Raw genomic sequence first — 66,372 nt, 5'->3', positions numbered from 1 at the left:
ACTTGTACCGTAGAAACGACCCTCGGAGTCTCTGATGTGCTCGTTTTTATTCGCAAGCACCCAATGTAAACTGTCATCGTCGCAACTCCATGATGTCCTGGTGGCAGGCCACCATGGCGTGTCGCGCAAGTATTACCACACTGATTTATTTAGGTTGGCATATACTATGTTGTGCATCATACTTCGCCACATTCATTTTTCAAACTATGCTAGAGCTCGAAAAGGTTGTCCAACTCACTGGGCCCCTTTCCTCTGTTTATTCCTGCAAAGTGTGTGTCTATCGCTGTGGTTACCAAATATGCCTAACGGTATGCTATCACTCAAGCCTTTCTGGCGACCTGAGCAGCTGAAGTCACAGGCTTTCTTAAACACAGCGTTGACGTTCAATATGGCTATCCTCAAGTACTTTTCGCGGATTTCGCTTACCGCTTTCTCTCCAGTGTCGTCTCTTACACTACTCGCTCGTGCTAGACACAACACAAACACGCAACGACCTTAGTGAAGTATCAATTACACGCTAGCTGACATGCTGTCCATGTACATTTCCGCTGATCACCGGAGTAGGAGCGTGGTCCTGTCTTTGGTGACATTATCGGTCTACAGCCTCGCTCAACAACACCGCTCGTTCTTCATCCCTGTTTTTTTTTTTTTTGTCGACAGGAACATAATGCATTTCCTCTGAATATACTTTCGGCTTTAGGTGTGACCCTGCACACCAGCTTATTGTGTTACGCTGACCGCGACTGTTGTCGTCAGGCTGCAGCCTCATTCTGAGCTTCGCCGTCACCAGAGAGCACAGAAAGCTGTCTTCCCAAACGAACCACAGGGATTCGAGCCCATGTATTAGCAGCATTCTGCATTTGGGAGCTTTCGGTTTATCTGTCTTCGCACTTCTCGTTTTCGTCGCGGGCGCAGGCAGAACGGACGCAGAAACGGAAAAAAAAGTAAAGATTGCTTGAGCTGCTAGGCCTGACACATGACCTTAACCTTGGCAGGCTACTCTCATTGGAGCGCATGTGGGCTTGCGGCTATGTGCAGGTCGTCGGTCACCTTAGCTATATTGTAAATTTGCTTTCACTGACTCTTTTTGGTTAAAACTGAAATGTCGGACAAGAATGAGACCTACCGTTGTATGTTCTTTCTTGTTTTCTAGGTTTAAACCAAAAACGCTCATTCCTAACTTTAAAGCAGCAACAGCTTCATCATCAGCGACTTGAACGCTCATTTACACAAATAGTGATTTTTTTTTAGAAATGGTATAAGGATACTATATTTCGAGGTCATGTTGCTGCCAATACGGGCCGGCAACACGTATCGACGAAAGGGCCGGTGTACGCGGCAGGTTACTGAGTGATAAAAACAGGAAACACGACGGTTTTGAATTCTCGCAAGATATTATACACGGAACACAAGGTATCCGCCACCAAAACACATTTTTTTCGACAACATCGACACACAACGACGGGCTGATATAATTCTTAAAAGGGTTTAATTTTATTTTTCATCGCGGAACCGCAAGCGCAGGGAGCGCCGCGTGTATACCGCGGTCACCTACTGTAGTCGCGCTCTTTTTCCTACAACAATATGGCCGCCGCCGGCTTCACGCACTCCCGTAGGGGGCGGCTGGGAATGGCACTCCGGAAGTTTAAGTATATAACTTCCTTGCGTAGAAACGGCAGCATGGTTGCTAATATATTGTTGGCTCGGATACGTTTGGTACGAGGCCCAAGACGGCACCCTGTCTTCTAACGCGCTCTTGTGTTTGCGTTCGCGTTTCTGTCTTGAAAGGTCACACATCACATCACACATCTACACTAGAATTCAACCGGTTTCATTAACTGTCACTTTTATTCTCTCGGCCCTAAACTGCGACTTAGCGTGCCACCCGTACTCCAGCTTTTCCTCTTTTTGTCCCCCGCTACTTTCTCAATGTGCTGAGACGTGCGTCCGCCGATGCTTGCTCCTCCACTTTCTCGATAAATGAAGCCATTCATTAATTCGTTCCTAAATTGCTGCAGAAGATAGCTTGTCTCCATCTCCATGACCACCTTGTCTCTCACTTGGACTCTCCCATTGCAAAACATTGTCGCTGCGTTGCAAATGGCTAGGCGTAGCATAATTTTTTAGGAATGGCCAGCAGCGCGGCGTGCAATTTTCGACGATGGGTGACGAGACAGTATAGAGCACCTTCTCTGCCACTTCCGCGCTCAGCGCTCCGCTCCGCGAGCTGCTATTAGCCGCTAGGACGAAGTCTGAAATCAAAAGAATTTATGGGCTGGCCGCGGGCACCTCTTTTCAGATTCCGTGATGCGTCGATTTAAAATATATATTTCTTATGTAAGCTTAAATGACAGCGATATAGGCGAGGTGCGTTACGGTAGCTCGTGAATTCGGACTGATGACACTCTTCCCGCAGAACTTTCGTCTTATGCGTGTTTACGTACGGGAGGGAAAGGCAGGAGGGATAACACGACTTCCTGAAATGAAGGAACATTCGCAATAACCATTTGTTTGACAGTTATACATATGTCAAGGGCCCATGGTACGAACTAAGTTCAAGTAGGTGTCAAATTCCAAAGGGCGAACTCAGATGAAACGTTGTCAAGCGGATGGGCTTTTAATTATCATAAGGGTACCTTTATTGAAGTTATTTACCATGGGGTGAAAGTCAACTAATAAGCATTTAAAGTTTCTGTATCATTAAGATCTCCTGTTGATATGAGATTGTTGTCTTTTACAGCGGCCTGAATTAAAAAGTAGGTTATGAAAAATAAATTGTTACGGTAAATGTGTAAACGCACCCGCAACAAAACTCCTAGTCTATTTTCCAGTATTCACTGAATGAAGATGTAGCCCGTCTATACTGTGAAGTTGTAGCGATGTGAAGAACAAGGCAGTTCCAAAAGAGTTAATCACGAATATAACTACTTATAAGGTGAGTTTGCGCTGGAAAAGAAAATAACACTCAAATCACAACGATAGCTGGACGCAAATTAGTGCTTCCTCTGAATCTGATATGGATCAAGGCATCGGTTCATCAGATGGGAATGCTCGCGCATTGCAGCGCAATCTCGGGTCCTCAAATGTGACGGAGAATGTACGCCAGTATTGGCTTCACGCGAGCAATGTGACAATCTGTGAGCAATCTGTGACAACATACTAGATATTAGAAATGCATGTAGGCGCGTCTTGAGCTAACCGATAACTTTGTAACAGTGGTAAGACGCTAAAAAAAGCCCCCCCCTCCCCCCCCCCCCCCAAAAAAAAGGAGGTATAGTGTACAGTTGCTTTGAATATTCGCTGAAACATAGTGCTCATGGTAAAAAGGGCCTCCAAGACTGCAAAGCGGCGCCGACATTCCAAAAATTCAAGAGCTAAACACTTTACAATTACTGGTATTTACCAAACCAGCATTTCGTGGTTCAATGTAGCCCTGTAGTTCAGGGGCCAGCTCCACCACTAATACTGTGTCGGAGCTCATACTTCATGTTAGCATGGGTTATATCCATTCCAAGATGGCATCGCGCTCCATGTCCTAGCCAGTTGACTGTCTGCTGTGCTGAGGTTGAAACCGATCAGAAGAATGGTTCATCAGCCGCCTTACACTGCTATGAGCTATATTTAGCAAAAGCAAACTCCGCTCTGCATTTTTCAACGCTATGACACTGTTTCATCTGATCTTACAAAATTGAAAAAAAAATTCTTATTAATATCACAAAAGGAGTGGCCTTGACCATTATAAGGTGATAAAATCCGATTTATTTTCATTTCATTATTTCAAAAGAAAAAGGGGGGAAAAGGCCGACGAGTTTGGTTCCAATATTTAGCGCATAAAAAGATTGTGTATCACAGTGCGTGAGCCGCGCGTCTTGACAGTCTGTGTTTTGAACTGGTTGTGTTGCGGCCACATCGCCGGTGTCGAATGCGCTGCTCTGCGAGACTGAATGGGCAAAATCCGTGCGGCAGTTGAGTCCACAGTGTGAGCACGACTTAAACTGAAAATTAAACTGTAAAGGTTAACGGGCCCCCAACAACACACGGGCTCTGAGGGACGCCGCAATGAAGTGCTCCGGAATAATTTCGACCTTTCTTTCTTTCTTTCTTCCTTCCTTTCTTTCTTTCTTTCCTTTGTTTTAACGCACACTTTGACCTAAATATGCGAGCCATTTTGCACATCGCCCCCGTCGAAGTGCGGTTGCCATGCTCGGTGAATACGAATGCTCGCCGAAAGATAATGTGCAGGGTCGGCCACTGTTATAGAGTAAACGCCTCGATAGTATTCACACCGGTATAACTTCAACATTTATTCAACTTCACGAAATAAATGTGCCTTGTACGGCGCATATAGATGGCACCAATAAAAGGCACTTTTTAATGAATTTTATTGTAAGCATCAGCTGCTATGAGCTTTTCAATGGTAATTAAGTGTTTCCGTTAAAAATTACTGACCCTGTAACTACACGCACGTAGACAACAGCTGCTCGCCTATATGGCATCGACGACGCCGTTCTTTCTTTGGATGTTTTATTTTCAATTGCATCCTGTCGAGTATTTCTGAGTGCTGAGGAGATATTGGTGGGGTGGTTGACTGACAATTGGGCTGACAGTGCACCTGTGGACACATGTACAAACACTGAAACCGAGAGCTCCTCTGCTTGTCTCTTTTCTCAGTGTTTGTATACTACATGTTTCAAGAGGAGAATCGAACGTTAGCTTGGATGGGGTTTAAAATAAATAAATAAATAAATAAATAAATAAATAAATAAATATTGCTTGAGGCCAGAGTTGAGGTATTCATTTCGTGCGTCCTGTTCTTAAAATACTTGGAATCTCTAGAGCCAAGGAAACGTCCTATTACACACACACACACACACACACACACACACATATATATATATATATATATATATATATATATATATATATATATATATATATATATATATATATATATATATATATATATATATATATATATATATATGTATATATATATATATATATATATATATATATGTATATATATATATATATATATATATATATATATATATATATATAGTCCAGCCGTTCCTCATGAAGGCCAGATACCGACCGAAACTTAGCAATAAAACATGTGTGTATGTGCGTGTGCGTACGTGCGTGCGTATGTGCAGGCATGTGTGTTTGAGCATAGCTCTACTATATCAGCACAGCATACCCCAATAAAACGAGAGAGAGAGAGAGAGAGAGAGAGAGAGAGAGAGAACAAGCATGTATAAAACACCTGTCTCCGGTGAAAATTCGGCACGAGGGCGTTGCTGTTCAACGCACCATTCCCCCAGAAAGCCCGGCTTAAGCAGCGTATGACAACACCTCGTGGAACAAGCGTGCATTGTGGCAGACCTTGGAGGTAAATATTTCAAAGCTCTTGCAACATATCAGTAGGTCTTACTAAAGCAACACCCATTGATCATTGAGCGGCTTCAGTTGAACAGATCGTAATACGTGCGCAACAGGCCGTAATTAAGAAACTAATGGTGCGTTTTAGCGATCATTTGGGCGATCGTTTCGCCAATTGAGCGATTAGCCTGCTGGCACTTTTCCCGAAGGCCTCATACGTTATTTCGTCTGTTACCCGATCACCGTAGCGAATGGCGGACTTATAATATAATACGGCACGCCAGGAATGAACTTCTAGGAAATGGTGACAAGTGGAACTGGGCAGCTGGAGGTGCACGATGTCGCATCCGGGACAGGATCCACTTTTAAAGAAGAAACGCCGCAACCGAAGCTCGCATCTGAGCGATCCCCGAAGCCGGCTGCCACATCACACAAATGCTCCCTTGTCCTCTCGTTTATTACCAATTACGCAAAGAATTTACTTTTCACTTAACTTTTACTTTGCTGCCTTGAAGGTTTTTCGGAACGCTTGTGTGTGCGCGCGCGCGCGTGCGTGCGTGCGTGTGTGTGTGTGTGTGTGTGCGGTCGTGTGTGTGTGTGTGTGTGTGTGTGTGTGTGTGTGTGTGTGTGTGTGTGTGTGTGTGTGTGTGTGTGTGTGTGTGTGTGTGTGTGTGTGTGTGTGTGTGTGTGTGTGTGTGTGTGTGTGTGTGTGTGTGTGTGTGTGTGTGTGTGTGTGTGTGTGTGTGTGTGTGTGTGTGTGTGTGTGTGTGTGTGTGCGAGAGAGAGAGAGAGAGAGTCTTTATTAGAAAAACAGATAATTTTGCCGGCGCGTATACAACCGCTGGCATGCTACTCTGTATAGGGATGGGGCATGGGATTAAAAGATTCCAGAGGAGAGTGGGAGAAAAAGAGAAGAAAAATAAATATGAAATGTGCAAGTGAACCTGACGCTAATATTTACAGGTGACATGGCGGCTAAATTTAGGGTTTTCTATATGAATGGCTCAATCTTTAGAGCTTTCCTATTAGACCAATTTCTGACATGTATTCGAACAATAAATCCAAAACCCGCCGCTTTTTGGAAGGGCCGGGAATTGGACCTAAGATGCTGGGTAATGTTAATGGAACGTGGCAAACCATGTCCATTTGTTGCTCAAAAAATTGTCGCTCGTCGTAATACGCGGGGCATTCCAGTAAGATGTGCTCCGTTGCCTCTAAACAGTTATCACAGTAGGGGTTAGTAGTAAGCCCTATGCGGTACAGATAATTGTTCGTGTATGCCACGTTCAGTCGAAGATGATGGTACAACGTCTCTTATTTTCAAGGAAGTGGTCGTGGAATTTTCGGTCTCATTTCTGGGTCAATATAACGCAAGAAGTTATCTTGGTGAAGCGGCTGATTCCAGATGCGGTCGTTTTCTTCAAAGGCATATTTTTTTGCAGTGTTTGAAGCGTCGGCTTTTGTAAAAAATGTTATTTTGGAATTGCGGTATTGGAGTCCATTTCGGGCAGGTTCGTCCGCTTTTTCATTTCCCGAAATACCGGCATGGGCCAGGTATCCACTGGAACTTGATGCAATGCCCTGCAATCTTAGCCTTGTGGTGAAGATAAGCAATGTCTAATGCTGCAGGTTGGTTATTACAACGCTTGTGCCTGTTCCACATACTTTGTAGGGCTGCTTTTGAATCCGTGAAAATCACCCATGTCTTTGGCGGCTGCTGTCGAAGTACATACACAAGGGCATCTTTAATGCCATATAGCTCTGCTGAAGTTGATGATGTCACTCGCTCAAGACGAAACGAGAATCGTTGTCCTGTAGAGGGAACAAAAAGTCCGCATGATGAGCGATGTGGAGTTGTAGAGCCATCTGTGAAAATGAGCGTTGTGGCTGCGTATTCTTTGTGCATACATTCCAAAGCTATCTGATAAGTCGCTGCTTGAGGCATTCTCTTTTTCGCACTGATTCCAGGGATATATTGCACGATTTCCAGTGGGGACAGTGTCCATGGCGAAATGTTTCGTGGCATAATTTGTGACGCCCGAGCAGGAATAGCAATAGATATGCTTCCGACGGCCTGTCCAAACCTAGCCCGGGTTCTAGAAATATCCTTGAAAAAGTGGGTCTTCGTATGAATGACGTGTCTGAGGTGAATCCGAAGCGTCTCTTGCGAAGATAGCACTGCAAGAGGCAGGCATCCAGCTTCTGCTACAGTTCCTGAGCGGGACGACCCTTTCGGAAGGCCAAGGCATACGCGAAGGCAGTTGTTCCGTGTTGCCTCAAGTTTTCTTTTGCTTGTGGGAGACATTTTGTGCATATTCGGGAAGTAATACAGTAGTGTGCCGTCTACGTAGGCCATATGAAGGAGCACCACTGATCTACAGTTGCTGCCCACTGTGATCCGGCTAAAACTTGGAATACGTGCGACACCGATGAAATCTTCTCACTCAGTTTTTTTCACGTAAGGCGACCATGTGAGGTTCCTATCGATCGTCACTTCAAGAAAGCTTTGTGTCCTGACGTATGGAAGGGTGCGACCACCCAACACTAGCGGGTATTTTTCCATGCGCCTCCGCGTGAAAGCCATAGCAACGCTTTTGTCGGGGGACAATTTCAGACCCCTTGGATTTAGGCCGATATATTTGCCAGCGCTCTCTGGAGACGTTGTTGGCTGGTATGCGGGAACGCGCCGCGCTCCAAATTCAGATGTCGTGAAACATATAGTGTGATTTTGACGCTCGTCTTGTGTCCGTGATGCATACAAACGCTGAGAAAAAAAGAAAGCCGGCAGATTCCACGCCCTGTGGGAATCGATGTTATGCGAAGCAGTGTGCGGGGAGCCTACCAAGTTAACGAAATGACCATGAGATCACCAAGACGTTTCATGACCTATATCAGACACATCTCATGATATCCATGTGATCACCTATCATCTATGTTCGTCATGCAATTGTGTCTTACTATGCCAATTTTGTTACCTGCCAAGTTAACGAAACGACCATGAGAGCACCAAGGCGTAGGCGGCTGTTTCATGACCTACGTGACACGCATGTCGTGATATTCATGTCATGACTGATAACTTATGTTCATCATACCCTCTTGTCATGCTATGCCAATTTTGGTACGTACCAAATTAACAAAAGGACCATGTTACGTTTCGCCTACGACGCGCGGTTTAGCCGGCGCGGATGCAACGGACGCCGGGGCTTCGTTCAAAGCGGCAGACATTTTGGCCCGTTCGGCGCCGCCGCTACGCCTCCCCGCCAAGCGCGTCCAGGCATGTTCCGATGCCACGTGTCTTCATGTGCGTGTGTGAGTGTATGTGCATATTGGTGCCCACGCTTGTCGAAGCGCGGCAGCCGGGGAGAGGAGCTCCCAACAACTGTGAAGCGAGGGGGTCTGACAGGCGCCGACACGACGGCTGCTCCACCTTCTCCTCCCCATTGTGCCCGACAGGCGCCGACACGACGTGTGAGCCACCTTCTCCTCCCCATTGTGCCCGAACGGCGCCGGCACGACGGCTGCGCCACCTTATCCCATTGTGCCCGAGCGGCACCGTCACGTGCTCGTCTATAGAGGGGTTCCTTCTTGCCCTCAACTGCGAGAGTATAAAAGCAGCTGCCCCCGGACGCCAAAGGAGGGCTCCGATTTCTTCTGTTGAGTAACGTGCACTCCCGTCTCTCTACTTCGGTCAACCTGACCGCCAACTCTTTGCGATGTTAGAATAAACAAGTTGTTTTGTTGTTACCAGTCGACTCATGCTTTGCCGGGACCTTCGAATGCTTCCAGTTGTACCCCAGGCCGCCAGGCCAACGCTACCCTTGGGGCTTGCGACCCAGGTGCAACAACGGGCGTCAGCGCCGAGTTCCCAACAACTCGCGCCAGCGGTGCGATTACAACAACCGGTGCCATCGGTGGGACTCCGACAACTGTCTGCCAGCGGTGAGATCGCGACAACGGAGGCCAGCAGCGAAGATATGCAGTTGACTGTATGCTGAGCAGCTCAACGACCATCCGGGAGCAGTGCAACGAGCCCTGTGTGATGACTGGTTGCCTGCAGCGGAACGACTGCGCTGAATTCTTGGCTGCGAGGTTTGGTGAGTGCGGGACTTTCTTCTTCTGAGCTTTGCCAGGCTTTTGTTAGTGTCAGAAACAGAGCTGGTAATTGTGGTTGTCGTTGCTGCCGGGTTAGTTTGCGGCAAGACAATAATAGGCAGTAGAGAAAGCAGCATTCAGAGCAGCCATGGATTTGAAGTCGTTGCGCAAACCGAAATTGCTGGAGCTTGCAAGAGAGTTGGGTCTGGATGTCTCAGACAAACTCAGAAAACCAGAACTGCTAAGGGCTATTCTTGAGTTAGAGGCTGAGGATGACAAGCTGTCGGAATGCCTTGAGACTATTGAGGAGAGGTCAGAGAGACAGGAGCGCGAACTTAAAGAGCAGAAAGAAAAAGAAGAGCGCGAACACGCTTTGGAAATGAAGCGTCTCGAGGTAGAGATGGAACGCGCTCGTAATGGAAGTCAGGCACACGGTGCAGGAGAACGCGTATTGTTCAAAATGACTGACCTGATGCGGCCGTTTAAGCTTGGAGAGGACATTGGTTTGTTCCTGGTTAACTTTGAGCGAACGTGCGAGAAGCAGGGGTTCTCTCGGGAAACGTGGCCACAGCGCTTGCTCACTTTGTTACCCGGCGAGGCGGCCGACGTAGTCGCTCGCTTGGATAGAGAGGAGGCAAAGGATTTCGACAAAGTGAAATCGAGTCTGCTAAAAAAGTACAGGCTGTCAGCGGAGGCGTTCCGTCGGAAGTTTCGGGAAAGTCAGAAAGGCAAGAATGAGTCATATACAAAGTTTGCCTACAAGCTTATGTCAAACATGCAAGAGTGGCTCAAAGAAGAGAAAGCGTTCGGTGACCACGATAAAGTTCTGCAGTGTTTTGGGCTAGAACAGTTTTATAGTCGGTTACCTGAGAACGTGCGGTACTGGGTCTTGGATAGGCCAGACGTTTGTACGGTGGCTAAAGCCGCTGAGCTAGCCGAGGAGTTTGTGACGCGTCGGGCTCGCGGAGCTAAGGACGGTCAAAAGGGTGAATTTGGCTCGAAGTTTGAGAGGCCGAAGTTCACACCCATGAGAGCAAAGGGGAACACACGTAGTGCGGATGCGAGTGAAAGCAGTGGGACCGAACCTAAGGAGACGGCGGCAGCCGAAGCCGAACGCAGAAAGCGGTTCGAGACGAGGCAAGCGCGCGTTTGTTATACGTGCCAGAAGCCGGGTCACTTTTCGGCGCAGTGTCCGGAAACAACACCAAAAGTTGTGTTTTTGTCATTATGCAGCACTGACGAGAACATGAAGCTTCTCGAGCCTTACATGCGAGACCTCCTCGTGAACGGGAAAGAGTGCCGAGTGCTTCGCGATTCCGCAGCTACTATGGATGTAGTTCACCCCTCCTACGTAGAACCCGATATGTTCACAGGCGAGTGCGCATGGATCTAGCAAGCCGTGGAAGCTCATAGCGTGTGTCTGCCCGTAGCAAAAGTGCTTATTGAAGGACCATTCGGAGCGCTTGAGACGGAGGCCGCAGTGTCATCTATGCTGCCCCCCCAGTACCCGTACCTATTTTCGAACAGGTCCGATCACCTCCTGCGCGAGAAGGGGCTTTTGTTTGGTGAGGCTAGCGTTCAGGCCTTAACCAGATCGAAGGTTCGGGAGCTCGCTGCAAAGGTGGTAGTTGCGGGGCCGACGTTATCAAACAATGAAAAAGGGTCAGAGGCGCAGCAAGCCGATATTCAGAGCACGCCCGAACGGAATAAAATTGAGGCTGTAGCGTTAAAGGCACCAGATACTGGAGAGGAAATTCCCGATGCGGGAAAGTTAGAAGAGCTATCTGCAGATTTGCTCATCGCGCCTACGTCAGATGGACTTAATAGGTTGCTAAAAGTCAGCCGGTCGGCTTTGATAGCCGAGCAAAAAAAGGATGGCAGCCTAGAAAACGTGCGCTGCAATGTCAAGGAAGGTATCGCCAGGAAAAATGCGCGTTTTGTGGAAAGAGGTGGGGTCCTGTACCGGAAGTATCTAGACCGCAGGGGAGTGGAGTTCGATCAGCTGATCGTGCCTCAGTGCTACCGTCAGGATCTGTTGCGCTTGTCGCACGGGGGTTCGTGGTCCGGACACCTAGGAGTTAAGAAAACTAAGGACCGTCTCTTGCAAGAGTACTATTGGCCAGGGTGTTTTCGGGACGCAGACCATTTCGTGAAGACATGTGACACCTGTCAGCGGGTGGGCAAACCAGGGGACAAATCGAGGGCGCCGTTGAGATTGGTACCTATCATTACGGAGCCTTTTAGACGGCTCGTTATTGATACAGTGGGACCTCTGCCGGTAACAGCCACGGGGTACAGACACATTTTGACTGTGATCTGCCCAGCGACAAAGTTCCCTGAAGCAGTGCCGCTTAAAGAACTCAGCTCAGTTTAGATAGTCAATGCACTACTGTCCATATTTGCGCGAGTTGGTTTTCCTGCGGAAATCCAAGCAGATCAGGGCACAGTGTTTACTAGCGCTTTGACGACAACTTTTCTCGAAAGGTGTGGGGTAAAGCTGTTACACAGCTCAGTGTACCACCCACAGTCGAATTCCGTTGAGAAGCTCCACTCCGTCATGAAGCGCGTGTTGAGAGCATTGTGTTTTGAACATCAAACTGACTGGGAGCTGTGTCTGCCTGGGGTGATGTTTGCATTACGGACCGCACCGCATGCAGCTACGGGGTTTTCGCCAGCTGAGCTGGTGTACGGTCGCTCGCTTCGGTCTCCGCTTCGCATGCTTCGAGAATCGTGGGAAGGTAGGGGCGACGACCCAGTCGTGGTGGAGTACGTGCTTAAGCTCCTCGAACGCTTAAGAAGGGCACAGGAGTTGTCAGGTGAAGCAATGGCAAAGGCCCAGCAGAGGGCCAAGGTTTATTATGATCGGACAGCCAGGGCCCGTCGTTTTGAGGTGGGCGATGAGGTCATGATATTGCGCACATCGCTAAACAACAAACTAGACGTGCAGTGGGAGGGCCCAGCACGAATTGTTCAGAAACTGTCGGACGTTAACTACGTGGTGAGTCTGCCAGGAAAGCGGAAAGCACAGCAAGTTTACCACTGTAATCTGCTCAAACCTTATAGACAAAGGGAAGCAGTGGTGTGCATGATGGTAAACGTTCCTGAAGAGCTTCCGGTCGAGCTTCCGGGACTAGGCTCAGTGACGAACAGGGAAGACACCGATCAAGTCATTAGTGACCTTATCAGTAAAGCATCGCTGTCGCCTGAGCAGAAAACCGAACTACACCAGCTCTTACAAGAGTTTCAAGGTCTGTTCTCTGAGAGGCCTGGTAGGACTTCTGTACTTACTCATGATATAGAACTTACCTCCCCAGAGCCAGTACGATCCAAGGCGTATCGGGTGTCACCCCGCCAGAACGATATTTTGGAGGCTGAGGTAAAGAAAATGCTACAGCTCGGTGTTATTGAGGCAGGTGAGAGTGATTATACCTCCCCTTTGATTTTAGTTGAGGTACCGGGCAAGGAACCTCGTCCTTGCGTCGACTACCGCAGGCTTAATTCCATCACTAAGGATCAAATTTATCCGATCCCTAACATCGAGGAGCGCCTTGAGAAAGTTAGTAGCGCTCAGTTTATTTCCACCCTAGATCTTGTCAGGGGTTATTGGCAGGTTCCACTTACAGAAGAGGCTAGTAGGTATGCGGCGTTCATTTCACCAATGGGAACATTCCGTCCTAAAGTGTTGAGTTTTGGTTTGAAGAACGCGCCATACTGCTTTTCAAGCCTCATGGATAAAGTGTTGCGGGGACAGCAAGAATTCGCTTTACCGTATTTAGACGACGTAGCGATATTCTCCGCATCCTGGTCTGAGCATATGGCACACTTGCGGGCAGTATTAACCCGCCTGCGCGAAGCGGGCTTGACAGTCAAGGCTCCCAAGTGCCAGTTAGCACAGGCCGAGGTTGTCTACCTCGGTCACGTGATTGGTCAGGGTCGTCGCCGCCCCTCTGAAATAAAAGTGGCCGCTGTGCGAGACTTCCCGCAACCGCGCACGAAGACCGATATTCGGTCGTTCTTAGGTGTCGCCGGCTACTATCAGAGGTACATTCCCAGGTACTCTGATATCGCGGCTCCCCTGACGGATGCTCTAAGAAAAACAGAGCCCCAAACAGTCGTCTGGGACGAGACAAAGGAAAGAGCTTTTAGCGCCCTAAAGAGTGCCCTAACAAGCCAGCCTGTGCTACGATCGCCAGACTATACAAAAGGGTTCGTTGTTCAGTGCGATGCTAGTGAGCGAGGCATGGGCGTTGTACTGTGCCAACGGGAAAATGGAGAAGTAGAACACCCCGTCCTGTATGCTAGTCGTAAGCTGACCAGTCGTGAGCAGGCGTATAGCGCCACCGAGAAAGAGTGTGCATGTCTCGTGTGGGCCGTTCAGAAATTGTCATGCTATCTAGCCGGCTCGAGGTTTATCATTGAGACGGATCACTGCCCTCTCCAATGGCTGCAGACCATCTCTCCCAAAAATGGCCGCCTCCTGCGCTGGAGCCTCGCTTTGCAACAATATTCCTTTGAGGTGCGTTACAAAAAGGGGAGTCTCAACGGTAACGCCGATGGCTTAAGTCGAAGCCCCTAACGTAGGAATCAGCCTCAAAATTGTTTGTTACTGATGTTTTTCTTCCTGAGGCAGGATTTTTAACATATTGCTTTTGTTTAGTGTTTCAAAGTGATGACATGCTTTCTAGTGCAATTTTCCAATTTGTGGACGCGTTCTGAGTGCTGCTAGACTACTGTAAGGAACTAGGCAGTGGTATAGAAGGGGAAAGAGCCTGGCAGGGCTTAGTGAGGGTTGTGCCGTGCTTGCTGACTAAGCGGTTGAGTTTCAGCGTAGTTCTAACGCTTGCCGGGAACGAGAACAAAAATGTGAACTCTCCCGAAGTCACTTTGCAGTGTCCCGTGCGAACCTGAACGAGAGAACGAGGCCTTCTCTGTGCGCTGCGCTCAAGAAACGTCGAGGGACGCCCGACTTCGGTTATGAGCATCATCGAGCGACATCCCTCCGGACAGCGGATGCAGTCCCCTGTCCATCGGGATCTCCTTCCCCCGGCGGGGCGGTCTGTTACGTTTCGCCTACGACGCGCGGTTTAGCCGGCGCGGATGCAACGGACGCCGGGGCTTCGTTCAAAGCGGCAGACATTTTGGCCCGTTCGGCGCCGCCGCTACGCCTCCCCGCCAAGCGCGTCCAGGCATGTTCCGATGCCACGTGTCTTCATGTGCGTGTGTGAGTGTATGTGCATATTGGTGCCCACGCTTGTCGAAGCGCGGCAGCCGGGGAGAGGAGCTCCCAACAACTGTGAAGCGAGGGGTCTGACAGGCGCCGACACGACGGCTGCTCCACCTTCTCCTCCCCATTGTGCCCGACAGGCGCCGACACGACGTGTGAGCCACCTTCTCCTCCCCATTGTGCCCGAACGGCGCCGGCACGACGGCTGCGCCACCTTATCCCATTGTGCCCGAGCGGCACCGTCACGTGCTCGTCTATAGAGGGGTTCCTTCTCGCCCTCAACTGCGAGAGTATAAAAGCAGCTGCCCCCGGACGCCAAAGGAGGGCTCCGATTTCTTCTGTTGAGTTACGTGCTCTCCCGTCTCTCTACTTCGGTCAACCTGACCGCCAACTCTTTGCGATGTTAGAATAAACAAGTTGTTTTGTTGTTACCAGTCGACTCATGCTTTGCCGGGACCTTCGAATGCTTCCAGTTGTACCCCAGGCCGCCAGGCCAACGCTACCCTTGGGGCTTGCGACCCAGGTGCAACAACGGGCGTCAGCGCCGAGTTCCCAACAACTCGCGCCAGCGGTGCGATTACAACAACCATGAGAGTACCAAGACGTAGGCAGCGGCTAGATCGATATTTGAAGTAGTAACTTACCGCGATAAAAACTACAGATACAAGAAAGACAAGCGATTTGTAGCGCTTGTCTTTGTCCACCTTTCTTTTCACTGTGGTTTTTGATTGCGCTAAGTTACTACTTCAATTATGGAAAACCAACTAGCCCAACAATCAACTCTCCTAGATAGAAAGTTGGCGACAAGACCGCCGTCGAAGTGCTCGCGCCTGGACGAGGCAGGCAGGAAACACCGCTGCGCCATTTGTCGCGTTGGTAATCAACTTGCAGAGACCGCGGAGCCCGCGGCAGCTCGCGGCGCCAGGAGTATAACACGAGAGCTGACGATTCAGCCTGCGCAAGAGGAACGGGGAGGGAGTGAACGCGCGGGGAGGGGTGGGCAGGACCGCGCGCGCCCATCCGCCATCTCCTGCTGGTGCGCGTGTCCGTGCGCGTGCCACGCGCCGTATCTCGGTAGTGATCTCTCCGCGGAAAATGCAAAGGGCGACCCGAAATGGTTGGTGCCTTCACGCGCATCGTGTTGTTCCCGCGCGTCTAGTGTTGGCGGTCGCACAATCTCAAGTTCCCGAGACACGGTGCGAAGGGCTTGCTCGCGTTGTGACTGCAAGTCCGGGGTCAGCGAGTGAGATCTGTTAATGTTTGCCTGAGCGCGGATGACACTGATATAAAGCTACGATCCTCACTTCGTGTAGTTGTCTCTTTGGTAACGCCGTCAACGCCCCGCCTTTCTGGCGAAACTGTGACCTTTCATTTTAGATGCGAAAGCATTATATGTCAAATTACGCGAAAATCCGGCGTTGTCGTCGTCGGGGTGACCGAAAAATGGTAGCAAGAATGGCCGACGGCGCCTAGAGTAAAAACGCGTCAGAAAATGCTCGAATTGACGCCAAATTTCTCAGGCGGGTTTCTGTAAACGAAGTAAATGAATGCCTACGAAAAAGAAATCAGGTAAATTTCGTTCTGGGCGGGAATCGAACCGGGCCCCCGGGATGCGAGACGAGCACGCTTCCCCGACACACACACACACACACACACAAACACACACACACACACACACACACACACACACACACACACACACACACACACACACACACACACACACACACACACACACACACACACACACACACACACACACACACACACACACACACACACACACACACACACACACACACACACACACACACACACACACACACACACACACACACACACACACACACATGCACACACACACACATGCACACACACACACATGCACACACACACACACACACACACACACACACACACACACATGCACACACACACACGTGACACAGGCACACACGCACACGTGACACAGGCACACACGCACACACATACACACACAGTGAATCGCACACCTATATAAGTACTCGTCTCTGCTGCAGGCAATTCTGCCGCACATGCCATCTCTTGCTAAACTCATCTTCGCCGCCCAGTAGCGAACTTCTTTATGCAAAAGCATCACAAAAGTGGGTCCACGCAGGTTTAGCGTTTTCTCCATGACTATGGTTGACTACACTTGCGCCGAGTGCGTGCGTCATTTCACACGTCACGTGACTGCCTCCGTCACTGCCTCAACCCCCCCCCCCCCCACGCGTCACTTACACTTCGGCTATCAACGGTGCTGTGTCTCCTGCGATGCATTCCGAAGCAACTACCTCAGCGGCAGCTGGGAAACGTGGTCGGCCACGGAAGCATGCCTCAGAAAACGAAGCAAGGGAACATAAAAGAAGACATAGTCACGACAGGCTTACCATTAGGTATAAAATAAAAGTAATCGTCCTGTAGCGAAATGGTCCGAATGTTTGTTATAACTCAACTGTTATGACTGCTACCGGGCGGGAACGGCATCCGGCCGGACGTCCAGGAGCATAATAACGCCCACACAAGAACGGGAACACTGCGCCCGTTTATTCAGTGACAGCCCTTTGTTCAGACGTTTTCAAGTCGCTCCGGCACGGGCGATGACGTCGGTCTCGCGCCACGGCGAACGCGTTTTTTTTCCGTCTTCGTTGTAGTTTTCACTTTGCAGCACTCTTCCCTCAAGGTGAGTACCGCTGTACAGATTTTCGTATACGGGTCGATCGACGAAGCACAGCTGGTTGAGCCTCTTCTGGTAGCGTCGGTACACCAGCTGGTTGATCTTGCGAAGGTTGTGCCAGCACAGGACTGTATCGAGGACGGACTTGATCCATGTGACGCTGAAGCTCACCTTCTGCCGTTTCGACGGCGATCATTCGAGATCCTCTTGTTTCTTTCACTGTGGCTGGCAGCCACCTTTCTCCCTCTCCGAAGTTGCGAGCCAAAACAGGAGTGCCCGGGCTCAGCTTGTTTTCTTGATCTGCCTGTGGACAGATAGGGAAGGTTACGGGTGGTGGAAGGCATTTGTCCAACCGAGAACGGATCTGATATCCCAAAAGTCGTTGACACGGTGATCATCCATCATCCAGGGGCGTTCTACGGTAGCGAAATAGCAGTTTAGCCAATCGCTCAGGCAAGTCACCTGACCTAACCTTCTTGAGGCCATCTTTCAGCGTTCAGCAAGCCCGTTCGATTGGGGGTGATATGGTACCGTACGAAAGTGTTTTATTAATTTCCTGTCAGAAACTTCGTGAAAGTCTCTGACGTGAACTGAGTTCCGTTGTCTGTCACAATGGTTCTTGGTATGCCCAGCCTGCTGAAGATTTCACGCAAGGATGTAACTGTCGATTGTGCTGTGGCATGACGCACTAAAATTGCTTCCATCCATTTTGAATGTGAATCTATGGCCACTAGGATCATGGTGTTATTCACTGGACCAGCATAATCCAAATGGACACGTGACCAATTCTCGTGCGTTAGTGGCCAGCTTACAGGTATTTTCGCCGGAGGCATTGCGCTTGCTTGTATGCATGTAGTACAATTCCTACTGATTTGTTCGATAGCTCCGTCGATGCCAGGCCACCACACGACAGTACGGGTCAATGCCTTCATTGCAGACATTCCCTGGTGCGTCTCGTGCAGGAATTGCAGCATGTCACCACGAGCAGCCTCGGGAATCACGACTCTGTGTCCCTAGTAAATGAGACCTTTGTAAACGGTTAGCTCACTTTTTCGTGCGAAGTATGAGTCCAACCGCGGATCGGGTGCTTTGAGCTCCTTTGGCCAACCATGAAGCAGGTAGGACTTGACAATTCCAAGTACTTGATCTTTCTCGGTCAACTGTCTCATTGCTTGCGACGAAAGCGGCGTGTCATCCAGCTGCCGCAGCGAGGGCACGTACTCGTGTAGCTCCTCTGATGTGTCCTCGGTGGTTTCTAGAGGAAGCCGACTGAGTGCGTCTGCATTCAGGTTGTCCGAGCCAGGTTTTTACTCTATCTTGTACTGGTATGCTCCCAGCAGCAAGGACCAACGCTGAATTCTTGCGGCAGCCATGATGGGCGTGGGACGATCTTCGCGAAATAGACCCACCAGCGGCTTGTGATCTGTGATCAAGGTAAATGTTCTTCCCAGTAGGTAGTCTTGAAACTTTGATACCCCGAACACTGGGGCTCACTTCACGAACACTTCACGCTCCAGTTGGGAATAATTCCTTTCCGCTTTGCTAAGTCTTCGAGAACGAAAACCTATAGGTTTGTCAACGTTGCCAATGCGATGGGAGAGTACCGCTCCTATTCCGTTGGGTAACGCATTGCACTCCAAGCGCAGCGGCAGTGAGGGATCGAAGTGAGTGAACATTTTGGCATTGCATAAAGCGTTTTTTGACTTCTGAAACGCTTCCCGTTGTTGACAGCCCCGATTCCAGCGACGTTCTTTGGTTAGCAAATCGTAGAGCGGTGATAGCAGACTGGCCATATTGGGAAGGAACTTGCTGTAATACGTGAGGAGACCCAAGTAGGAACGCAGTTCGCTCATGTTTTTGGGTGTTCGTGCCTTTATGATAGTATCCATGTTCTTTTCCAGAGGTTGCAGCCCTCCAGTACTGATCTTGTGGCCAAGATACGAAACCTCAGGCCTCCTGAAGGTGCACTTGTCCTTCCTTAGCTTGACGCTGTACTCTCGAAAGCGTTGGAGAACTGCCTTGAGGTCCTTTCCGCCGCCATTTCCCTTCTCGGCAACCAAAACGTCGTCCAAGTACGCCTGGACTTCCGGCAAACCGTTCAGGACGCTGCCCATTATTCACTGAAAGATAGCTGGGTCAGAAGACACACCAAATGGCAGGCGATTAAAGCCGAATAATCCCCGATGTGTGTTAATGACCGTCAGCTTCTTTGACTGCTCATCCAGGGGAGCCTGGTTGTAGGCGTCTCGAAGGTCCAATGTGCTGTAAACGTCACCCTCGTGCAGTGCAGCAAAAGGTCATTGATTTCCGGGAGTGGGTACTGCTCCGTCACACAGCTGGCATTTACCGTTAGCTTGTAATCGCCACACAATCGGACTGTTCCGTCTTTCTTCATTACCGGAACTATCGGCGTCGCCCAGTCCGAGTGAGCCACAGGGGACAGAACTCCGGATTTAACAAGCCTGTCCAGCTCGTTAGAAACCTTTCCTCGCATTGGACATGGAAGTGGCCTGGCTTTGAACTTTGGAACCGCATCCTCCTTCATGTATAGATAAGCAGGCGGAACCTTGAACAGACCCAGTTCAGGTGCAAACACGTCCTCGTACTCACACAGGATCGCTTGCAAGTTTAGCCCTTGCTCCTTAATGCTGGACACGCTGAAAACTGCAGCCCCTTCTATGTTCAGCGCCTGGATGAGATCACGGCCACACAGGCTTGGTCCGGAGACGCGCACAACGGTCAGTGACGCCGTAACAGTCGTGCCGCAGTATGAAACTGGGAGCGTTAGCTTCCCGGCTATAGGCAACGGTCCCAAGTAGCATGACAACTTCAAGCTGGATTTTTCAAGGCAGGGCCAGCTTGTGCGATGTTGGTAGTAGACGTCCCAGGACACCACGCACACGGGTGAGCCGGTGTCAATTTCCATCACGATGTTGGCTCCGCCCCAGCAGAAATTGCGTCGTACCGGGCTGACGATTCCGTTGTCTGCGGTTGGTTGCGGCTTTAGTGTATACAACTGTGTGGAGAGCTCGGCTTCGGCATTTTCCATTGAGCCCCTGCTCAGCGCCAAGCTCTGGTGCGGTCGCTTTTCCTTAGATCGACACACGGCCGCTAGGTGCCCCTTTTTCCTACAGTTGAAACATATGGCGTGTTTAAAGGCACCAGTCGCCTCACCGTTCTCGCGGCTTCCACACCGATGATAGCCTTTAGACGATCCACTCGCCTGACTGCAGGTTTTTCCTGCCTGTCGCTGCCGTCGGTCGCCCGCTAGTCTGTGAAGCTCGGGCTCTTCTTTCGGTTCCGTCTGCTTCATAAGCTGAACACCCTGTCGTGCAGCTTCTGCTGCAAGCACAATGTTTTCTGCCTCCTGCAATGTCAGTTTCGGGTGAGAAAGCAGTGCCTTCTGCACGTCACTGCTACGAATTCCGCACACAATCCTGCCTCGCAGCAGGCGGTTCAACATGGTCCCGAAGTTGCATTTATCAGCCAGGCGTCGAAGCTCCACGGTAAACTGTTGAGCTGATTCCTCTTCCCATTGAATGCGGGTAAAGAACTTGAAGCTTACGGCTATCTCATTTGGCGGGGGTGCGTAAAATTCTTCGACAATGGTAACCGCTTCCACGTAGGTTAACTCGTTCACCTTCCGCGGAGCACAGCGCCCACTCAGTACGTCGATAGGCTTCGAGCCCAGTGCCGAGATGAGAAGCGCCCTTTTCTTAGCGTCGTCGACTATGTCGTTACCCTCGAAGTACGACTCGACTGTGATGTAGTAGGACGACCACTTGTCCTTGGCGTCGTCAGACTGTGGAACTTGGTACGCCATGGCAGGAGTATTCGCCGTCATCAAGGTGCTGGTTCGTTGCTCGTCGCCACTGTTATAACTCAACTGTTATGACTGCTACCGGGCGGGAACGGCATCCGGCCGGATGGCCAGGAGCATAATAACGCCCACACAAGAACGGGAACACTGCGCCCGTTTATTCAGTGACAGCCCTTTGTTCAGACGTTCTCAACCCGCTCCGGCACGGACGGCTTGAGAACGCAGTTTTTTTCCGTCTTCGTTGTCATTTGCACTTTGCAACAGTTTCCAACCTGTGGCCAACGTATACGCAAGCACACACACTGATTCAGCAGAAAGAACTTTAATGCATGTCGAAAACATCAATCGAAAACACTTCACCTAAGTGATTATATTCGCATTCCCGCACGTAAGCAGTCTTAAGTGTTTCTGCTTAATTTTTTTGCCCATGAAGAATATCCGTATCTCCACTGCGGCCACTAAGAGCGGTCAACTATGGCTTTCAAGATTTACAGCGCCGCGCGACGCAACACGCGCTAATCTCAGACGCCATGAGCCCCGTCGGTTCGTTGCTCTCGGCGCGACCTGCACAGCACGCGCTGGTGCACGTAACTGCGCTATGATGACCCGACCTTCTTACAATTTGTTTTATAAGTGTTTACGATAATCTCTATAATTTCTACAATCTCTGACGAGATATACATATCTTAAATAAGTAACATCAATAATAAGACACTAGCCACAAGAAATGCTCTGGGCGTTCGTAAAGTTGTTTTTAATACTAAAACTTTAGAACCTCGAATTAACGAAATTTGCTATTTAAAGTGGTTTGTCGCTGCATGCAGAACTTCGTTATATCGAAGTCCGACTGTACCAGCCAAATGTTCTTCAACGATCATCTAAGCCAACGTAACAAGTGGCTCTTTTAAATAGTAGTAAAACGTAAAAACAGAAAATAAAAAGAATAAAAGCCGAGCAGGGCTTTATATTGTGGACGACAGAACGGTGTGTAATTATCTTTATAAGGAGAACTACTAATCGACTTAACAAGAGAACGATGCGTAGTGAACTGCAAGTCATCGTGTAATATCACACGTGCCTATGCTTGTAAATAAAAAAAAGCATTAAAAAGAAAAAGCGCCTGTTTTTGTTATAATGATCGAACTTCAGGCATTGCGCCACCTTGATCAACACATGTCCTATCACAGTATTCGATGTATTGCGGCTAAACATAATAAGTCTTTTCATTGACCAAAATGCACCTTCCTGATCATCATTTGGAGGTGAATTGCAAATCTCGCCGATATATTGCAATAAGCGATGCGGAAAACGTGGAAAATTGGCGATATACGTAAAGTGTTCCATTCTTTACATTGTTTGAAATTACAACGTGGTGTGGAGCACTTTTTCTTAAAATAGCACTACGCCGCTGCGCTAAACACCTTGTGAATAAAAAAAGAAAGAAAAAGGAAAAGAGAATGTATATACAAGTGTTCTCAAAACAGAAATGAACACTTTCTGCTTGAACTGGAAAAGCTGTTTACAGGTCACCGTAACAGCAATTAACGAGTCATTATCGGTAGGCGACAGTAGCAATGATACCCCACAAAACGAACTAATCAGCTACGGGTACATGGCTTACTTCCACAAGATGACCTGTGACAGTCAATTACGACACTCACACGAATCATAGACATTGAACGTTGAAGCACAATATAACATAATAACAATCCAAGGTGTCACTGACTCCCATCCAGTTGTATTTTCCCATAGCAGCCCCACGCACCATCTAATACACCGACAAATAAGTAATAATAAACTAATAACTAATAAAGAATAATACCTAATAATGTAACGCAAGAATAAAGCATGATATATAGAAGCCATTTTGCGTTATTAGTCCTTTGAAACTTAGCAGGATGTTTGCTCTGCCAAGTCCACAAATGAAAAGTGCGCCAAGTTTCTTAACAATCAGCATGCTCAGTGCAAGAATCAGTGCAAGAATCAGTGCAAGAAGTACAAAAAGAAACTAGCAATCGTAACAGAGATTGACTCACGCCCCCCCCCCCCCACCCCCCGAAGGAAAGCTACTATGAATTTGGGATTAAACAAGCCGAAAATTATATAGGTGCCACCTGAACATTTGCTTCTGCCTTGAACAATAATATAACGAAAAACCATATTCCAGTAATTGGAACTAACGCTATTGTCGCCAACTGCACAAAGAAGAAATAGCAAAAGCATTCGACAGCTTCTTCGCCTCTCTCGCTATTACCACGACTCGGAAATGCGCAAACAGTGCAGATAAGGTTATCCCTGCGCTTCTTAGCAATCCAACTCGTTTTTTGCTTACGTCCTGTTGATCCTAGTGAAACCAGTTAAACTAATACTGTCCCTAAAAAGTACAGTATCTAAGATTTACTAAAGAGATGATCGGATTAAGTAAAATATTTTTCTCATATTATCAGCCACATGTTTTCGTCAGAACACTTCCCTGTAAATCATCAAGTGGCAAAACTTTCTTTGCTATATTCAAGAAAGGAGGTAAAATGAACCTGAAAAAGTACCATCCGATATCGATGTTATTTTTATTAGCCAAACTAGTAAAGCTAGCTCACTCGATTAAGAAAAATATCACGCATATCATATTGTTTCGCTTTATTACCTTAAAGCCAAACTCAACGAGGGGTATAACATAAGGAGTGGGTTGCATAAACAAATTCTAGCAGACCTAAAACATATAGTCGCGTTGTAACAATATTATATTTGAACATCAGGATTCAGTTGTTAAAAAGATAGCATGAGCTGTTAGCGAAAAAACAAAAAACAAGAACAGATTACTTCAGAAGAAAGTTGACTAAACTAGCGCTGCTGAATATTGTTGAAACGACAAAGCGAAACATAGGACAAACATTACCCAAGATGGTGTGTTTACTAACTTAACAAAACATCTTTAACTCGCTACACTACTTCCCTTGACTTGCTTTCCCCCCTTGAAGTTGTTCAAAATACCGCGCTCCACTTCATTCTTTTTCGACGCAAAAAAGCGTCTGCAAGTTACGCCTATGACTTGTTTAATATACTTCAACTAGTCCTTTATATCATTTACGCCATAAGCTCAATACTTTTCCAATTTATCCGCCGCATTAAAGAATGGCCGTCGATACAAATATCACACCAAATCACCGCTTACTTTATAACATCCATATAATCCTCATCATTTGCAGTCTCAAATATAAGGAGTTACGATTAGCTTTCATATTCACATACATGTTGCCACGCCACTCTGGACAAGACTAACTCAAGAAATCCGGCCTTTAAAGTCATATAACTCATCTAAATATGTGTCTGATCCGCAAAAATAAATCAGCAAGCTTCGTGTTCATGTTTTGCACTTTTATTAGCCCACTTTAAGTTTACGACAAAATGCTTTACGTACGCGTCATCTTGTATTTTCCGTCAACGGTATACTTCAAATTTGAGCTAATAACAGATAAATTCTTACTCTTAATAAAGCATTAGCCGATATTCAAAAGAGCCTAGCAGAAATACAAAAGTCAAATGAAAAACGGGACGCAATGATGACTGAAATGGCTAAGGCAATAGCAGCAATTATGAGTAGATTAGACATCCTAGAGGCAAACCAGTCACCAGGTAATGGACTCCCCTCTGTTGCGTCAGAAGCACCACAATCCTTACCCACTTCACAACCACCTAATTATATAAGATCAGCTTCTCTCCAACCTCCCGTCTCCCTCCCATGGTCGCACCCGAAATGAGGCGCGCTAAAGAAGGGTTCAGGATATGGCAGTGGAATTGTAGAAGTTACGAAAACAAAAAGTCAGTTTTGCAGCAGTATTTGAAAGACAAGGATACACCGGACGTCATTATTCTGCAGGAAACACACGGGATTGCAAAGCTAGCAGGATACAGATCTTTTGGCTATGCCGAAGGGGACACCAGGGCATTAACTACGCTGGTAAAAAGAAACATAACTTGCATGCAGCACAACACAGGCATAACGCACATTGACAATATTCTATTGGAACTCATCCCACAAAAAAAGACAGGACGTAGCTTATTTATTCTCAACATTTATAGTAACCCCATGCTACATAAACACAAATTCAAGAACCTATTCCAGAAAACACTCAGACTTGCTGGAGAAAATCCGGTAGTTATAGGAGGAGACTTTAATGCCCCACACACCACGTGGGGATACTTATATACCAGAGCAAAAGGAAGGGACTTATGGAACGACTCGCAAGAATTAGGCCTCACGCTTGTCACAGACCCCGCCACTCCAACCAGAGTAGGCACGGCGCTAAACAGGGACACAACCCCAGACCTAACCTTTACCAAGAATATTGAAAAGGCGACGTGGCACAACACACTGGAAGATTTGGGTAGTGACCACCGCATATTGGAGTTACACGTCAGAGAAGGGCCGAATAGACCCAAGGAACGACAGATCAAATTAGTAGACTGGGATCTATTTCGTAGAACGCGAGAGAAGACACATCAACGATCAATCGCAGACATAGAACAATGGACTAAGGAACTCAGTGATGACGTCAAAGCTGCCACAAAAATAGCACCACCTGAATCTAACTTGGATAAATGCGACAGCAGACTTCTCTACATGTGGGAAGCTAAGCAGTCGCTTCAGAATAGACTTAGCGGTCAGAAGCATAACAGAAAGTTAAGAAAGCGCATAGCACTCCTCAACAAAAAAATAGAAGAACATGCTAAGCAATTGACCAAGCAACAATGGGACGAGATATGTAATTCCATGGACGGACAATTAAGCACCGGCAAAACGTGGCACATGCTCAGGTTCCTGCTTGACCATGACAATAACAAGAAAAATCACATGCAAGCCATTAATAAGTTAATACACGCATATGAGGGTACAGAAGAGGAATTTCTCAATGAATTACAGCAGAAATACTTAACACAGGCACCCCCTTGCATCTATCCTAGCTACAACGGGAATACAAACGCAAAATTAGACGAGGAACTCACGGAGGCAGAAATCCGCGCGGCCCTACAAAAGTTAAACACCAAATCCGCCCCAGGCCCGGACGGTATAACCAACAAGACTCTCAGGAACCTGGATGATGAATCGATAGCCAAATTAACAGAATACATAAACGAGTGTTGGGTAAAAGGAGAAGTGCCAGCTCAATGGAAGAAAGCGACGATAACGCTTATTCCAAAACCTGGTAAGAAGCTTGAGATAGACAACCTCAGACCAATCTCCCTAACATCCTGCGTCGGAAAATTAATGGAACATGTAATTTTAAACAGAGTAGACAACTTCTTAGAGGATAATACCATATACCCAGATACAATGATAGGATTTCGGAAAAATCTTTCGACACAAGATGCGATGCTCCAACTTAAGCATCAGATAATCGATTATAACACGCGCTCGACAAGGGCCATCTTGGGCCTTGATCTTAAAAAAGCTTTCGATAATGCCAACCACGCAACCATATTGGAAAACATCGAACGAATAGGACTAGGGCAACGGACGTATAACTACATCAAGAGCTTCCTATCAGATAGGAAAGCAGTCATCTCCGTCGGAGGGCTCAAGTCGCCCGAGATCGACATAGGAGGGGCCGGCACGCCGCAAGGCGCTGTCATCTCGCCGATGCTGTTTAATCTCGTCTTGATGGGACTCCCCGAAAAATTAAATCACATAGAGTCCCTGAATCACACAATCTACGCGGACGATATTACTATCTGGACCTGTGATGGCAGCGACGGATCAATAGAACAACGACTCCAGACAGCAATTAACACAGTAGAGGAACACCTCATAGGAACAGGCCTCACATGCTCTGCAGAGAAATCTGAACTTCTATTGTACCGCCCCACACTTAGAGGCAGGCCTCCCAAAGGATACGACAGAAACAAGGCTCATGAGGAAATCAAGCTACACACCAAGAACGGGCGGAATATCCCAATAGTCAACCAGCTCAAAGTGCTGGGTCTGGTAATCGAGAACAAAGGCACAAATACGGAAACCGTAAAGAAGTTAGACACAAAGGTAACAAACACCATGAGATTAATCAAACGAATTACTAACAAGCACCAAGGTATGAAGGAAGAAAGTATCATACGGCTGATACAATCATTCGTAATCAGTCAGATCACATACATAGCAGCCTTCCACAATTGGTTTGCAGCTGAAAAGCGTAAAATTAACAACATGATAAAAAAGGCATACAAACTAGCGCTAGGGGTTCCCATCAGTACGAGCACAGATCTCTTGCTAAAGTTAGGACTCCACAACACACTGGACGAACTCATAGAAGCACAACAAACATCTCAAGCAGAGTGACTAACCAAAACCAAAACGGGACGGCATATACTAAGCAAACTAGGAATGAATTATCACAATCTATACGGGGAAAAGAGCACGATAACGAGAGAAATTCGTGACAAACTCCTAGTACCAAATATACCCAAGAACATGCATCCAGGTTACAATGACGGCAGACGCAAGAGTAGAGCAGAGAAAATTATCCGAAGCTTTGGGTCAGACGACAGAGCAACTTTCGTAGACGCGGCTGAATACCCAGACAGAAATAGCTATGTAGCAGTAATCGTAGATCACACCCAAAAACCCCTTACAAGCGTACCAGTTAATACCAAACATTCCGAGACCGCAGAGGAGGTAGCCATTGCACTAGCATTGGTCTCCACGAATGCTCGGTACATCATTAGCGATTCTCAAGCGGCCATTAGAAATTATGCAAAGGGTAGGATCTCTCCTGAGGCATGGCACATCATCAGAGTCAATGAAGCAAAGTTCTCCAATGCAGAGAGGAACGGCAGGCAATTGATCTGGTTCCCAGCGCATACGACTCCAGACATTCCCGCAGTCAACCTCAACCAGGTAGCACACCGCGAAGCTCGAGGTCTTACTCGCCGAGCTGAGCAAAGAGTGACTTCCATCGGTCAGGAGAACGCGGAGGAGGAAATCTGGAGAGAAAAAGATGTATTAACAAGATTTAGTGATATTACCAAATTCTATCAAAATCGGAGGCGGGTATTACCACCGCCTCACACTAAACTGAACAGAGCTGAGTCCGTTATTTGGAGGCGACTTCAAACAGAAACTTATACGAGTCCCGTGCAACTAAAAACTTTCTACCCCGATATATACGAGAGCGATATGTGCAAGCTATGCAAGTCTGTTAGAGCCACCCTTCAACACATGTTGTGGGGATGTGAAATATACCAAAATAAAATGGCAGTCTCCCCAGAAAATCTACGGGCGCGGTGGTCGGCCGTGCTGCTCAGCTCAGAACTCCAAGACCAACTTTGGGCCGTCCAGCGAGCCAAGGAAGCCGCACGGGAGCAGCAGCTCCCAGTGGCCATCTAGGCGGCCCCAGGCCCGGGCCTCCCAATCGCCGGATTCCAAATAAAGTTATCACACACACACACACACACTACAGGCACCCCTTCTACAATATCATGGTTCTGGAGTCTCCTGGTTTATATACCTATTGTGCTCTTTTTAGCCGAATAAAATTAATTAATCATGTGATTGTTTCACAGATTTATTTATTTATTTATTTATTGGTTGAATAACAGTTCTGTGTAGATTATTAGCGACTGTCGCACAACATTGATGCCCATTGCCGCAAATATTGTGCTGCTCCCCCCCCCCCCCCGACCTTCGCGCAAAGCCCACCGTTTCTCTCCGTTTTCCTCTGCATGGGCGTTCGAGTTAAAGGCGGCGTACGTCTTTCAGCAAATGTCAAGAGTAGGCCGATTTGCATTTCTTTTACTTATTTTACATTGAACTACCCCGGGTTCTTGCCCAATCTGCCAGAGTAGGTGGTACGCGCCACCAACGTCTAGGCTCTACGTTCGCATCTACTTCAAATGCTTCGCCACGTGTGCTTTCCAACATGCGTCAACCAGAGAGCTGGATCGGAATGCACTCTTGATGACGTGCACGCATAAGGATGAGCTGCTCGCATATGAAGTCAACGACTACGTACGTCGAAGGCATTATTTCATAATTTTGTCCCCTCGAATAAACCTGGCGGCATTGTTCGATCGCCTCTATTTGCGGTTCGCGCCCACTATGGGGGGATTGGCCAAGAATCGGACGAGCTAGAAAGGTAAATTAGTCTAGCCTCCAAAAAACTGCATTCGATACTTCTATTTTCGGTACTACTATGCCTTTCTCCTTGTTTTCTTGCATCCCGTGCCTCGTCTTGCTTGTTTTCGCGCAATATATTCTTTACTGTTGCTTGTCGGTTCTTTAGCTGTCTTTTTTTAGTTTTTTCGTTTTAGTAATTGTTTAGTCAGCTAGTCATTGACCTGAAGGCAGCACAGCCTGCAAGGTGCAGGCGTCGAAGAGCTTCGCCTTCTTTGCTCGTGCCCACTCTAACTGACGTTCACGGGTGCAGGCGCGGCGACAAAGAGGAAGTTTCGGCGTGCCACTGGGATATTTGCTCAACCGTGGAGGATTTTATATTTGCTACAAAGAGATTGTCTTGAATTCTTAAACATTTTATTTTTGTTCATTTCCTCCAGTTAGCTTTACCATTTTCAGTTTTTTAATAAAGATAGCCTAATTTCATCCAAATCTTGGCCAATCCCCCACAGTGGGTGTGCGCCATCGCATAAGGAATACCATACCATACCACTCCGCTTCCCGGCCCGGTGAGCCCAAGCTGCGCTCGAAGAGCCTTCGGTAAGTCGGCCCTGTTGAATGGGCGAGCTACCGCCGGCCAGTACCTTCGTCTTTGCCGACAGCCACTTTGTCGTTGTGGCGGTCTGCTTAATAAGGTCAAGTCACGTCTCCGCGCGCTTAGCTCACAACGGTTCGTGGCGGTCCGTTCCTATCTTCGGCCCCTAAGAGTAGGTTCCTATGGGTGGGCAGCGCAACCCGGACGAGAGACGAGACTGCGCTCGCATTGTGTACTTCCTCTCGTCTCTTGTCCGGGTCGAGCTGCTCACCCGTAGGAACACGTTCCATCACCAACTCGCCCAGCTTGCCGTGTTAATCCCTAAGAGTAGACGTTCAGAGTATTCTAGCTGCGTCCGTCTTACGGCACACTACGGTCAAAATTATCCAGCTTTAGCGTTGCAAGGGGCTCCTTAGATATCTTTTGAATGCATCGAGGTGAGATGATTACATGGAGATATGTTGTCGTTACGCGTGGGCGCATGATCTAGGCATTGTAGAAACGGGCGTTACGCTTTATTTTATGAAATTACATTTGAAGGTCACGCGGGCAATGCTACCGCCACACAGGCGAGCACGCCACACAGCGTGCTCGCCTGTGTGGCGGTAGCACTGCCACACAGGCCAAAATTTTATCTTACCAACTTTTATCTTACCAAAAACTCTAGAGTTTTTGGTAAGATAAGATTGCAGCCAATCCTGACGCTGTGGACATAATATCAGCTTGCCGATTGCGAAGAACACTTAGATCGAAAACTTCTGCGAATTCGGCCGCACATTCTGTAGAACTCGCGTGACACATTCTTTATCGACACGCGCTGCCCTACGACATGAATTTAATTCCTCCCATGAATGCTCGCAGCTCGCACAGTTTTGCAATGCATTGACGACATGCCCGTCGCGTCAGTGAGGCTTCGCGCTGGAGAATACGTCTCGAAACAGTGCAAGTTATTACGAAAGAGGTGATTTAAATAACGGCCGCGGCACGAATAAGTCAAAGGAATGCCTCTTCGCGTTTCGCTCGGGGTCGTTCAGCTGTGCCTTGTTGCACGTGCGGCCATTCACGGGAGGTCCTAGAATACGTTTTCATAAGCTGTCCTAAGTTCTTCAACAACGAAGACGTGGTTTGAGGACAACAATGCGTGTATCAGCCGTCCGTCGATCGCTCTAACCGAAAAAGATAGAGCCGTTCTCGACAAATGGCAAACGTGTTGATAGTATCAGCACGTGGAGTAGGTATTTAACATGTAAGGACAGTTTTGCTGTTTGCGTTAAGAGTTTGCTTGCTCAGTTTCTTTCTGTTGTTATTGGGGACACATATTTTGCTTTGCCTTTAATAAAACTTTCGTTGTGAGTTCAGCGCTGGGGTGTGTCTACTGTCCCCGTCCGTGTAATAAGTTGCGGTGTCTTCTTCTTCTCCGCCAAGACCAAGAAAAGGGCAGAGAGCATGCGCCTGAAGTATATTGAGGGTTTTCTTTCTATATGAGTAACCCCTGCAAACAGACTAACAACAGGCTACAGAACAACTAGCTGGCGCCTGAAAAAAAAGGAGACACTCTAACTACTACTTGTGCTACAGTCATGGTGAACGTTAGACAGCGCAATCGGACGAAGTACAAGAGGAGAACGCTAAGCACACGGATGCTGCAAAAGTTTTTAAAGTCGACAGCACCAGCCATGGCCTATGAGATTCATTTATCTCCCTATAACCGCACAAAGATGATGTGTTGGAACACTAGGCGACTCGTTCCTTTCCGAAAATCAAACATTTTCTTTTAATTGTGAAAAAATTCATGTTTTTTTATTTTTTTCAGCAATGTGTCAGCAATTTATAGTGTGAGCGCAATACACAACCTCCTAATTTTCGGCTTTTGTGAGCCTTCTAGTTGGGCGGTGATCCTCGAAGAACTGAGGTCTCAACGCCTGCTCCCTGAGAACGTGCCTTCAGCCTCGTCCGTTCTTCGTGTCACGACCTAAACCACTTTCAAGATGGCCGTAGCGTTCCCAAGGTTCAAGGTGCGCTTCGCATTTGTTCAAATGCTTAAAGGGCGACTACAGACCTATATCAACTCAATTTATGCAGCTAAAGCGTTGTTTCAAAACAGTGATTTCGCTTATTTGGCGGGAAAAAAGTTGATTAAAAAGAAGGAATAATGGGAGCTCCAAACATTGCTTTCTTGAATTCCGCATCGAAACCACAGAGCCAGCACGTCGGTGTGACCTCAGTGATTGCAATGTTTTTTCTATTATACAGGGAATTTTTGCGCAGGCGAAGTTCTTGAAACTTAGGTTGAGTTTTCGGTTCTGTTAGAAAGCTACATAACCCACCCTGAACGGTAAACAATTCAGCGGCAAACAACAATAAACAACCATGGACGCTGTCAGAATCTATGACATCATGGCGATCTGATGCAGCGGGTGGAGAGGGTAGGATTAGAAGGGGGTTGTCTGACAATTAGAGCAAGTTCTGACACTTAGATTCCAATATGAAAACCTCGCTTCGACAAGCTTGTACAAATCGGTTAACATTAAATTGTGTGTCATCACATCACATAAGTTGAAAGCTTTAGCATTCACGGTAACAGAAAAAAAAGTCACTTGTTTAAAATTAGCAGCAATCTTCGAAGTCACCAATGCGGCTTTCTCAGAAAGAAACGTTGGCAGTTGAAGAAGAATTCTTAGTGCGGAGGCTGAGGTACTGCTGTCGGGTTATTTTTCCTTTGACAAAACATACTCCACCTTACGGATTATTTTCGCAGGACTTATTTGCTTTATTCATGGCCCTCCAAAATCGTACTGGCACCCTTTTCCTCAATGCATGCTGGCTTGATCTCAGAGGCCACGTTTTACCAGCATTGAAGGACACTGGTTGTAATCATTGTATGCACCCGTGTAAATATATGTAACTGTTATACGCACGTCTATGGGTGAATAAATTTTCTTCCTATAGCTGCAAGTGGGCAAAAAGAATGCTCCACTAATTTAATTCCCACATTAGTATGAACAGCAGTTAAGAGCCGTGGCATGCGTGTGTTAAACAAAGGTCCCTGTTGCTGTTCATCACTCAACTCAACTGAACATTTCTGTTGTTGTTGTTCCTGCCAATTCAAGGCACATGGACCTGGCTAAAATGACGGATACTTTGAGTAGTCTCGGCCACACGTCGTCGGTTTGTGCAGTCGCACAGCAGCTGTCGACTTTGTCAACGTGGTTCGTCTGTATGCCGTCAACAGACATGGCGATCTTGCTCTCTTGGTAAAAATGCACATATATGGTGTTTCAAAATCGCAGCCGACCACTTTACAAGCTTAGCCTAATTTATTTCAGTGCTTAGTTGCAAACACTTGAATGGTTTGTCTTGCGCGCTGATGGAGATAAAAGTGCAGGAGGAAAATTCGAAACGCTTGTTTAGAGTATACTTTAGCACTTGGCACTTTACTACAAGTTCTTATAAAATACTTAACATGACCACACGCTGTGGTTCTTGATGGTGCGCGGTGACGCAATGTTCCTTTCTCCAGGTCATGCTGCATACTCACTTGGACGGCCACATACGCCATACGACTATCATGGAGTACGCAAAGTAAGGACCTTTTCTCTCTGACACTTTCGTATACAGTCGCTCAGACGCTGTCGAAGTGCCGTGGAAACAAAGCGCTGGCTAACTCGACCAATTGTCACTGCAATGGCAATTTTTCCATCAATTTTTTATCATTTAGCCTGTAGTTTCGAAACATTCTTTATGTGATAACACAAAGCGTTTCTCTCGCTTTCGATCCCTAGAAAGGTATCTTTTATCAGAAGACACGTAATGGTTTAATTAATACAACGGAACTTAGTCATCCACTAATGTGCGAAGTAGAAAAAGGTAAGTTAGTCCATTCGTAAATAATGATGCATATAGCTCCCTTGCAGGAGGTTATCGCAGTTACAAACAGAAGTGAGGCATGTGAGGATGGGCTAATTAGTACTTGGTGTTAACGAAGCAAACGAGAAAAATACACAGAAAAGAAACGTCGCAGCTTTCAGTTCAGCGTAGTTTACAGATATTGGTGTGCGCAGTGATTGTTAACGACACATGACTTGTAATGACGTAGAAATGCAATGCAGGTAGTTAACATGTTTCATTTTGGCATCGCGCTGACTCCATTGCGACAGAGAAATTCGAATGGGAAAGCGTAACAATTGACCGTTAGCAAAAATGATGGAGCGCATGCGCAATAAAGGCTGCTTTACCACAATAAACTATCGTCCACAGCCTATCAGGAAAAACTTAGTCCACTTGTAAACAATCGTGTACATAAGCTAACTTGCATGGGGCTCTGGGGCGCTATAGCAGAATGCTATTCCAAAGTGCTTCTATTTCATTTCTGAAATCAGCCCTCTCCGACTGGTCAAACATTTATTGACACCTCCCCCCCCCCCCTCCATCCTTCACTTCGGCTGTCTGTCACTCGACACCACAAAATCCGCGAAAACTCCCCACCTGATATTACGTGTAACACTCAGAATGCAAGTATGGACTCAACAAAAAAATTATTTCCTATGCTATATTTTTTTTTGCCATGACCCTCAGCTATTGGCGAAAAGTTTTCGGGCTGCGCCCACTTTGTCTGGTACTGGATACTCGGAAGTGCCGGAAAGAATGAACTTATTTGAGTATACTTATAATTTCTGCGTGGCAGTACAGCGTTGTCGAGCCCTTCGGCACGTTTACGACATCGCTCTGCCAACTTTTGTTCGCTAGGGATCCGTGTTAGTGACATCTGTAACCTTCCGTTGCACGCCATCGTGATGTGTGACCAGCCATGGCAAGCTATGCATTGGGAAGCGGACTAGTCGCAAATGCCGGCACCACCTGTCTCTTCTGGTTACATAATTTCACTACGCTGGCTCGGCCCCTCCAAAACCCTCTCCATTTCAGCGTGCTCCTCACCTCTTGTCAGCCAATTAGATAAGAAGAACTGCTGAATGTAGGCAACGTCACTCGCTTTGAAAGCAAACAAAAATGACCTATAAACGAGGAGAGCGTTTGATTGGGCTCTTCAGACAACGCTGCGGTTTACCGCCCAATGCTCGCGTCGGTGGTTACGTAAAGTTGACGCTAGGACACTGGAATGTAAACAGAAGGGACTAGTTTTACGTTATAGGGCCGTAGGTCCACAGTGAAAAATTTGACACAGGAGCGAAGCAAGTGAGGATCAGCAAGTTAGTTGATGAATGATAGCTAATTAAGGATAAAGGAGACATCCACCCAATCGTAGTAGTTTCTACAGAGGAAACCCATACGGGTTCCTCGAGAGAAAATCCTCGCAGTTGAAGAAAAATTCGTCCTGGTCCGGGACTGGAACCGTAGACCACCGCCTTTCGGGGGCAGCCGCTCTACCACCTGAGCTAACCAGGCGGCTAGCAGACGGCAGGGGGAAGTCGAATTTGTCAACAACTCGGAGCAGAGGCAAGAGTTTGACACAATAGTTCTGCGGAAACCCATAAGGTGGGTTCCTCGAAAGAAAAGCCTCGAAACCCACGTTGCGAGTTTCGAGGCTTTTCTTTCGAGGAACCCACCTTAAGGGATTCTTTTGTAGCAATCGCTACAATTGGGTGGATGTCTCACTTTCCCTTAATTACTTCTCCCCACCTTGCGCGTTTCCGCAGAGCTGTTACGGCAAACTCTTGTCTTTGCTTCAAATTGTTTACAAATTCGACTTCACCCTTACATCTGCTAGCCGCCTGGTTAGCTCAGATGGTAGAGCGGCTGCCCCGGAAAGGCGGTGGTCCCGGATTCGAGTCCCCGACCAGAACGGATTTTTCTTCAACTACAAGGATTTTCTTTCGAGGAACCCGTATGGATTACCTTTGTAGCATTTTCTACGATTCGGTGGATGTCTCATTTTCCTTTAGTTAACTACTTCTCCCCACCTTGCGGGTTTCCGCAGAACTATTACCTCAATGATAATTAATTCAGTGACCCACCATATTGGATGGGAGTTCAACTTTGATAAAGCTTATAGAATGGGAGAAATACCTACCATCTCGGTGGGAGAAAAGCTGGAGGGGAACTACTATTACATGTAATTCAAGCCCGCAATTATTTTTTTGGTGGGAAAACAGCCTTGCAGGGCAGCCAAATTGCATAACTTTGCAGATATTTCATTGGAATAGGTGCTTCGTAGATACGGTGCCGAGAAAGTGCTCTTTCTTGCAGGAGAACAGTGGAATGTACACATACTCAGCCTACAGACTGCATTAGCTACAAATTGTCATAACCTTTACACTCAATTTCATTACAGGAAGAAAAATATTGATCTCGGCTATGCCAACCTTCAAGACTGCTTGAAGAAAACAAGGCCGGCTAAACCGAGCACACTCCAGAACTACCTGAAGGAGATGCCCAATTACCTGAGAGTCATTGTGTAAGCACTGTCGCTAACGTTCTGCATTCGTGGGCTTGGTTCGTGCTCGCCAGTAACTGTGCTATCAGCACAGGCATTGACGCTCATGGCCAGACATGTTTGGCAGCGCGTCGTTGCACGAATGAGCTAGCGGGCATTTCCCAGTTCCCCGAGAAGACGTCGCAGCAGAGCATTCGTGGTGGTTGCATAGTAGATAATGTCAGACTCGCGCGAGCGTGTAAAAGCAACAGCTAGACCTGTCCCTTTGCGAATACGGGACCCGACAGTAGTGTTTCGAGTTTCCTACGATCTTTCGGCGATATTTTTTGGAAACGGAAATATAACGGCGCGAAAACACAGGACACAGTAAGGAGACCCACTAGGCGTACAACACTGCGTGTGGGTCCCCTTACTGTATGACTATGTCCTGTGCTTCGCGCTGTATTATTTCCGTTCCGTCCCCCGACCCCCGCAAAAGAAAAAAATCTGAAATAGAAAGAAACTGCCGCTCCAGCTCAAGCCGCAACCCAAGTTTACCGGTGATTCGGAGGTAATGTTTCGGATGGCTAAGGGATTCTCGTCATAGCTCGACCTATTGCACAGAAGAGTGCCACGAGCTAAGCGGCGTCCTTTTACATTTTACGCCATTTTCGAAGATTGTCTCAAGCCAGTAATATTCAAAGAAAAAAAAAAGAATATCTGGCGACAGGGCACACAACGGCGTTCACGGGCTCGAAGTTACAGAATCTAGCACTTTCGTATAGAATAACTTAACTTTGACATTTATTCTGACTCACTGAAGAAACAAAAATTATAAACGAGCAGATGCATATGACGCCAAACATAGGCACGCATACATTATTGAAAGAGCAGGCTTTTACGTCAAACTTGAGTCGCTGTGAGCGCTTGAATATTGATTAGGCGTTTTTTTCGTAGAATGCAAAACACTAGAAGTGTCGTCAGAAGAATACAGCCCACAGGGCGTTTGAGGAAGGCTTAATACGAAGGGCGTACAGCTGCGCATCTACATACCTTCATCTTTCTTTACCTTGATATGAAAGGAACGAAAAAAAGAACACTATGGGCAGAGCACAGAACTAGCGAGATGGTAAATAATTCTTGTAATTCTCAAGAACCTTCACGCACGGCCGACACAACACGGGAATAAGCTTGCCGGGCGGCTACAAATCAAATGAAGTTGGGTGAGATTTCACTGCGAAGGAAATGCCCACAAGGAGACTTTTATGGCCGGTCTAACCGCATAGCGCTTGCCCGGCGGTCAACAGCTGATATAGCAAAACCATGTGAAACCCACAACACAAGGCAGAAACATGGCACAGTAAGCTGGCGCATTCCTTCTAGTTTAGAGGGGGGAGACAAGACTTTAGAAATACAGCATAGAAGCGATGTAAAATTTTAGCCATGGAAGAGACCTTTTACGCAATATTATTTATTTCATTATTCTATTTTATTTTTGCGTGTGTTGGTCGTGCAGCATTTTCTCGCTAAGACTGTTAGAAATTACTAGTATCTAATGCTTTCTTTCTCTCTTACTTTTTTCGCAATGTAAACGGTTTATCTTTCTAGTCTAAGCCTTTGTCATAGGTCGAGTGCGGCCCATATATTTCTCAGGGAGGGGTACCTGCACTATCGACCTGACCGTGACTTCTAGCACGTTCATTTTCAAACAATAATTTCAATTTGATTGGGATAAGGAAGTTTAATAAAATTTAGTTAAAATTGCGCTTCACATTTAGTGCCAACATTGAGCGACATAGGTGTAATGTTTCCCAGCACACCAAAGAGCCCGCGAAGAAACGTACTTTTGCTAGCCATCATTGATCCACCGTTGAGGCCACGGATCCATTGTAGGGCTTCATATTTCATCCGCTAGATGGCGACATTGATCCTGCAGGTCTGCGACCGCGACATAAGAACGTATTTGAGTTGAAACGTTGTGATTTTGTGATGCAATCTCTGGCAGCCGACCTTAAGCTCAGCTCCCACCGGGCGTTTGAGCTGGAAGTTTACAATCAAGCTGTATTCGAGCAAGTAATGTAAGAGTAGCCGTGTATACAAGAGTGACACCACTCGGTCCTCACCATATTCAAGAAAGCTTCAGTAAAAGGTGGTTTCTTAGATGCATCGTAGTATCAAGACAGTCTTTTGCCAGGGATAGGTCTTCGTAATTATTAAAAGATGTGCATTAAGCAAACTATTTTTGTTTCCTGGCAGTCAATTTTCGTGTCTTCTGGCATAAGTAAATGCGTAATCACTGTGTCCCTCTTGTAACAACCAATTTTCTCATTAAGCCGGCGATTGTCAATAATCACCTACTAAATAATTCACCTGTGGCGCATGTTGCAAATGTAGGGTTGAATCTGTGTTCACGATACCTCCATTCTTTTGGTACACTGGGAACATCTTCAATTTCGGTGCACCAATTCCCAAACTTGCGGGGAAATACCTTTGCGTCCCACAAACCACTTCATCGAATAGCCTTCGTTTCTTCTCAGTATTCAGACGCTTGCGTTAGCGCGTAGTTAACCAAAATACCACCCATTTTAGAATCTCGCATAAATAGTAAAGCCACATTCTCATCCACGTAGCAAAGGTAAATACTGATGACTAGCTAAGTATTTGCCTATCCCAAAGCCTATTATTGATTGATTTCATTTCACATCTTTTCACATTATTTCATTGTGTGCGAAGAAATGATACACTAGACTAGTTCCCACAGCGGTCCAACTCAGTTTGCAGAGATGCGGTACCCTTTCTAGATATGAGGCAGTGAAAGGTTGTGCGAGCCGAACGTGCTACCAGAGGAATCGGAGTAACCACGTTATTGAGTTTGTATTGGACCTAGATCGCGCTGCTAGGTTGAATGCATGGGAGCAACCCGAGCACTTCGAGCTGAAGCACGGCGCTCTAAACGAATCAGGTGATTACGTTCAGAGTGCTCGACTCCAAACAACCGAATGTAAACTGCACTGCGGGAGCACTTCATAGGGTTCTAAAGCGACCAGTCGAATGTGCTAGAAGTATACACGAGTTTTTTTTTTTTTTCATACTGACCGCAAGTTTGTGTGTTAGCAGATACTGCAAGTCTGTACGGTGACCCTGCATTCAGGACTGTGGCGTCATATTGCAGGATTTGAAACGCACTTGACTGTTCTATTTTATCGTCCGTGACGAAACGATTGTATCGCATAAACTAAAGGAATTTCTTTCCCGAAAAGTGGCAATAAAGAATGTAAGTGAACCACCAGTACATAATATCCCGCGCATCTGGCTTCAAATGGAAGGTAAATGTATTGGTTATTGCTTGTTCTTTATTTTAAAAAGAAATTAAAACCAATTCCCTGTGTGGCAGATAGCACATTTACAGCAGTTAGATTGAGGAGCGCAAAAGAGGTGACGCTACCGGCTCTGACACCATACGATACTATCCATGTGTCTGGCTTGAAATGAGAGGTAAACCTCTCGGTCATCAGTTCTTGTTTACGCCTGAAAAAAATATATTGCAGCCGATTTTCCACATAGCTGTGTCTCGTGAAGTTATACGAACGTAGCCGTCATGGCCGGGCTGGCCACATTCATTCGTCTTGTCGCCTCTCCAGTAATGAATATATCATTTTTGCAAAAATCTCCTCTAGTAGGACTCATCACGCGCTGAACATTACACCTTTTTTCGCACGCATTAATACTTTTAAGTATAGCTTTTTCCCTAAAACAATTGAAACGTGGAATTCGCTACCAGGAACCAGCCGTTCTCTCCCATTAAACGAATTCTTGTCTGTGCTCCCTCAACATTGCGCTTAACTTTCTTTCTTTGTTGCCTATTGTATTTCTTGTATTTCTTTTCTGTATTATATTGTATTATCCTCTCCTGCTATAGACCCACTAGGGGCTGCAGTATGTGAAAATAAATAAATAAGTAAGACGCGCGACTTTGTGCTCACCCTCAGCCTAGCCGCGCCGCACTTTCTGCCTGCGACTGCGCAGTGGCGACCGCGATGCCCTGACGCGGATTGCATACGAGGCCGCCGTGGACCAGGCCAACTGCGGCGTCATCTACAGCGAGATGCGCCTGTTCGCGCAGATGATGAGCAGCACCATGTCGAGCCTGCCCAAGGGCTCGGGCCCCATGACCCTCAACACGACGCGAGAGGTGGTCGACGCCACGCTTGCGGGATTCAAAAAGGCCGAGGACGAGTGCGGCATCAAGACGCGCCTCGTGCTCGCCTGCTTTAGGGACAAGCCCGGTGAGAACGGCGGCGACAATATACTCGTAGTGGAAGCGCCAGTTATGCGGTCTTCTACCTTTTTATGGCGCAGGCGCTGTTCGGTAAATGACTGAGGCTGATGGTTCTACTTCTGTTTCTGAAAATTAGTCATTTTATTCCTTTCCATGTACACATAAGAAAGTGAAGTGCACCCATCCCACCGTTTCTATCAAGCCTAAATAACGTGAGTGAAGTCATCTTTCGCCACCTTAAAGATCGTCCTCAATGCCCTAATGCCTTGACAACGCCTTTTTCCACGTCTTGTTCTGTGTGAAAGTAACGTCCTTGCTTACCGTTCTCCGAAGCATCGCAGCGATCCCCTTAGTCGCCCTAAAGTCCAGATGCGGTACTCTCCGACTACTTTCTGAGCTTATGTAAAAACGGACGTTGATTTGATATGGAACAAGGCGTAGTAAAGACATAAGAGGCAGTTGCAAAGCAGGTGTGAAAAGATGGCTGGACCAATGTTATCTAGGCTTGGTAGAAGAGGCGGGACGTGTACATTTTACTTACTTGGGAGCATAAAGCAAGGACTAAAAGTGCCGATGAATAATTTTCAAAAATAAAAATTTCAGAGCATCGGTTTCAGTCTTTATTGAACAACCCTCGCAGATAATCATCATTATCATCGACGTATTCACCTGCTCCCACGGGCTCTGTCTGTGAACCACCGAATAAAATCGTTGCTTCGCTACCTGTCGTGCGAGAGGCAGTAAAATCGATACCCACGTACTCTCCACCACTTGTAAGGTCGAACCGACACTTTCATTCGGTGACTCCTAGACAGAGCCCGTAAGAGTTCTTGCGGTCCACGGGGCTTCACGACAGACTCTAAGAACGCCGCCCCCTACCGCTCTGTAGTGTATGCGCTTTGTTCGTGCTTGTCTCCCTTTCTTTCTATCTCCCCCTTCCCCTCTGTTTCTCTTTTTATCCCCCTTAACCTTACCCCCTGCGCAGGGTAGCCAACCGGAACTACCTCTGGTTAACCTCCCTGCCTTTCTCTGCATTATTTTCTCTCTCTCTCTCTATCTCCATGATAATGGTGATTGTATACAATGAAAAGGATGAAGAACATAACGATAAGGAACGCTTACAACATTTATGAATTTGACCTGGTACCCACAGGGGTGCACGCATGGACGCAGTACTTTCATTATGCTTTTTCTTTGATTCTAATTCGATGCCGGTGCTTTGCGGTAGACAGATAGGTTCATGTCGCGCCTTGCTACGGACGTCCTCAAAAAAAAAAAAAAAAAAGACGCTCACGTTAGAATCTATGAAGCTGTATTAAAGCGTCTAATTAAGTGTTATACATCTGAGTGCGAAGCGTGCAACTGTTTTTTTTTTAACTGTTAATGTTTATGTACCACACAGTTCACATCCTATGCCAAAATTGAAATGCCAGTGCAGGCGGGTGCATGCTTTGAAACGTCCACGCTCGTACGAGGACAAATATGATGCATGGTGTTTGTCGAGGAAGAAATTTATTTATTTATTTATTTATTTATTTATTTATTTATTTATTTATTTATTTATTTATTTATTTATTTACACATGCTGTAGCACATACACGGCTGTTGCAGGGGTGAGAGTGGTTTAGCAAAAAGCAACATCGAAAGAAAGCGCATCAACGAATAAATCAAGCGAAAGCGAAACAAATGCAAGAAGACTATGCAGATACCATGCACTGTAAGAATCGATGTTATGCGAATGTTGTTCTGAACTATGCGAATCATATCGCAGATCGTTTGGGGTTCTGCATAGCGTTGCTAGATGAACCAGCGTGTTTGTGTAGGGCGAGTAATTGTGCGAGGGACGCGAGAGAGAGAGAGAGAGAGAGAGAGAGAGAGAGAGAGAGAGAGAGAGAGAGAGAGAGAGAGAGAGAGAGAGTGCGTGTGCGTGTGTGAGTGTGTGTGACAATGCAAGCAAAACTACGCTAACAGCGATAACGATGGTACAGAAGCGACGGCGATGGCACGACTACTGATTTTTTGTTTTAACTCCCGTGAAGAAACGTTGCAACCCGTTCCGTGGTTCAGAACCCTGATTCATCTACTATTCGCACTTGGGATTCAATCGTGCTTGTAAAGCTATTGATTATAATGTATCCTTCTAAATTTCCAATCAATCCTAGTTTTTTGAACAAAGCAAGGCACTCTCTGTCAACATGCGTAATCATTACGAATTCTTGCATTTATAACGCAATATGTTGTTGAATACGATCAACTTGCGAAGCCACAAGTCTGTTCTAAGCGACAAGGGCGAAGTTCAGGTAAATATGCACTGCCCGTAATTCCCAAGCTGGCTGAACAACCACGCTTGCAGCTCCAGAAGACACTAGTGTCAAAGTTCGCGCTAGTGATTTTTTTGTAGCAAACTATACTGTCAAACTATAGCAAAATATATTGTAAACATGGCGGCTTTATCGCTTCTGGCGTCTGCAGTTTGGCAAAGCATGAAGTTCGAGGCCTGTTCCCATTAACGACTCGGAGGAGCATTCAAGAGGCACAGACGAAGGCAACTTGTCATTTTTTTTTTTAATTCGAAGCCAGGCAAGTATCAGTGCCAAGTGCTGCTATATTAAACAATTGGGATCATTCAATGCGATCTTGACGCGAAATTTGAAAGAACGGAGCAGCGGTAACCGCGAAATGTTCTTCCTACAATTTTGAGAGAGAAAGAGAGAGAGAGAGAGAGCACAACGTTCGTCTATATATTTGAAAAGTCATTTATACCGGTATCGTGCACTGAAATGCAGTGCACAGGTTTGCTTTTCGCCTGCCCGGGAGATTTGTGGCTGTTTTCGTGTGACCAGTGCGGGTTGTTTCTACGCAGAATGGGCTGACGAGGTTGTGACCCTGTGCCAGGAATACAAAGGCAAAGGCGTTGTCGGCATGGACGTGTGCGGAGTGTTCGCCCCGAAGCAGACCGAGAAGGAGGGCGAGGAGATCCTTCATCCGCAGGTCATCAGTGCCTTCAAGGTGACCGTGGCTCACGTATAGCAACGAGTCGAGCGGCCTGCGTAGAGCAAGGACCGCGCAGGACGTATAGTACTCGTAGCACGTTTTCAGCGTTGTGTAAGTCGCACGCTTACCTCACGTAGTGCTACGCGTGCCCTGTATTATGATGTGAATTGCATTTGATAGAGCCTAACGCCTTTAGGAAGCGGGAACAGGGCCGGCGTCGCGATCCCGTGATATAGATGCCCCCGACGCCTCGCACTGGATTCGTTCGTGTTTTAACGTCGATTTACCAAACGATAACGTTTACGTAGGCTAGCAGGTACACGTCGGAATAGAAGCAGCGCGAAATAGCGGGGGCAAAGCAAGAAAACTAATGACAAGTCGTCTGCGTTCTTGTTCTGCCCCGTTCTTTCACGCTGTTTTGACTCCAGCGTCGGTTCAGAATAGCCTTGGTGCGTAGAGTACGCAGGGGGAGTGGTACACAGCGCAGTCGTGGTAGGTAAATTGCTTCGTGTTGTGTCATCCTGATGTATAAATACTTGCTAGGCGTATTAACAACTGCTAATGCTTGTAAATTCCCTGAAGAGCGTTTATCAAAGTTGCCTTCTCCACAAGAAGAGACTTTGTGAGGTGAAGCCCGCTTGGATTGTATCTTTAGAGACGTGCATATACTGGAATTAGTTGCGTGGCTGTACGTATCTGTATTTTGCGGGTTCGTGTCCAACCGATAACGTAATGGTAACAATAACAAGTACCATAATAACAGAACAATAAATAATAATAAATGCGTAACAGCCAGCATTTACGCTCGGTCTCCTGGTTTTCTGAGACCGGCGCTCTACCGACTGCGTCTTTACGTGCCGTAGGCTAAGAGAATCACTTAACTACTGAAACAACATGTCAGGCGCGCGTGTTTGGATACACTGGCGATGGTGTTAGCGCCTAGGGGTGCGTGGTCGTACAAGTGAGATGGTAGTAGCAAGTTTTTTGCCGCAGCAGTCATGCCTGGTTATAATGGGTCAATTGAGTGATTCTTCATTTGGAGACAAATGCAACCGACAGTGACAACACGTGACGCCACCCTGCTAACTCGTTAAAACTAAGACGCTAAGGATGACAAAACAATGCTTGAGCAGATAGGTACACCTATCGAACCGTCTGCCAGCCTGTCTGAGGCACTTTACCCCTGTTTACATCTGCTTTTATCCCACAATTGAGTCGTCGTAATTCGTGGGAATTTGGGGAAAATATTGCATCTTTATAATCAGTATGTTTATAGCATTTCTACGTTTCGATTAGGTTCTCTGTTTCGACTAGATTTTGTTCTCCTAAAAATTGAGTAGGATGATATAGAATGTTGTATTTGTAACTTTTCCGTTGTCTTCTGAAAGAACAGGATATTAGCAAATGGTTGACAGTCAAAACCATTCCCCAAGCTTCGCAGAAGGGTCCTTCATCCTCATGAAAAAAGGCATACGTGTATGTTAAGCACGCGTGGTCAGTTCTAGGTCCCAGCACAGTATTATTTCGTAGAACCTTTCATAGTGTCTGCAACTTTTAGATTTTCTCAGGGGGCGTTTGTTTTTTGCTTAGCTGATCCGATTCCGTCTGTCATTTAGCCATCACTGCACTTCTAGGTGGGGTAATCGGGCGTGCCAAACTGGTTTATCTTGTGCTTATATATACAGCGCATCTGATTTTTCAGTCTCTGTAATTCCAGTGTGGCTGGTAATCCAGAACAACGTAAAAAAAGAAAGAAAGAAAAATCAAAACGGCATTATTGCGTTGTATCCAATAACTATATTTTGTGGAACAATTGGTGTTTTTTTATTTTACTTTTTTTGTGTTCATCCCCGGAATCTGGGGCTTTAACAATGTGGACGTGGCAGCAGTATGACGCAAGAAGAGAGCATCCATGAAAACACAAATGACCGTCACATGCAACGCTACATTGTTTCCAAGAGCGCAGCGAGAACTTGTACAAATATTTTTTTTACTTGAAGCACGTGGTGTCGGTTTTAGTTGAGAGCGAACCGTTCGGAAAGTACATGATGCGCGTGTGGAAACACAAGACAAAGGGCACCGAGCGCTCTCTACCAAGCAACAAAACAATGGATGTGTGTCGACTTAATTTTTTTTTGGTCGAAGTGGCATGTAGAGTCATGCTTATCGGTAGCCGGATAGTACGTGTTTCCTAAGTATGTACAATGTTTCAAATAAGTAGTGTTGAAAATAATTTAAAACACTCAAATTCATACTCATTTTCAGAATACGATTCACTTACATTTTACAAATTACGAGAGCATGCAACGAAGTTGTTGCAGCATTGTTCGCTAAAGCAAACCTCCCGAAACAATAGCTATATACGCAGTAAAGTAGCGAAGTTAAGGTTCTTCTATCAGCTATACCCGTATATATGCATATTAAGCGTACATCCGAGCCTGTACGTGCGACATTCTGGCTGAATTTCACCACGTTACCACGTTACCCCAACGTTACCGCCACGTTACCCCAAATGCAAACTGTGAAAGCTTACATTTTTTAAAACTCAACCTTTTAAACACTCATCCCTTGTTAAAACTGCAAAAGACTGGAACAAACAAACTATAGATTCAATCATATTTGACGGCACCGATTGCCTCACCACCTCTTAAAAGAAGTTGGCAATATTTATTGTGTAATTTGTTGTTATAATTTTGTGTTTGCACACTGTTTAGTTATAAGCCTGAGAATGGCTCGTTGAGTTTATTTATATCGTGGTAATACCCATCCTGTAACACGCCGACAAGAAATCGGGCTATTGGAAGTCAATAAATTCGTCCGGTGCAGCTCGCCCTCCTTGTGACGCTCGATGACTAAAGAGCGGGCTAAATGAGCAAATGGTATTGTCAAGTTTGCATCATTCTGCGAGCACAAACACTGCTGCCTTATGGGAGTTATGATAGGCGACATGAGCTATACGGCAAGTAGTGGTAGGCTACGGTATAGTTAGGGTAGCTGTGGAAGACTGGGCGCTTTCGTAGGCTTCGCCACGATGTCAGCGCTATTGAACCGCGGACGTTTGTGACAAACATTAGTTTTACTAAAGGGCGCAACCCTGTAACAGTCGTCATCAAAAACATCGTCGGTGTCACACGAAGACCAACCACAAAAAAATTTCACTGCAAGATTGCTTATAAATGAGTGGTACACATACTTTAGAAGCAATCTTAGCAAAGCTGAAGGCCCAGTAATGATCGTTTTATTGTTAGCAGCCTCTAAATAGCCTCTAAGCAGGCACCGCATGCACCTGCTGGTAAATCGGTACGAGGCAAATCGAGCACGTCAGCTTCGAGGTTTCTCAGCGTCTCGCGGGCAGCCGTGAGCGCCGCCTCATCTGCGTGGTCATGCCGACGTGCAGCGCTCTTTCTCAACGTTCTGAGCAACGTGTGTCTTCGAGCGAGGTGGTGACAGATCCCAAGTCCTTCTGCATTTTTTTTTCAATATTAATATAACAAACACTCATTTTTTTTATCTTTCCTAGACGCATTCCCTCGTCTTTCAAGCTTGAAATTTTGCACGGAAACTGCTCGGACGCTTCATTGCACTTGGCCTCTAAAGACACGGTAGCTCACGAACCGGTTGCTAGTGTTGCTTGCAGACTTCGTTTACGCTCATGAGTCCGACACCTAGACGGTGTCGGCACATTCGCGTAAGAGATGTCTACCTTGTTTTCATCTGCCGAAGTTTCTCAAAACTGCAAATCGCTCAGATACGCCAAACCCTAAGGGAACACCCAGCAACTGTTAGGAGAGAGTCGGGCCGCCGGCGCCGGGTTTGAGCTCGACCGCTGTGCTCGTTCCCCTCTCTTGACAGAAAGCGGCAACCCTGGGCGTGCACCGCACGGCTCACGCGGGCGAAGCCGGACCCCCGAGCAACATCGCGCGCGCCGTCCAAGAGCTGGGCACCGAGCGCATCGGTCACGGCTACGCGGCCATGCGCGACGGTGGCGAGGCCTTCAAGCTGGCCATATCCAAGAACATCCACTTCGAGGTCTGCCCCAACAGCAGCTACCTGACCGGAGCCGTCAAAACGACCGAGGAACACCCTATGATGGCGTAGGTGTGGCTGCATTGGATAGATTAGATAGATAGATAGATAGATAGATAGATAGATAGATAGATAGATAGATAGATAGATAGATAGATAGATAGATAGATAGATAGATAGATAGATAGATAGATAGATAGATAGATAGATAGATAGATAGATAGATAGATAGATAAATAGATAGATAGATAGATAGATAGATAGATAGATAGATAGATAGATAGATAGATAGATAGATAGATAGATAGATAGATAGATAGATGAACATGCATGAGATAGTATTTTATTCAATCAATCAATCAATCAATCAATTAATGAATGAATGAATCAATCAATCATATATTTGTTTGTTTGTTTGACGTACCCAGAAACGAAATTGAAATCCCGATTGCTGGCACATGCTTACAGCAATAAAAAAATGTACAATGCTGGCAAAAAAAAAAAGATAGGCAGAACATAAATAAAATTGAGAACAACTGGGGCTAATACGAGAGTACAAACACATTGAATATAATAGTACAATTGGGAACAGGCAGTTTAGATATAGCGAAACGAAAGGCAAATTGAATAGAAAACGGAGGAGAAAATGAACAGCCTGTACAACTGACATTGCAAAGCTCAGAAGAAACAATGACAATGACTTATGTAAACTACTGAGATCAGAAAGTCGAGTGTTATAGTTTGTTTTATATGGACAGTTGAATATTGACTTAATTGCGCGGAATTTGAAATTCGAATTCCAAATGATGACCCTTGCTCGAAATTCTAAACATGATAAAACTGAGGAATTCGGGGCAGGTAAGGATTCCATGACGGGATTTGAAGGGAAACAGAATCTCAGCATGATTACGTCGGCAGCAAAATGGTGGCTGTGATAATTCAACAAGGCTAAAACAAGATCTACTGACTATGATGATAATAATGATGATGATGAGAATAATTTCATTTAATGTACTTTTTTATTGCGTCCAGGAACAACACTGAGGTCTGAGTGCGCAGTGAAAGAAGAAAAGGTAGGAATGTAAGACAACTGCAACAAATATTATGGGATAAAAAACTATATAAAATAAAAAAAGCATCTGCATAAATAGCGACATACGAAGCAACGATACAGCAATAACACAATTGCGGAACGGAGTTCGCATGCGGAACGAGAAAGATACTGTGAAGACAGGATAGGGTTGCAGCTAGAAAGAAGGATGAAGAGAAAGTGCGAAGCTCCGAACAGAAAAAAAGAAAAACTTGGAAATGTAAAAGTTGGGCTAGTTGTTGGGTACTACTTAACTATGTTTACATCACAAGGCTTCACGTGAACGAAAGACTAGGACACGACAGCCCTGACTTACAGCTGAATCTTTAATCAGCGAGATAACACTTGTATGCCATTTTAGAATGCAAGCACAGACGCACTGCTGGCTTCTAATCGCACAGACATCAGTTCTGCATGACATCAGGGACCACGGGTTACGTTCACAACTAAATGTAAACGCACACGCATTGTTGTCATCTAATCGCACAATAGTTACGTGTGATATCAGGTACACGGATTATTCATGCGGTCTACCGCTCCTTATCGGTTAGTGGCGATCGTTGGCACGTTGACATAAGTGTTTCTGCATCTTGCCTTCTCAGCAGCCTCGATTATTTCTCTGGTTGTTTTTGAGATATTTCTGCCTACGACCGCGCAGGCTTCAAAATTCGGCCTGCAGCCACGCTCTTTACAGAGAATGGCCGAATTACCTTCTATGCCTCGCCTCACATTGTTGTCATGTTCGCGCAAGCGGTCATTCTCTCCTTTCGTCCAAGTAAAGCCTTCCGCTTGTAAGCATAGCTAAGAAAGAAAACGCGTTTTGAAAGATATCGAAATTGAGAATTTCATCGTTGCAAAGATTTTGCACTCTGTGGAGAAGTGAGCGTCTGCTGAGAGAGGCAGGAACGTCAAAGGGTCTGTGTTCCCAGGTGGTCTTCTGCGGAAGCCGCGCTGTAACAGAAGCTAGTGGATTCGAACGGGTAATAATTCCAAGAACGATTCTGTACTAAAAGAAAGAAAAAAAAGACGACGTCAGTACGACTACTTCGGAATAAGTGATGGAAGTCTAGGATAATTATTCAATCTCGAGAAGTTGTTGGTGCTCGAGGTCCAAATACAAACGGCATTTATATACAGCGTACTCATTACCTTTTTACCGTTCAATTAGCATGCTATTTGAATAGGTTGTGCCATTCCACCCCACTGAGGCGTATTCAAGTAATGGGAGACAGATGGATGTGAAAAACTTGAGGAAGGGGACCGGGATACGGAAATCTCTTGTAAGTCTGCAGACGGAACAGAGCGTGTGAAAGCCTTGTGATGCTACGCGCTTAGAGTGGGTGGAGAAGCTTAACGTACTACCAAAAAGCACACCGAGATTGCTATATGTTGACAACCCTATAGTCAACACTGCACGATCGGCCGAATACGGGAAGACGGTATTATGGGTATTACGCGAATATGAACAAAAAGAATAATTTCAGATGAATTTCGAGTCAGCCCGTTTGATCGGCACCGTTCGGAGAATGATAATAGGTCGAACTGCAGAGCGCTGCAGTCCTCAATACTGTGCATCTCCTTAAATACTTTGATGTGGCTATGAATTTTCACGCCATATGAAGTTCCGATTATTTCTTTCGGTGCGTTTACTGGCCAGAAGCAGTTATGCACAAGCTCACAGATCGCGGTGTTGGCGCTGGCTGTTGTAACTTCTGATGCATAACGTATACGCTTTGTTAATATACAAGAAGTACACAAAAGACAAAAACAAACAAAAAAAAAACGAAATCGGGAGAGAAACTTATGAATTTTCACGTGTTGGAATGCGAAAGCACTACAGTTATTTTGGTGAAATGTTTATTTTATACACTCACTTTATACGCTCATGACGTGGCGTTACCTCCTCCCCATTGGCTACGCCGTCAGCTGCCCCATGACGCATGCACTAGGCACACCTTTAGTGAGCCAGAACTGTAGAGCACTACAGTCCCTTTGGTGAAATGTTTATTTTATACACTCACTTTATACGCTCATGACGTGGCGTTACCTCCTCCCCATTGGCTACGCCGTCAGCTGCCCCATGACGCATGCACTAGGCACACCTTTAGTGAGCCAGAACTGTAGAGCACTACAGTCCCTTTGGTGAAATGTTTATTTTATACACTCACTTTATACGCTCATGACGTGGCGTTACCTCCTCCCTATTGGCTACGCCGTCAGCTGCCCCATGACGCATGCACTAGGCACACCTTTAGTGAGCCAGAACTGTAGAGCACTACAGTCCCTTTGGTGAAATGTTTATTTTATACACTCACTTTATACGCTCATGACGTGGCGTTACCTCCTCCCCATTGGCTACGCCGTCAGCTGCCCCATGACGCATGCACTAGGCACACCTTTAGTGAGCCAGAACTGTAGAGCACTACAGTCCCTTTGGTGAAATGTTTATTTTATACACTCACTTTATACGCTCATGACGTGGCGTTACCTCCTCCCCATTGGCTACGCCGTCAGCTGCCCCATGACGCATGCACTAAGCACACCTTTAGTGAGCCAGAACTGTAGAGCACTACAGTCCCTTTGGTGAAATGTTTATTTTATACACTCACTTTATACGCTCATGACGTGGCGTTACCTCCTCCCTATTGGCTACGCCGTCAGCTGCCCCATGACGCATGCACTAGGCACACCTTTAGTGAGCCAGAACTGTAGAGCACTACAGTCCCTTTGGTGAAATGTTTATTTTATACACTCACTTTATACGCTCATGACGTGGCGTTACCTCCTCCCCATTGGCTACGCCGTCAGCTGCCCCATGACGCATGCACTAGGCACACCTTTAGTGAGCCAGAACTGTAGAGCACTACAGTCCCTTTGGTGAAATGTTTATTTTATACACTCACTTTATACGCTCATGACGTGGCGTTACCTCCTCCCCATTGGCTACGCCGTCAGCTGTCCCATGACGCATGCACTAGGCACACCTTTAGCGAGCCAGGACTGTAGAGCACTACAGTCCCTTTGGTGAAATGTTTATTTTATACACTCACTTTATACGCTCATGACGTGGCGTTACCTCCTCCCCATTGGCTACGCCGTCAGCTGCCCCATGACGCATGCACTAAGCACACCTTTAGTCAGCCAGAACCGTAAACCTGCGTGGAGTCGGGAAAGCGCGCTCCTCCCGCACCTCAGAGGCCCGGGTTGTATTCCCACCCAGACCAAAATGTACCAATTTTTTTTTCAGAGCCATTGGTTTAGTTTGTTTACAGGAACCTCCCTGATAAATTTGACGTCAATTCGAGCATTTTCTGACGTGTTTTTACTTTTTGCGCCGGCAGCCATTTTTGGTGCCACCTTTCGGTCACGCCGATAGATCTTTCGTGTAATGGGGCATGTAATTCTTTCGCATTAATAAATGTTAACGACTAAAAACGACAGCAACAGAGCTATAAAATTATAAACTAGAATAGAATCCTGTGGGAAGTGCTCGATGTCAAAAGTGGCACCGCCTGCTCTTAGGGCTCGCCAACTGCCTACGTAAGCCTTGCCTGCTACGGATAAATAATAATAACAAAAACCGAAAAAGAAATGTGTGTGTGTGTTCGTGTGTGTAGGCGGAAGTGAACTAGCTTTATGGCGCATTCAATTGGCAGAACGGGAACAGAGGCAAAGAGCAGAGAAGTACATCAGCCGAAGTGTGACTGCTTGCTCCTTCATTGAAACGTTCCACGCGCTCCGAGAGCAGGCGCGAGGGCGAAGGTGCATCACATGACTCCAAATCCGCGGTGATTATCAAGCGAACTTCGCCTATCAGCAGCCATTGCATGCTGGCGCACACTGAACCAAAACGAGGAAAACACAAACAAAATGAAAACAATACGACGCCCTCGCGTCACGTGACTTCATTCTCACAACGTTTTTTTTTTTTCGCGCGGGAGCAGCCCGAACTGCTCTCGAATACTCTAGGCGTCGCCAAATTGCTCCTCATTTGATCACAGTGCTCCTACTTCTGCTCGCCCATTGGAACGCAGCTACTCTCGAGAGAGCATATTGCGGACACTTTTTGAGCGCTCCTGTTTTCTGTTTTCCCAAATAGAATGCTCCATGAGATTAGATGCCTGAAGTAACCTTCTGGAGCGTCGGTAATTTTTTTTTCTCAATTTTCTGGCGATATTTCATCGGCAGTTGCAAGAAGCAAAACGCCAGCTTCTCGATGAGCACCGACGACCCGACCATCACGCACACGGATATCGACGACGAGTACTGGCTGGCACTCAGGCTCGGACTCACGCCCCAGGACATCATTCAGACGGTGGGTGTTGCGAGTGTTGCGTGATGCACCTGACAGTGCGGCTCCATTCTGACGTCGCTTGATTTCAGCAGTGTTAACTTGGCGAGTGCCAACCAAGGTGTCGTGATTGCGTGACTGCGAATGGGCAAATTTTTTTGCGGCTGATGCTCTTTCATAATTTCAGTTGTAAGTGTGCGTCCGTCCCACCTCTGTCTCTCAGTTCCCTGTGCTCTCGCGCTCTGTTTTATTATTCTCAAAAGATCCATGCTAACTAGCCCGTTGTACTACAGTTCTTCGATACCATTAGCGAAGATAGTCATCCGAAGACAAAAATTCCTCGTTCGTCAGCGAAAGGCTACATACATTCGCCCCCAGATGTAACTTGCATTAATCCTTTCCTGTTCCTTTCTTGGCCAGCCGTGAAGAATGCCCACCAGCACGAAAGTTTTAAGGAAGTATTTTTGCATTAACTTACGTTCCGGGCTCCGATACGAGTCTCGCTAGAATTGTCGAATTGAAACGGCTGCACTTTTCACTGCTTTCAGAACCACAACGCCATTGAGAACTGCTTCCTGCCCCCGGACGAAAAAGAGTCTCTGCGCAAGTGGTTCGACCAGCTCAACGGGCTCTCGTAGGATGTCGTCGTCGCATGCAGGCATACTTTCTTGGTGGAGAACACAGCCCCACACTTCACCGAGACTCCCCCGCTGCCTCCCAGGCAGCAACAAGGCCGCATGTTTTCTGGCAACAGATCGTCGTCGATGGACGAAGCGAAATTAAATCATTGCCTCCTCACCCCCGTCTCGTTTCACTGCGTACTGCTTTCGAGTCGTCCTTATGCTTTATAAGATTAGGTTCGAGTAAATGCACCCAGTGAGTCTCGGGTGGGGCGTTCCAACCGAGAAATTTGGGCGATGCCGTATTCCTGTCCAATGGCTACGGTGAAACTAAGCTGTCAATATCTTTAATGAGATTGCCTTTGCTGTGTACCACTGTGGTAGAAAGGTTGCAAAAAGAGATAAGATGCCCCAGAAAGGCTGGCCGACGTTTCGATAGGAGGATCTATCTTCGTCAAAAGCCACATTGTCATCCTCGTCAGGTTAGCTTTAGCAGGTTAATAATGTAGCGTCACGTGCGGCCGTTGTCGGTGGCGACTGGCTGTAAAGGGGGAGACTTAAAAGAAAACGAGCACTGTCGCCTGACGGCTCTTACAGTGGTTTTGAAGACGATTGAACAAGAGTGGGAGAGTGGGAAGGCGGCAGAAAGAAAAGAAAAAGAAAAAAGAACGACATAGGAGGGTCTTTGGGAAGCGAGAGTTTAGGGAGCCTTCAGAGAACTGGACAAAAGCCGCAGGTGTCGTAGGTGGCGTGCGTTTGAGATTTTGAAAGAGCCGGTCAGCCGGTGAGTGCGCGAGTAACAAAATGACATATGAGTTGTAAGAATGACTTGAGTAGCGCAGTAGAAGTGTGTCGGGTAATTTTGAAGGTGTTAAGATGGTGAGACGGAGTGTGGAGGCAATGGATAGGGCAGTTGGAAGACAGTGGTTTGATCCTTCAAGGGATGTTAGCCTCAGAAGTTCGGTGTAGACGTCGTCAAAGCTGCATTTATTTAGAAGTGTCGTGACTCCTTGTGGTCGAGGCGCCGAAAGAGGTACTCTGGCGTCTGGGACATTGGAATGTGTCAGTGAGGGTCCTTGAAATATAAAGAAAGAAGGAAAAGCAAAAAAAGAAGAAAGACGGAAGAACAAATAGCAAGGTGACAGCAGCAAAAGCGGGAGGGGGCATGTGTCTGCCTGAACAGCCAGATAATTAACTATGTTAAATTTTCTTCCGGATATGCCACTCACTGCCAACACTCGTTTACATTAGCTCCATTTCAATAATGAAATAATATTTCTGAATATTCATTCGTCCTTCGAACAGTAATCGAGTGCAGATTAACTAGACGCTTATACAGTCGAACAAGATGATGTGTGCGCGTGCGTGCGGGCGTGTGTGTTTATGCGCGAAGTCTATTTTTACCCTTTATCTTGCTGAACATGTATATATAGTTCTCTTGCTGATACGTTCTCCTCGGCAAGTTCGACTTGCATATTATTTCATTCTCATGAATTATATTTATGATGTTGGTTGTATCATTCTTCTAGGACCCTTATCGTAGGGGTTAGGAGCATAGAAATAAATAAATAAATAAATAAATAAATAAATAAATAAATAAATAAATAAATAAGAAACTTTCAGAATGTTCCATATCCGAACATATGTTCGATCAAGTAAAGCGAGCGACTACATCGGCATCCGAAGCAAGGGGAGTCAGCCATCGTTCTGAGGGAGCAGCGCCACTCATCCCAAGCACGACGTTGACAGTCGGCTGGTGCGATCTTCTCGAGAAAGCTGGATATTCGCTTCCCCGCAGGCAAACAGTATCAATCAAGCCTGCTGAAATTGTCAGGGACAAGTGAACAACACGACATTGCCGAGCGGCGGTGGCGAGTTTGGTCCTCGGACCAGGAATGACCTGAATTCAACGGCGAAACTTTCTTTCTGGAGAAATGTTATGAGCTCCCTTCGTCCTATCGTGCTCTTTTCGGGTGAACATCCAATTCTTCATTTGGTGGTGTTTCTGCCACCTCGTTCGCTGCCGCATTTCGCTTACAAAGGGGCGGATCATGAACCAAGACAGACAGCCCTCATCGCCATGGGGCGTAAGCGACTGTCGGTGAGCATTCAGACGACGGTCTTTCGGCTTGCGAAACCTCGGTAAAAAAAAAAAAGAAATACGCGCGTGCGCACACATACACACACACCGACAGAGACACCAGAAATGCCGTGTAGAGCCACGTGCGGTCTCCACTTCTGCCCGCGGTTAGAGGCGAGACAATGGCCGCAAATGGAAAACTCGGGAGAGCAACGGGTGCCGTGGGCCAAACGGCAGGGAAAAAGCGGAGACGCAAATGAAGTGCGTGGCCTTAATTTGTTTGACGAACTCCCCGGCGGACCAGCGCGGACGCATTCGCGGTGTTAGAACGGGGGGGGGGGGGGAAAGAAAAGGGAAGGTGGTTGCCATTCCCTTTCCGTCTTCATTCCTATTTTTCCCGCTCGCGTCGCTGCTCTAATCAGCCAACGCGGGCACGCGTCGCCTCACCGCCGCCGTCTGCTCCCGGGGCGTCACACGAGGGGCATCGTCCGTTTGGCACCCGCTGTTTTCGAAAACTGCGCCGCGGCAACCAAGCTCTTGAAGCGCACGCGCACACACATAGACGCACACGCACTCAAACGAGGGACCCCGCGCTCCCGTACCGAGTGGCACAGCACAAAACAGGGCGTCCGGAAATAAGCGAGTGCCAAACGGTGCGCCTGCGCTCGGGCTTTTTCGCCACAGGTCTTTCTTCGTTCCGTTGGTTGGCCTCATTAGATGCGTCCAGGCGGTGAGAGCTGGCTCTCGCCGGACCACGTTTCCTCGTCAAGTCGACTGGGACGCGTGGCAGGCTTGTTTCTCTCTTTCTGTGGTCACCAACGCCGCTGCGAAGAAAAGGCCGAGATGTGGCCGACTGTGAGGAAACTCTTTGCGCTGCTTCGTGGACCTTTCCACAGACTCCCGGCGCCCTCTCGTTCATCCTCCTCCTCCTCCCCATTTTCACTGATGTCGCGCCCAAACTCGTTGGCATTCTGCGCGTACGCATTAGAGAACGGCCTGTTCGGAGATGATTGCTTCGAGGCTGCAGCCAGTCAAAGTCGAGCGAGTGGCACCCGTGTCTTCTCGTTGTTGTTCTTTCGCGTGCGTGTGTTGTAAGTTAGCGCCCAAGACGGACGTCGTTAAGCAACAAAGTGCGCGTTCTCCCTCGTTAACGGCGTGTGTAAGGAGCGCGTGCGTTAACGCTGCAGCCCTGCAACGTACCGGAACGTCGGGTGAAGCCGGAGGGATTGTGTTCCACAATTGCGCTTGGATCGAAGCAGTGCCGTCCGACAAGTCAGCGATCTGCATTTTCCTTAAACGATGACAGTGTTTTTCTGATTTCTGTTGGTTGCGAGCTGAAGATAAGCAAGAAATAGGCGTTCCCAAATTTCTCACACGTCTTATGCATTCCAACCTGATTAATACAGCAAATATATACATTTCTACACAAGGGTGGGTAGCCAGACAGGCAGTCAATCAATCCCTCAATTAATTAATAATAGTTAATTAAAACTTCAGATGTTACACCTAAAATCTGATAAGGCTGACTAAAGATTCTAAATAAAACATTAACATACTGACAAATACTAGAAAAGCAATGTAATAGCTAACAACTTCATCCCCCAGCCATACCGTATCCATTCCCAACGGCTGCCAGACACAGTATTTTCCTTAAAAGACGAAGTACTTTTTGACGAGTTATCCTTACTTCCCCGTATGGGGCATGTATATTTCTTGTCTCTATCAGGGGCCGATCTCAGTGATGGCACAGTTTAAAAATGGTGCTGCCGATGCTCAAGCCTGGTGTTTTCGATACTGCTGGTATATGTGGTACCAGTTTAAATGGTGGTGTCGGTTGTGCCAGTAGTATAGATAACGGTGGCACCACCATGCTGCAGTACCACAGCAAAGTGGCGGTAGCGCCGTTCGGCGTTACCGGTGGTAAGAGGAGCGTTCTCGCGTTATTAATTATCTTGTTTTGAGACGGCTTTCGCTTATACGCTGCGCTTTTGTTAAGTCGATGATGCAGGCGCTTTCGTTTGAGACGCTGCAGGCCCCTGAGAGTAAATTATGATGTGCATGCACACCATTCTCGCCCCCAGCTCGTTCAGGAAGGCTTTGTCTTTCATCGACGTCAACTAGAGGTTGCATCGCCTTCCGACGTCCTTTTTTTTAACAGCGATTAAAAAATTCAATTATGGGGTTTTATGTGCCGAAGCAACGACCTGGTTATGAGGCACGCCGTAGTGGGGGACTCCGTAAGAATTTGGACCACCTGGGGTTCTTGAACGTGCACATAAATCGTAGTACACGGGCGTTTTCGCATTTCTCCCCCATCTAAATGCGGCCGCCATGGGCGGAATTTGATCCTGCGACCGCGTGCATAGCAGCCCAACAACAGATCCACTAAGCTACTATGGCGATTTTTCACAGTGGTGCTAAAAGAAGACTGGATCAAGTTTCAACAAGCAGGAAGAAAAAAAAAAGAATGAAAATAAAGCTCAAGTGTCTGTTAGAGTAAAAAGGCGCTACAGAGCAGCATGTATATAGTGTACCAGCTGCGAGGCTCAAGAGAGAAACAAAAAAGAAATGTTACCCGCGGTAAGATTTCTTAATTTCCTCAATCAATAACGAAAAAAGAAAACAGAAAGGTGCCTAATAAGGATTCTTCCAACGAGAGTGCTTCAAAACCAAACCTCTCGCTCGTTGCGCTGTACTCAGGGTGCGGTCATAGAATAAAAACAACGAAGAGATAGCGGAGAACGCCGATCCCAGGCGCCCGATCCATTGTGAAAGTTTTATTTTTCTTTCACGGGCACCGTGCTAGCGCGCGGTCCATTTAAAACAAAGGATTCATAACCACCGGAACCGAACTTATCGCATTCACACGCGAACAATCAAGTGGAGACGAGAGAACGAAACCAAATAATTAAAAAAAAGAAGGCCACGAGAGATCTTCTCGCGTCACTAAACTCGTTGGTGGTGCCTGCAGCTCCGGCAGGTGGAGCCCCTCGTATTTACCTTTCCTCCACCGCAGTTGTCGCGCTGTCTCTCGTGAAACAATTTGTTCTTCGAGCCAGGTTACTAGAAAAAACAGGGCCCGGCTCGACCATCGTATACGGCTCTGAACCTGGTGCGAGAGCCGCCGTTTCTTTCGGCCGTAAAGCAAACACAAGACGCTATCTTTCGCCAGTGGGACCGAACATTTGAAAGAACGGGCCGAAAAAGCAGACGACATAAAGAAAAGAAGGAAAGGAAAACAAAAGAAAGAAAAGGAGAGGAAAGGAAGCGAAAGGAAACGTGGCGTTATTGAGAACTGTGGGTCGCGCAGGGAAGGGCTGTGAAGAGACATGTTTCCGCCGGGAGAAAAACAAAGAACGAAGAAAAAAGGGAGAAACCAGAAAAAGAAAAGAATGGAAACAAAACCGTGCGAATCTCGACGGTGCTTGAAATATAAAAAAGACAAAAGAACGAAGGAAAGTGCGAAACGGGGGGGGGGGGAGGGTTGCGATGAGAAAAGCTCTCAGAAGTGGCAGGGTTTGGGAAAGAGGGAAGGTGAGCCGTCGACAGTAGAGGGCGCTGTTGAAGGACCACTCGGTTGATTGTGAGAGGCGCATATCGTTCTAAATGTGAGCGCCGAAAAATCGAGGAGGAGAAGGAGAAGAAAGAACACAGCAGTAAGTATCGCGCCTGTGGCCGGCGATGCGGCACGTATTCTTCGACTGGACGCGAGATAACCGCCGCTGCCATAACAAACTGCCGACGTCGAGGAAACACGACGAGTGTGCCAACTGCCGTGCTTTTGTTTCGACACGGGCCTTTTCCCGAGCGCGTCTCCGCGAAATGTTATTTCGTTTTTTTTTCTTTTACTTTGTCGAATCATAATTTGTCGATTGCACTCGATTATTTCTGGCTTCTCCCTTCTGATTTTACTCGACACTTTCCTTCGAAGCCGTGGCGATAGCGTCCGGCTGTGTCAATCTTTCCATCAGTATAAGGTTGAAGATTTATTTGAACAATGCTCTATTTAAGGCGTTCGAATTATAAAAGAAAGAAAGGCGGGTGTTTTAACGACATTGCAGGATTAATTTTACGATACGACATTGCAAAGAAAGCCGGGTTCGCTCGTTGGAGAAACACCAAGTCGACGCGAACACAGCATATTGTAGTAAGAGCTAGCAGGAACGAGAAACAAATACGAGATCAACCTAGTCCCGTACTAGAACACACTGTTTTTTCTTTACTTCGAATGTGTCTCCCAAAAAAGAAAGAAAGTGAAAATGAGAGAAAGAACAAAAGAAATGAAGAGAGAAAGAAAGACAGAAAGAAATAAACAACAGTAAGCATTATCTTTATACAGTATTTACGCGTTTCCTGTTGCACTCTCAGAATGAGCCCCTTCGCTTTTGATGCAATCGGACGTTTCAGTTGCCGGTAAAATTATTCGCATTCGCCATATGTTTTGTTGTTGTTGAATTAATTGCTTTCTTTCTCACAGCAAGCGATTACACGCGTTTCCGCGCTGTGCACATATAGTCTCCCTTTGGATAACGATGAACACGCGTGCACGCACCCCTCACACACGCAAGCAAGCACACAGGCGTGCAATAAACGAAAGAAAAAAGTGAAAGAGAAGTGAAGCACCGAAGGGAATCAAGGCACAGCGGTGACAGGCGGAAAATAGAGGCAAAACGCGCGCTGGAGGTTTCCTTATCTCTCAATAACTTACGCCAGCAATCCAGAGTTATTAATGAACTCCGAACAAACGACAGCAGCGATAGGAGGAGAGAGAAATAGAGGGAGAGAGAACCTTTCTTGCCCATCTCCTCCCCGCCAGTCCGCCGCTTTATTTTAGAACCCGACTGGAAACGAATAAAGAGAAAGCGGGGAAGAACTCGGAGGCGAACTCCCTTATCGGGCGCCGCGTTGTCCGCTCGCATTATGATCGAAAGTGGCGCAGGTAAACAAGCTGTTCTCAGCAATGCCTTATATCACGATCGTGATTTTCCTTTTTTAACTGCAGCTGAGAATTTTCGGTACAGCGAGAGGTAAGCCGAAAATCTTCTAGTCAACATTTTTTTTTTAATTTTCTTTTCGTATATCTCTTGTTCTCTCCTTCTCGAAAATCCGAACGGGAGCGCTGTTTCACGGCGGTGACCGACGTCAACGTAACCGGCCAACCAGTCCGCCAGTGTAGGTTAAACGGGGTTGCCAGCCCCCGTCGGAAAGCATCAATAATCACCAATCTTTACCCTTCGTGCGTGCCAAACGCACCCGCGCGAACACGAAGATCCCGGAAAACAAAGCAGAATCCGGCCTACTCCTCCTTCGGGAAGCGACCGTGCTGTAGGCGATAAGAAGATAATGCTCAACGAACACCCGCGCGCGCACGTGTGTGTGTGCGTGTGTATGTGCGCGCGCGCGAGCCTTCAGCTCGAGAGACACATTCGTTACAAAGTCACCTTAGATAACGGGGGAAAAAACAATAAGCCGCGCTGGAAAAGCAACGCGAGCCCGGAGCTGGCTGCTTGCATCGCGCTCATGCAGCCGCACTGCCTAACGAGAGACCGACAAGTAACAAGTCAAGCGCGAAGCGCCTAACGCCAGCCGCTGTACGCGGCGTGCGCGTCTCGATAAAACTACGGGAGTTACCCATAATCCCGCCAACTGCAATCAATAAAGTTTAACGGCTGCCTCGTCGCATCGCACGTGCTGGCGCATCGTAGCCGGGACAGAGCTTCGAGCGAGCGAGGAGGAGGGCAAGCCTATGCGCGACACCCTCATGCCTGTGCTTGCCGAGTTATGCATACGCCCAGCAAACCAGAGCGCCAACCTAAAGGAGCAAACAAAACGAATAAGAAGAGCACGCGACAACGCTCGTGGCGCCCCGTAGGGAAAGGAAGAGAAGGAAGGAGAGGGACGTGTATAGGTGGTGGCGGACAGCGTTTGCAACATTTACTATTGTTGACCTATAGCCGAAGCAAGCTATAGCCCACCCTCCCCACAGGACCGGACGGCCGGGGCACTTTATCGGGGCGACAACAACGCGCACCATTTTTGCCGGCGACGCACGCTGCCGGAGGGACGTTAGACAAATTAATTAAGTGCCGAACGTGTTAAATGGACCGAAACTAAACGGTTCGTGCGCTCGCGCCCGTAATAAACAGGAGGCACTGCGGCGGCCCGGTTGCCTGTCTTCTTCACTTTCCCTCTTTTAGCTGGCACCAGATCCACCACGGTACCCCGGCCTGCCGAGGCCGGTGCCGTTTCGGGAACGAACGAACGAACATCGCGGTGGCGCCGACTGAGCTCGCCTGGCCAGGGAAGCAACAATTCCTTTGCGGTCACGACGCCGAGTCCCGGCAGCATTTCCGAGAGACTGAATTCTCTGCCAGCGGCGCGATTTCTGCCTCTCTGCGCCCGCCTTCCCCTTTTGCATATTCGAGATGCAGCGCAAGAGCGCGGTCCGCCTACCCGACCAAGTCATTTCGTCGTCCAGGTCTATTTTTGGCGCTAATCTTTCGCTTTGGCGCCGTCGGAAGGCGACGCGGGTTTTGAGGACGGGGGAAACAAAGCGTGCGAATGCTTATCTGTTGGCGCGGAGAACCTGCAGGGGCGTGTACTAGAGAGATGATGGACGCTCGAGCTGGAATATGAGCAACAAAGTTGAAATGGCTCTTACATCGATGTCCCACGCGTCTTCTTCGAGCCTGTAGCTACGCGTTTTAGGCTGGTGTCTTTGGCACATAGTAGCGCGAGAAGGGGAAGGTGTGAGTAGTCCATGTTAGATAGGAGATAAGAGTGTTTTGCACACGGATGAAAAATTGGCCTGCCTAATTGACCCTTCTCAATGCAAATGAATTTTTGCAATGAAACATGGGGAATATATCAAATATAACCAATACGATTGTGAAAAAGAGAACGAAGGCGAAGGCCTCGTGTGAGAGCGTGTATGTGTGTCTGCGGTTACTCGTAATTTTTTAATGTGCCTTTAAAGCTTTCGCTCCTTCACTGCACACCTCAATGGCGACCAACTGAATATTCCTGAATAGAGCAATTGTTTGATTCAGCTTCTATTCAATTTTGTTAATTTATTTTTTTACGATACTGTAACCGTGAAATTGACTACGTCACCACCACAATTTTGCTCGTAAGCTTAGCGGATGGCCTCGATGCTGGTTTAGTTTCGTCTTTTGCATGCGCCTGCGCACGCGTTGTAACCACTCACTAGTCGGGCAATGCTACTCTAAAATATTGAACTTTGTACGTTTTACAGCGGATATGTATATGGCTAGGGTACGTTAGAGCTTTCGTGTCCACACGCGAAAACTATCATCATCAATGGCTCATACCCCCGTGAGCACTCATACCCCCGTAAGCGCTCATACCCCCATAAGCAAGCACACAGTGTAATGACTCATAGCTCCGTAAGGCCGAGGCTACAAGCACTCAGCAAAGTAAAGCGAACAGTGCTTACATTATTTCGAATCGTGCATGCAACATACAGAACAGCATGTCGAAAACTGTCATTATTAATGGCTCATACGCCCGTACTCAATGGCTCATACCCCCGTAAGCAAGCGAGAGAGAGAGAGAGAGAGAGAGAGAGAGAGAGAGAGAGAGAGAGAGATGAAAAGAAAAGGCAGGGAGGTTAACCAGATATCAGACTCCTGTTTGCTACCCTACACTGGGGATGGGAGATAGGGGTTAGAAAGAGGACAGTGAGAAAAGCGTTAAAAAACACGCGCACACAGACACACACACACACACACAAAAGGCGTTCCAGTTAGAGACGTTCACAAAGCCAGTAGACCGCAAAAAGCGCAATAGCGCTTGCACGGCCTTTTTATGTATGCATGGCTCACAGCCCCGTAAGGTTCATGGCTACTCACTTTGGGTGGGTGAGTTGCGCTGACACTACCCCTCTGGTCGTTGTCGGTAATTTCAATGTGGAGGTGCCGGGACCGAAAAGGGAGGGGTTTACGCGTTTCGTGTTGCAGACACGTCGCTTGCGATGCCACACCGGTCCGGCAAAACCGACCACCAAGCGGCGTACGTGAATCGATTTGACATTTTCAAAGAATATATCTGCAGTTGCGAGTATGCTTACCAGTGTTTATCATAACGACGACAAAGCCATTGTGACCGTCGTTACCGTGTTACGATGGATGATGCAGTAAACTTTCACCACAAGTTTTCTTTCCACGACGTTTACAGATCCGCTGGTCAACCACCCTCGCAGGGCGGAATGGCGTTGTTAATATTACTATTGCATTTTTTTGGCGGCACAGTTAGTTTAAGTGTGAATTTTATGAAGTGAAGGCGCATTTTTTTTCACTTTCTCCTTCAATCCCGGTGTACAAAATTTCTTTTGTTTTGTTGTTTTCCAGTTCGGTCACGTTGCGTAAAAAACAAAAACACGCATTTAGATATTCGGGTAAATTGATCCCTCTGCGTACTCAATCTTTAACAAGTTCTCTTCAATGTGCTTAATATTCCTGCACGCGACCACTTTGCTGCAGATAATGCCACGTTTGATGGTATGCTCGGCGTACCGCACTCCGCCGATAATGGCAAAAGTTTGTTTGTTGCTTTTTCGTTTCTTGAAATACATGAAGCCTATACTGAACGTGTTCACGCGCTTTAAACCGGCGATGTAATGATTAAAAAAAAAGAAACACACTGCACATGTTTGACTGTTCAATAGGCTGTTCATATTAAGATTATAATTATGAGGACTCGCTACACAATGCACGGAGTCTCATCCTAATATTTGGCTCTCTTCGAATGAACCCTCCATAACCTTCCAAAATATTACGCAACTTTGATATATTATTATAATTCGTGATTGAAGGGGATATTTGAAACATCATTTTATTACTGACATGAGAAGATATGTTCTTGATCATTATCAGCAACTGCAACAGTTGCTCATGGCTGCTTTATACGTAGTTAACACACGGCTACGCTGCAATTGTGCCTACTAAATTTTATGTAGCAACCATCGGTGCAAAAAGAATATAAAAACAAACAGAAAAGAAATGACATCCTAGGAAAAGAGGCAGGACATAGGTACACGAGGAGCGTGATTAAAAACAAAACGCCCGGGGCACTTAGACAAAATAGAAAGAAAGTAAAAACAAAGAAGCCTCAAGAAACAAGGATAGTCAAGCGACAAGTCGGTATTGCGAGACGCGTGTATTCTTTCCTCTGCTTTCAAATCTAATATGCACTTGGGCAGCGGTCGGGTCTGTCACGACCGATAAGGGCTAACAAGCACGGTGTGTCTATATTGCGGCCCTGACAGTCGAGCGAAATAATTACGCTCAACATCACACAGACATGTCAATAAAGACGTCGGTAACATAGACTGTGTGCGCTGAAATAGGTTTTTTTTTCTTTCTTCTATGAGACCACCACGGTTTCACATTTCTGTTTTCAGACCTCACGCTCCTCTTATAAGTGACTATTTTTTAAAAATCTTGCTTCCTCTGCTACTGTTTTCTGTGAACGTTTTAATAACTTTCTGGGGAAATACAGATGACGATAGTTGACGTTAAAAAAAAAAAGGTCGCAGTTTTGCCCTAAAGGCGAAGCATCGATTGCGGTAGCAAATTAGTAGACAGTTATACGAACTAAGGATACTAATCTTATCGGCCGTATAAACCTGGAAACATTCGCTTACTAACTAAATTAATAAGCATGATGTCAGTGCGCACAGACAAACATGAACACACCACACTCGATGACCGAGGACACTAGCTGTCAAAACGCTGGTGTGAGGAAGCGCAGCAGCAGCAGCGATTGAAGTGACCTTCGTGCTGTCTATCGCTTCAACGCAAACTGAGAGGCGAGAACACAACACACGCAAAGGTACGAGCCGCCTACAGATCGCTTTCAAGATAGGGCGCGCACGACTGCGCAAAGTACGCAGTTGCAGCCGGAGTACAACCCCTCTCCCTCTCATTCCAGCGTTGACTCTCCGCTTTGTCCACTTGCACGCGCGAGATTGAGCCGTGATCGTCGGTTCACTCTGCGCGCGGTCGCGAAATACGCAACTGCTGCAGGAAAACAACGCTACCCCCCCTCCATCCCTCCCTCCCTTCTCCGCGTGGCCTTTCGCGCGAAGGAAGACGGCGCGTTTCCTCTCAGCTTTCCTTCCTTACGCCTGCCAGATTCAGCCGTGATTGTCGGCTCCCTTCATGCGCTTTCACTCGCATATACAGCATACGACGCGCGGCGACGGTGTTAGCGCCCTTGGAATTTGTACGCAACATTATGGCGACGGCAACGGCGACGCCGACAGAAAAAATGCGCCTGGAGTGTCAACATAATTGCTATCGCAATAAAATCAGTATCTCACTTCGGTTTGCATCTGTGCCCATAAGATTAAGTCCTCTGTCGCGGGATGGTTACGCTGACATGTTTTTGAAAACACAAAATTTGTTTTTTGGAACACTTTCTTTTTGCGTTTTCGCATGAACCAGTTTTCTTTATTGATATTTCTTTTTCTGTTTCGTCCTTTAACGCTGCGGCGCCATCTCTCCATTTGCTGAACAATTTAATCCTCAATAAGCTTTGTCGTTCGCCTTACCCGCAATACGAGTAATATTGCAACGGTGCACCCTTTACAGGGTCAGCCTTTTGTTCACGGCACTTGGCTAGCTGGTCGCAGTGGCTATTGCGTTTTCCTGCTGGCTACGAGGTTTCGGGTACAATTTCCTACAGCGA

General features: G+C 47.0%; 2 protein-coding genes across 2 annotated transcripts; one reads left to right on the top strand and one right to left on the bottom strand.

Annotated features, from left to right (window-relative positions):
* Positions 1-19,593: 19,593 nt before the first annotated feature.
* LOC142578255 (uncharacterized) lies at positions 19,594-21,216 on the bottom strand. The gene has a single exon (XM_075687656.1). The coding sequence runs from the start codon at positions 21,214-21,216 to the stop codon at positions 19,594-19,596; it is 1,623 nt and encodes a 540-aa protein (XP_075543771.1).
* A 15,082-nt stretch (positions 21,217-36,298) lies between these two features.
* Positions 36,299-53,600, top strand: LOC142578254 (adenosine deaminase-like). The gene is made up of 6 exons (XM_075687655.1): positions 36,299-36,324; positions 40,309-40,568; positions 43,425-43,570; positions 47,408-47,649; positions 52,860-52,986; positions 53,511-53,600. The coding sequence occupies exons 1-6, from the start codon at positions 36,299-36,301 to the stop codon at positions 53,598-53,600; spliced, it is 891 nt and encodes a 296-aa protein (XP_075543770.1).
* Positions 53,601-66,372: the final 12,772 nt, after the last annotated feature.

Source organism: Dermacentor variabilis, chromosome 4 (genome assembly GCF_050947875.1).
Source record: "Dermacentor variabilis isolate Ectoservices chromosome 4, ASM5094787v1, whole genome shotgun sequence".
Taxonomy (NCBI): domain Eukaryota; kingdom Metazoa; phylum Arthropoda; class Arachnida; order Ixodida; family Ixodidae; genus Dermacentor; species Dermacentor variabilis.
This window is presented reverse-complemented; position numbering and strand designations above follow the sequence as displayed.

Bases quoted from the DNA above. Each gene is read 5' to 3' on its own strand.
- LOC142578255 (XM_075687656.1), bottom strand. From the start codon at position 21,216: ATGGCGTACCAAGTTCCACAGTCTGACGACGCCAAGGACAAGTGGTCG.
- LOC142578254 (XM_075687655.1), top strand. From the start codon at position 36,299: ATGCCCAATTACCTGAGAGTCATTGT. The intron at 36,325-40,308 runs GTAAGCACTGTC...GCGACTGCGCAG, and splicing joins AATTACCTGAGAGTCATTGT to TGGCGACCGCGATGCCCTGA. The intron at 43,571-47,407 runs GTGACCGTGGCT...CTCTCTTGACAG, and splicing joins AGGTCATCAGTGCCTTCAAG to AAAGCGGCAACCCTGGGCGT.